Source organism: Mobula birostris, chromosome 15 (assembly GCF_030028105.1).
Source record: "Mobula birostris isolate sMobBir1 chromosome 15, sMobBir1.hap1, whole genome shotgun sequence".
Lineage (NCBI taxonomy): Eukaryota > Metazoa > Chordata > Chondrichthyes > Myliobatiformes > Myliobatidae > Mobula > Mobula birostris.
The window spans coordinates 29,225,341-29,297,429 of record NC_092384.1 but is presented as its reverse complement, the minus strand read 5'-3'; the positions used below and the strand labels follow the sequence as shown (position 1 = coordinate 29,297,429).

Genomic DNA, 72,089 nt, shown 5'->3' with positions numbered 1-72,089 from the left:
GTACAACAAGGGGCAGACTTTTGTGTAAGTTGGAATCTTCTCTTAGGCTGACTGGTGACTAACTAACTCGAAGAACTGGAGATAGAGGTAGGGGCATCAAGAGGGAGAGAGAGAGACTGGAAAAGCTGTTGGATGTTTGCAATTCCCTCCAGCAGTACATTGGGTGGTATGGCTTAGTGATTGTCTGATACGCATTATTTTGTCTCTTTTACTACTTTATTAACCATTTTTCTTTCTTTCTGTATTTTATTCTTTATATAACTCTAATAAAGTTATTTCTTATAGCCTTTAACACATGCACAGGGCCTTTGTTTGTGGTTAGCTCTTGCTGCTGAATCAGAATAGAACAAGGAATGAATTTTGAAATATTTTGGTTACAACTGCTTAGACTGTCTCCTCCTTTCCTGTACAATCATTGGAAACTAGTCTGGTTGGGTGATCATGGGCACCATGGTTCCAACATTCTGATAACTATTTCTATTTATGAAACTTCAAAGGTATGATATAAAATGAAGATTTCAACAATAAAAATGACCCAGAGATCAATATCAGACTGTAACAATGGTTTAGTAAGAGAGATGGGCCAACTTAAATAAAAATGGCAATAAAACAAATTTGTGAGTTGCCTTTGTAATCTTTGGTAATCAGATTCACCAGCAGAGGTAATGGTTTGATAATACTTCATCTTATTTAGACAAAGTCAGTAATAGATAAACTAGGTTATAAGGCATTAATGGGAATAGAGTATCTCAGGGAAAACGGAGGGATCAAGCAGGGCAGTAGTGGCAGGAAAGTCACAGTGACAGACTAGAACATTCGGAATATGAAACCATGGTGACAAGGGATCTGAGGGCCTAGTTTTTTCCTCCCAAGGCAGATATTGAAGGGAGTGGAGTTTGCAGAGAGTAGAGAAATATGGGTGTAAAGTTAAACAGGTAAGCAATCAGAGATGACCTTCTCGTCGACATCTGCAATCAGAGTACCAAGACCATGTGAAACAACAAAATTGCCAAGACTACTATAAATATGGGTTGGAGAGTTGATATGATGAAAAAAAGTTTACAGGAAGGGAGAGCAATGGCAGCAAAGAGGAGGTACAGGAGCCTGAACAGACACACTCAACATTTTTGGAATAGCTTCTTCACCTCTGGCATCAGATTTCTGAATGCATAATGAACCATCCTATGAGCATGAATAATCAGGAACTCTGCTCATTTGAGACAACTCTTAAAGTACAAAACCTAATCGAGAAAACAGACAGGATGCCCTTCATTTATTTGGGACACGATGCTACTCATTTGGGAGAAGAGACTGTTGCCGAACACTTTTTAATTAGCGTCAGTCACACGCACTTGTGTGGCCATTAAGACACTAGACCATGCTTAGAGTGAACAGTTTTTAAATAGCATCAGTTGTGTGCATTTGCATTATAGAAACATAGAAAACAGGTGCAGGAGTAGGCCATTCGGCCCTTCGAGCCTGCATCGCCATTCAGTATGATCGTAGCTGATCATCCAACTCAGAACCCTGCACCAGCCTTCCCTCCATACCCCCTCTTCCCTTTAGCCACAAGGGCCATATCTAACTCCCTCTTAAATATAGCCAATGAACTGGCCTCAACTGTTTCCTGTGGTAGAGAATTCCACAGATTCACCACTCTCTGTGTGAAGAAGTTTTTCCTAATCTCGGTCCTAAAAGGCTTCTCCTTTATCCTCAAACTGTGACCCCTCGTTCTGGACTTCCCCAACATCGGGAACAATCTTCCCGCATCTAGCCTGTCCAATCCCTTTAGGATTTTATACATTTCAATCAGATCCCCCCTCAATCTTCTAAATTCCAACAAGTATAAGCCTAGTTCATCCAGTCTTTCATCATATGAAAGTCCTGCCATACCAAGAATCAATCTGGTGAACCTTCTTTGTACTCCCTCTATGGCAAGGATGTCCTTCCTCAGATTAGGGGACCAAAACTGCACACAATACTCCAGGTGTGGTCTCACCAAGGCCTTGTACAACTGCAGTAGTACCTCCCTGCTCCTGTACTCGAATCCTCTTGTTATAAATGCCAGCAAACCATTCGCCTTTTTCACCGCCTGCTGTACCTGCATGCCCACTTTCAATGACTGGTGTATAATGACACCCAGGTCTCGTTGCACCTCCCCTTTTCCTAATCGGCCACTATTTAGATAATAATCTGTTTTCCTGTTCTTGCCACGAAAGTGGATAACCTCACATTTATCCACATTAAATTGCATCTGCCATGAATTTGCCCACTCACTTAACCTATCCAAGTCACCCTGCATCCTCTCAGCATCCTCCTCACAGCTAACACTGCTGCCCAGCTTCGTGTCATCCACAAACTTGGAGATGCTGCATTTAATTCCCTCATCCAAGTCATTAATATATATTGTAAACAGCTGGGGTCCCAGCACTGAGCCTTGCGGTACCCCACTAGTCACTGCCTGCCATTCTGAAAAGGTCTCGTTTATTCCCACTTTTTGCTTCCTATCTGCCAACCAGTTCTCTATCCACATCAATACCTTACCCCCAATACCGTGTGCTTTAAGTTTGCACACTAATCTCCTGTGTGGGACCTTGTCAAAAGCCTTTTGAAAATCCAAATATACCACATCCACTGGTCTCCCCTATCCACTCTACTAGTTACATCCTCAAAAAATTCTATGAGATTCGTCAGACATGATTTTCCTTTCACAAATCCATGCTGACTTTGTCCGATGATTTCACTGCTTTCCAAATGTGCTGTTATCACATCTTTGATAACTGACTCTAGCAGTTTCCCCACCACCGATGTTAGGCTAACCGGTCTATAATTCCCTGGTTTCTCTCTCCCTCCTTTTTTAAAAAGTGGGGTTACATTAGCCACCCTCCAATCCTCAGGAACTAGTCCAGAATCTAAAGAGTTTTGAAAAATTATCACTAATGCATCCACTATTTCTTGGGCTACTTCCTTAAGCACTCTGGGATGCAGACCATCTGGCCCTGGGGACTTATCTGCCTTTAATCCCTTCAATTTACCTAACACCACTTCCCTACCAACATGTCTTTCCCTCAGTTCCTCCATCTCACTGGACCCTCTGTCCCCTACTATTTCCTGAAGATTATTTATGTCCTCCTTAGTGAAGACAGAACCAAAGTAATTATTCAATTGGTCTGCCATGTCCTTGCTCCCCATAATCAATTCACCTGTTTCTGTCTGTAGGGGACCTACATTTGTCTTAACCAATCTTTTTCTTTTCACATATCTATAAAAGCTTTTACAGTCAGTTTTTATGTTCCCTGCCAGTTTTCTCTCATAATCTTTTTCCCCTTCCTAATTAAGCCCTTTGTCCTCCTCTGCTGAACTCTGAATTTCTCCCAGTCCTCAGCTGAGCCACTTTTTCTGGCTAATTTGTATGCTTCTTCTTCGGAATTGATACTATCCCTAACTTCCCTTGTCAGCCACGGGTACACTACCTTCCTTGATTTATTCTTTTGCCAAACTGGGATGAACAATTGTTGTAGTTCATCCATGCAACCTTTAAATGCTTGCCATTGCATATCCACCGTCAATCCTTTAAGTGTCATTTGCCAGTCTATCTTAGCTAATTCACGTCTCATACCTTCAAAGTTACCCTTCTTTAAGTTCAGAACCTTTGTTTCTGAATTAACTATGTCACTCTCCATCTTAATGAAGAATTCCACCATAGTATGGTCACCCTTACCCAAGGGGCCTCTCACGACAAAATGTTATCCATTTGACCAACAGATGGCGATTGAAAAAGCAGTGATTTTTGAAGAGCCAGGGTTAACCTTCTACAGGCATTACAGTTTTTCTCTGATAGGTGGTAAGAAATATGCAGCAAGACAACCCAGAACTGTTTTGCTCACTGCAGTTTCAAGCATTCAGGCTTGAAGTTGCCACTACTTCAACAAGTTAGAAACTACAACGAATTTGAAGATACTGACAGCCATCTTGAATGTTACAATGAAAATGAAGATTTGGAGGATGCAATTGTCAACAGCATTGTATCAAAACACCAAGGCAGGAAATACAAAGACAACGAGACTGATGAAGGTGGCATATCTGAACTTGAGCTAGTGACTGTAAAGGGTGCCAGGGAATTTATTGATGGATATGACATTACTTCATGCAGAAAGGCAATGAAGACAGCCCATTAGCTGCACTAGGTGTCTCCACTGATTTTGTTTATTTACAGTCAATCAAAAGTACACAGCGTACACTGGATGAATTCCTCAGTCAATAATTTTTAGGTACTAATACAGTTTTATAGAACTGTATTCATAGTGGCAGTGTTCTAATTGTTCTGTATTTAATTTAAATATATAATTTGTTACTTAGTTAAATGGTAGTTTGCATTTTTAAAATATCTTTTTAACTATTTCCATGAAACAACAGTTAGTTGTGGCAGCCGCTTTATTGGGCCAAAATGTACTTGTCCCGATGTGTCTCAATTAATTGGAATCTACTGTATATATATTTCCAATTGTAATTAATAGTTTTTTTTATGTTTTACACTGGACTGCTGCCACGAAATAACGGCATTCATGACACATCAGTGATTTAAAACCTGATTCTCAACTTAATCATTATCAATAGCAACAAGTGTATATGATCATCTTTAACTAAAGACCATCACTGGAGATATGGAATTGTACAGCACAGAAACCAGCTCTTCAGTCCACCTATCCATGGTAAATATTTTGTCCATCTATAGTAATCCCAATCCTGCATGAGGACCATATCCCTCTGTGCCTTGCTTAAGGATCTGTCTAAATGCCTCTTAACTGTAATAATTGCATTTGATCTGCAACCTCTTCTGGGGGCATGTTCCAAATACCAACCAGAATGGGTTGAAAAAAATACCCATAGATCACCTTCAATTCTCCTACCTCGCACCTTAAAACCGTGTCCTCTTGTTTTTGATATCTCAACCGTGGGAAGTTTTTTGATTATCTATTCCTCAAATCATGTCATATCCTTTGTAAAGTCACCTCACAGCGCACCAAGGAAAACACACCCACCTATCCAATCTCTCCCCAGGAATAAAGACCTTCAATCCTGACACAACCTGGTGAATCTCCTCTGCACTCTTTCCATTGCAACTGCATCCTGCCTATAGTATCGCAACCAGAAGAGTACCCAATACTCCAAATTTGGCCAGTGTTTCCATACTTTGATTTTTGTTCTAGAGGCAAAGATCAATATGCTGGAAGAACTTTGCAGTATTACTGGAGGCAGGGGGATGGTTAACATTGAGATAAAACACAGTATAAGACTGGATCTTTAGTAAGAGTACTTCATGATCATGCATAATGTATCTTGGGGGTTATGCTAACTAGTATATTATGAATGCCATGGAATATATTTATACTTCTGTCTTGGCTCAAAACTATGCAGTGACAGAATTCTTCCGAGGAGAACCTAGGGCTTATGACTCATGGGTTCGTAAACGGACAGGACACACTAATCCTGTGATGTGATATTCTATGGCACATTACAAAATGTGTTATTTTTGAGAGAGAATTCTCACTTATCTAATCAATAACTATCCATATGGCTGCATTTTGGATTATTGATTGTGTTTGAACATGTTAAACGTTTGGTTATATTCAGTTAGAGATAATTCAATACTCAAAATTACAAGCCATTTGTGATATTATAAATGACATCACCACATCATCTGTACTGACGTAATAATAGCATGAATGTTATTTTAAATATAAAAATTTTTATTCACATATGGTTGCCACAATGGGTAGATTAAATCATTAATTTTGTCAATTGCTCACAGTCTAAAGAAACCTACTCAGAACTGATCTGTATATTGTGACAAAATGCAAGGAGTTCAGCAATCACCCCATCTCCAGAATTATGGACCACTACAAGGCTTTCATTGTAGTTTAGAGCAGACTTTGAACCTAGTATAGAATCTTCACCTCATTCACTCATTAACTAACGACCCAACAGATCTTATTAATTCAGATATAGTCTCTTCATTTAGCCAGCTAAATATTGGCAATGAATCCATGTAAAAATTGAGAAAATGTTTATTTGCTTGGGTTGTGAAAAGCAGAGGAAACAAAAGTATGGATCACTTCAAGTGTATTAAGATAGATATTTCTTTGTCCAGAGATCAACTTCCTTTGATTGATTAAGTTGTTTTACCAAATGAGTAAGGCACATATTCCAACAGTAAATATGTGCTACCTTGCTCTGGTTACAATGAAATATTGACATTCTTAGTTTTGGTCAGACTGAGGTCTAAGTCCTGAATAGTGTAAGAACAACAAGAATCTTTTCTTAATGTCACAAATATGTTATTTTTGTGTTTTGGTTTTCAATTTCCTAAAACAGAAGTCAGAGGAATAATATCAGGATGTTACTAAAACACCAACAAGGATGGTTTGAAAACAACACAACTCATTACAGGTGACATTACCCACTTCTACTTGTTTCAGTTGGTTAACATACAGATGTCGTTGATCTTCAAATATATGTCGAAAATAGTCAAGGGAACAGATGCATAAACTTTCAAATTAAAAACAGCACTTCATATTAACCACCTGATTTTAACCTTAAATTATAAAAAAAGTTAATCATAAATCATATTTCATTCAAAATAAAACTACATATTCTTTAGACTTCACTTTTTTGTAGAAAGTAGAAAAACTAAAGCATTGCAGATTCTGGAATTCTTGAGACACTGCCTTTTAAAGAAGTCCTTGTAAATGGGAGAGCTGTGGACATGATGGAACTGTTTGAGTCTATAACTGCCTGCAGCCTCTTATAATCCTATGCATTGGAGCCTCTATACAAGGTGGTGATGCAGGCAGTCAGAATGCTCTCCACAACTAGAGTCTTTGGTGACAAACCAGATCTCCTCAGACTCCTCAAGAGTTACAAAATACACGTGGACTAAGATGTTAACTGTCCTGTGCTATCACCAGTGGGATCATCAGTTGATCTGCCACCTGTCTTCAGGAGTTTTGGCCCGCTTATGATCAAGACTCCCTCGAGGTGGTGGATCAGCAGTGCTAAAGTACCACCTCCCACTGGTGAGCTTAAAAACTTGGCATCTGCCTCTATCAATCACTTCCATCCAACAGATAGTCTGCTCTTCAGGTGTCTATGCAACTACTGAAGGGTTTGCAAGATATGTATACACTGTCTGACTATCTGCCCCTCTGGACATACTTGGTCCACATCCATGCTGATCCTGTCTCTGCTGCCTCAGCTACAGCCCTGCTGGTTGACTTGATCTCGCTTCTAGTGAAGCCAAGGTCACGCAGCCACTTCTAGAGAGTGAACGCAATAAAGCCATGGCAGCCTACTTCGAACGGATAGCATGAGACCTTCCACCCTCTGTCTCTGCACTCTGATCTCAAGTATAACTGTTGGTGTGATTTCTTCATGATTTAATCAATATATTGAGCCCAAGATATATCCTCAGAGATATTGACACCCAGGAACTTGAAGCTGCTCCCTCTTTCCATTGTTAACTCCTCAATGGGGACTGATATCAATTCTCTCAACTTCCCCTTCCTGAAGTCCACAATCAATTCCTTGCTCTTGATGACGGTAAGTGCAAGGTTATTGTTGCAACATGACTCATCCAGCCGATCTCACTCCTGTAACACCTCCTTGTCACCATCTGAGATTTTGCCAACAGCTGCGTCATTGGCAAAATTATAGAAGAGGTTTGAGCTCTGCCTAGCCACACAGTCAGGAGTGTGGAGAGAGTGAAGCAGTGGGCTAAGCACACATCCTTGAGGTGTGGCTGTGTTGACTGTCATCAAGGAGGAAATGTCAGTATCAATCCTCACCGAATGTGCTCCTGAAGAGGGAGTCAAAGATCCATTGGCAGAGGGAGATACAGAGGCCCGGGTTTTGAAGGCTGTTGATTAACAATAAGGAGATGATGCTGTTGAATGCTGAGCTGTAATCGATAAACAGCAGCCGGGCGTAAGTACTGCTGTTGTCCAGGTGGTCTAAGGCCAACTGGAGAGCCATTGAGACCTGTTGTGGCAGTAGTCCAAGTCCCTGGTTAGTCAGGAGTTAATTCTAGCCATGATCAACCTCTGAAGGCATTTCAACACTGTAGACTTTATGACAGGCGATAGTCATTGAGGCCGCTCTCCCTACTCTTGGACACCAGTGTGACTGATGTCCTTTGAAAGCAGTAGGGAATCTCCAACTGCAGCTGTGAGACATTGACGGTGTCCTTGAATGCTCGAGCCAGCTGGCAGGCACAGATTTTCAGTACCTTGCCAGGTACGCCATCAGGTCCTAAAGCCTTGTGAAGGGTTCAACCCCCTTCAAGGCAAAGCTTTCTGCTGCAGTACTTCTGGAACGTGCTCCAGCAGGAAATGTAGCTTACTGTCTGTCGTGGCGGGAGATCTCATTCACATTTACAGCTTTCCCCATGCACCTGCTCTCAACCCTCCACTCCTCCGGCCAGAACATTTCACCTTTGTCCTCACATTTCACCCCGGCCCCTGCCACTTTCCCCTGCAGATGCAGGAGGTGCAACACCTGAAACATTGAGTGTGTGCCCTCCCTGAAGGTATTAATGAGAAGACGCAATGTCCTGGGTGGTGAGGGTCCTTAATGATGGATATCACCTTCTTAGGTCAACACACTTCGAAGATGTCCCTGATGGTGGAGAGGCTAGTGCTGGCTGAGCCGTGCAGCTTTTCCCAATCCTGAACAACGGCAGTTCTACAGTGGGCGGTGATGCAATCAGTCTAGGAAGCAGAGGGTGAGGGTTGAAGGTTGCTCCTTGGAATGGAGGCCAGAGATTAGTGGTGTGCACAGAGATTGAGGCTAACACACTTGTGTGTTTTTTATATCAGTGATTTGGATGAAAATGCACAAGGCTCAATCAGTAGGTATGCAGATGACACAAAATTAGAAACCATAGAAACTACAGCACAGAAACAGGCCTTTTGGCCCTTCTTGGCTGTGCTGAACCATTTTCTGCCTAGTCCCACTGACCTGCACACGGACCATATCCCTCCATACACCTCCCATCCATGTATCTGTCCAATTTATTCTTAAATGTTAAAAAAAGAACCGCATTTACCACCTCGTCTGGCAGCTCATTCCATACTCCCACCACTCTCTGTGTGAAGAAGCCCCCCCTAATGTTCCCTTTAAACTTTTCTCCTCTCACTCTTAACCCATGTCCTCTGTTTTTTTTCTCCCCTTGCCTCAGTGGAAAAAGCCTGCTTGCATTCACTTTATCTATACCCATCATAATTTTATATACCTCTATCAAATCTCCCCTCATTCTTCTACACTCCAGGGAATAAAATCCTAACCTATTCAACCTTTCTCTGTAACTGAGTTTTTCAAGTCCCGGCAGCATCTTTGTAAACCTTCTCTGCACTCTTTCAACCTTATTTATATCCTTCCTGTAATTTGGTGACCAAAACTGAACACAATACTCCAGATTCGGCCTCACCAATGCCTTATACAACCTCACCATAACATTCCAGCTCTTATACTCAAATACTTGGATTAATAAAGGCCAATGTACCAAAAGCTCTCTTTTCGACCCTGTCTACCTGTGACGCCACTTTTAGGGAATTTTGTATCTGTGTTCCCAGACCCCTCTGTTCCACTGCACTCCTCAGTGCCTTACCATTAACCCTGTATGTTCTACCTTGGTTTGTCCTTCCAACGTGCAATACCTCACACTTGTCTGTATTAAACTCCATCTGCCATTTTTCAGCCCATTTTTCCAGCTGGTCCAAGTCCCTCTGCAGGCTCTGAAAACCTTCCTCACTGTCTACTACACCTCCAATCTTTGTATCATCAGCAAATTTGCTGATCCAATTTACCACATTATCATCCAGATCATTGATATAGATGACAAATAACAATGGACCCAGCACTGATCCCTGTGGCACACCACTAGTCACAGGCCTCCACTCGGAGACGCAATTCTCTACTACCACTCTTTGGCTTCTTCCATTGAGCCAATGTCTAATCCAATTTACCACCTCTCCATGTATACCTAGCGACTGAATTTTCCTAACTAACCTCTCATGCGGAACCTTGTCAAAGGCCTTACTGAAGTCCATGTAGACAATATCCACTGCCTTCCCTTCATCCACTTTCCTGGTAACCTCCTCGAAAAACTCCAATACATTGGTCAAACATGACCTACCACGCACAAAGCCATGTTGACTCTCCCTAATAAGTCCCTGTCTATCCAAATGCTTGTAGATTCTATCTCTTAGTACTCCCTCCAATAACTTACCCACTACCGATGTTAAACTTACTGGCCTATAATTTTCCGGATTACTTTTCGATTCTTTTTTAAACAACGGAACAACATGAGCCACTCTCCAATCCTCCGGCACCTCACCTGTAGACAGCGACATTTTAAATATTTCTGCCAGGGCCCCTGCGATTTCAACACTAGTCTCCTTCATGGTCCAAAGGAACACCCTGTCAGGTCCTGGGGATTTATCCACTTTAATTTTCCTCAAGACAGCAAGGACCTCCTCCTTTTCGATCTGTACAGTTTCCATGATCTCACTACTTGTTTCCCTTAATTCCATAGACTTCATGCCAGTTTCCTTAGTAAATACAGACACAATAAACCTATTTAAGATCTCTCCCATTTCCTTTGGTTCCACACATAGCCGACCACTCTGATCTTCAAGAGGACCAATTTTATCCCCTACAATCCTTTTGCTCTTAATATACCTGTAAAAGCTCTTTGGATTATCCTTCACTTTGACTGCCAAGGCAACCTCATGTCTTCTTTTAGCACTCCTGATTTCTTTCTTAAGTATCTTCTTGCACTTCTTATACTCCTCAAGCACCTTATTTACTCCCTGCTTCCTATACATGTCATACAACTCCCTCTTCTTTATCAGAGTTGCAATATCCCTTGAGAACCAAGGTTCCTTATTCCTATTCACTTTTCCTTTAATCCTGACAGGAACATACAAATTCTGCACTCTCAAAATTTCTCCTTTGAAGGCTTCCCACCTACCGATCACATCCCTGCCAGAGAACAACCTGTCCCAATCCACGCTTTTTAGATCCTTTCTCATTTCTTCAAATTTGGCCTTCTTCCAGTTAAGAACCTCAACCCTAGGACCAGATCTATCCTTGTCCATGATCAAGTTGAAACTAATGGTGTTATGATCACTGGAACCAAAGTGCTCCCCTACACAGACTTCCGTCACTTGTCCTAACTCGTTTCCTAACAGGAGATCCAATATTGCATCCCCTCTAGTTGGTCCCTCTATATAATTGATTTAGAAAATTTCCTGAACACATTTTACAAACTCTAAACCATCTAGACCCCTAACAGTATGGGAGTCCCAATCAATATATGGAAAATTAAAATCCCCTACCACCACAACTTTACGTTTCCTGCAGTTGCCTGCTATCTCTCTGCAGATTTGCTCTTCCAATTCTCGTTGACTATTGGGTGGTCTGTAATACAATCCCATTAATGTGGCCATACCTTTCCTGTTTCTCAGCTCCACCCACAGGGACTCAGCAGACAAGCCCTCTAATCTGTTCTGCCTGAGCACTGCTGTAATATTTTCCCTAACAAGCAATGCTACTCCCCCACCTTTCATTCCTCTGCCTCGATCACATCTGAAACATCGGAACCCTGGAATATTAAGCTGCCAGTCCTGCCCCTCCTGTAGCCAAGTTTCACTAATTGCTATAACGTCATAATTCCATGAGTCAATCCACGCCCTCAACTCATCCGCCTTCCCCGCAATACTCCTAGCATTGAAATATATACACCTCAGAAGATTTTTACCACCACTCACAACCTTTCTATTAGCAGATTTGCTTGAACTTTTAACATCATTTATTTTCACCCCAGCCACACTGTCAGCTCTGGCACTCTGGTTCCCATCCCCCTGCAAATCTAGTTTAAAACCTCCCCAGTAGCACTAACAAACCTTCCTGAAAGGATATTGGTCCCCCTGTAGTTCAAGTGTAACTCGTCTCTCTTGTACAGGTCCCACCTGCCCCAGAAGAGGTCCCAATTATCCTGAAATCTGAAACCTTGTCCCCTACACCAGTTCCTCAGCCACTTGTTCATCCTCCAGAGCATCCTATTCCTACCCTCACTGGCATGTAGCACAGGTAGCAATCCTGAGATTACCACCCTCGAGGTCCTGCTTTTCAACTTCCTACCAAGCTCTCTATACTCACTCTCCAGGACCTCCTCACTCTTCCTTGCTATGTCATTGGTACCGAAGTGCACCACGACATCTGGCTGATCACCCTCCCACTTCAGAATGTCATGCAAGCGATCAGAGACATCCTTGACCCTGGCACCTGGGAGGCAACAAACCATTAGCAGCTCTTCTGGATAGTGAAGAAGGTTATCATAGGTTACAAGGGAATTCAGTTAGGGAATGGGCTGAGGAGTGGCAAATGGAACTCAATACAGATAAGTGTGAGGTGATGCACTTTGGAAGGTCAAACCAACGTAAGTCCTATGTAGCACACAGCATAAGTCTTACGTAGCCCTACACTATGAGTAGTAGGGCATTAAACAATGTAATAGAACAGAGGGGCCTAGGGCTAGGGCTATAAATGCAGAGTTTGTTGAAAGCACAGGTAGATGAAGAGGTACTTGGCACACAGGCACTGAGTACAAGAGTTGGGACATTACGTTGCAGTTGTACGAGTCAATGGCAAAGTAGTACTTGGAGAATCACGTGGAGTTTTGGTCACCCTATTATAAGAAATAAGTGGTTAAACTGGAAGAGCACAGACAAGATTTAAGAGGATGTTACCAGAACCAGAGGGCCTGAGTTGCAGGAAAACATTGGGCAGGCTGGGCTTTATTCTTGGAAAGTAGGAGGATGAAGGGGGTGATCTTATAGGAATATTTAAGATTTTGAGGGGCAAGGATAAGGTGGGTGGTAATAGTCTTTTCCCAGTGTAGGGGTGACCAAAACGAGGGGGCATAGGTTTACAGCAAGAGGTGAAGCGTACCTGAGAGGCAACATTTTCCATACAGAAGGGGTTGAATATATGGAACAAGCTGTCAGAAGAAACAGTTCAGGCAAATAAAACAGTATCATTTAAGATGCACTTTAATAAATACATAGAAGGACAGGGCTTAGAGAGATATGTGCCAAGCGGAGGAAATTGGGACTGTCTGGGTGGGCATGTAGTTGGCAATTGACTAGTTGTGCTGAAGGTCCTATACCTGTACTGGATAGCCCCATGACTCTATTCAATTCATAATGCAGCTTTAAGCATTAGCTAATGCTTACTGAGGTGATGGGTAGCTGGAACCATTTGTGGGAGGAGATGGAAAATGTGACCCAAGAGAGAAAACATTTGGGGAGATAGATGTACGAGTGATGGGTGAATGGATCCAGATTAGGGGTGGGGGGTGGGAAACAATAAGACAACGATGAGTAAAGTTGGGGGAGGTGGTTAGGGGGCAAGAGTACTGGAAAAATAAAAAAGAGAAAGAACTTGGATGAACAAGTCAGAATGGGTAAAGAAAAGGGGGGAAAGGAGAGTAGATTACCTGAAATTTTTACCCTTGACTCTGGCTGCATTCAACTATAACTGCTCACTTCAGTTCACTGACCTTTAGTAGTTTCTCCCCGTAATTTCCCAGTTCTTCTGACCACAGTAAACCACCTCACTTTCTATGTTATATCCTATTTGCCATATTGCCCAACTAAAATTAACTTCAGAAGGCTTGGGGGCAGTTTATTTCTGTCTTGCAGCCCACCTTTGTAGCAAGAGGAAACTTGGAATTGTTACACTCTCTCCAAGTTCATTCTGGCATGGTTATGCCAAACCCACCAGGTACCTGCTAATTTCAGAGGCAGAGTACGGAGTAGACTGGAACATCTACTCAAGGCAGAGTCAACAACCATTGCTAGAGACAACTTTCAGGGAAACTTATTTCAACCAATTGTTAAATTGAAGGCTTTCAGCACAAAACCATGATTCCAAGAAGAAAAAAAAGTTTGAGAACTTTCCTGCTAAGTCAAAAATTTTTTAAAGCTCACAAGTGTATGGCTATAGCACTGGCGATGACAGCCAAAGAATTATTCCTGCGTAAGTGAAAGGCAGGTTGTTACTTGAATATGAAAGAAGCACTATCCAAGCTCTTGAATCATACATCATAATAAGAACATTTCCAAAGCAACACCTTGATTAATGGAGGAACTCCCATAATAAAGACACTTTGAAAGGCGGTTAGTCACAAAAATCAGAATTCTAAAGAGGGTCTAAAAAGGAAGCACGCAAAGGAGAGAAAAATAGCAAAGTGGAACAATTTAGAAAGGAAGCTTGAGAGGATTAGAGTCTGAAACTATTACATTCGAATCTTTTGCCTTCTTACTCAGACTCCCGTTCATTCCCAATATCTTCTACTAGTCTACCTAGCATTATCTTCACTTAACTACAGGGCACCATATATAAATACAACAAAGAGAAAATCTGCAGATGCTCGAAATCCAAGCATCACACACAAAATGCTGGAGGAACTCAGCAGGCCAGGCAGTATCTATTGAAAAGAGTACAGTCGACGTTTTCAGCCGAGACCCTCCATTGGGACTGGAAAAATAAAGATGAGGAGTCAGAATAATGGGGGGGCGGGGGAATGAAGGAAGAAACACAAGGTGATAGGTGAAACCGGGGACGAGGGGTGTGGGTGGGGATGAAAGAAAGAGCTGGAAAGTTGATAGGTGAAAGAGATACAGGGCAGGAGACAGGGGAATCTGATAGGAGAGGGCAGAAGACCACAAAAGAAGAAAAGGGGAAGGAGTGCCAGAAGGAGGTGATGGCCAGGACCTGTGATTCTGTTGGGTTCTGGTGCAGCCTCCTGTATATCAGTGAGATCTCCCAGTGACCATCCATTTTAATTCCACTTCCCATTCCGGCATGTCAGTCCATGGCCTCCTCTACTACCGTGATGAGGCCACACTCAGGTTGGAGGAACAACATCTTATATTCCGTCTGGGTAACCTCCAACCTCATGGCATGACATCAATTTCTCAAACTTCCAGTTATATGCCAACCCCCTTCACCATTCCCATTTCCCTCTCTCACCTTCTCTCTTTACCTACCCATCAGCTCCTTCTAGCACTTCTCCCCCTTTTCTTTCTTCTGTGGCCTTCTGTCCTCTCCTATCAGATTCCCCTTCTCCAGCCCTGTATCTCTTTCACCTATCATTTCCCAGCTCTTTACTTAACACCTGCTCCCCACCCCAGTTTCACTTATCACTTTGTGTTTCTTCCTCCCCTTCCTCCCTCCCCCCCCCCCCACCTTCTTACTCTGACCTCTCTTCTTTCTTTCTCCAATCCTGATGAAGTGTCTCGGCCCAAAACATCGATTGTACTCTTTTCCTTAGATGCTGCCCGGTCTGCTGAATTCTTCCAGCATTTTGTGTATGTTGCTCATATAATTGCAATATTTACTTCATTTCTTCATTTACTGATAACCCTCCTACAACGGGAAGATTAGATAAATAGAGCAAAAACTTCACTGTGGTAATTGTTCTACAATGTTTGATAAACAATGAAACAGAACTTACTTCAACTTAAATAATAAACCAAAATGCATTGGCTTTAGCTCCTGAAATTTAATCAGTTGTTCCGATCTTAACACAATTTCTCTCCTCAGGAGAGCTGATGAAAAAGATGGATTTATTGGTTGAATGAGCTTCAATCTCGATATCGTCCCACTAAGAAACACACCCTCCCTTTCAAAACATCACCAATTTTTTTCCCTTACCGCATTCATTCTACTGCAAAGACCTTGTTTCCTGTCATTTAAAGATAAAAATGTTTCAGTTTATTCAGTTTCAGTCCACATTAATTCCAATATGAACAAAATTCATCTCTTCTCTATTATGCTCCACTCCACATCTAATTCATGTCCCAGCTGCTTGGCTCTCCTGACTGTCTCTACCTTATTGTAACTTCATTGGCTGCAGAGCCATCAGTCATCTCATTTGGGCACAATGGAAAAGGAGCCTCCATCCTAGTTGGCCCTTGCTTCACACAGCTGACGAAGAATTGGTGAGAGACAAAATGATTGAACATGATATTGATTCCAAATTAGGTCTTCAATTCCAAATTGTATCTATTGCACAAATTTTTTCACTCTGTTGATTAAAAACTCAGAGCCACAAGAAAGTGTATAATAGACGATGATAAAAGTGATTATTTTCAAGATCATTACTCTTGCTCGTTATTAAAGATAGACTTTTACTTTCTATTCCCCACCTCATTTCTAAATTTTGTCATACCTATTAGATGTATTTAAGAAGTCAGACTCCCTTTAATCTATTTCTTGTGCACATAGCTTTCTAATAATGATTTAATAAGTCTTCTACACAGTAATTAATGCTTTCTATAAAATTAATGAGCTTTAAACTAAAGCTGTTAGGGAATATAACGATAAAACCATAGAAACTACAGCACAGAAACAGGCCTTTTGGCCCTTCTTGGCTGTGCTGAACCATTTTCTGCCTAGTCCCACTGACCTGCACATGGACCATATCCCTCCATACACCTCCCATCCATGTATCTGTCCAATTTATTCTTAAATGTTAAAAAAGAACCCGCATTTACCACCTCGTCTGGCAGCTCATTCCATACTCCCACCACTCTCTGTGTGAAGAAGCCCCCCCTAATGTTCCCTTTAAATTTTTCCCCCCTCACCCTTAACCCATGTCCTCTGGTTTTTTTCTCCCCTTGCCTCAGTGGAAAAAGCCTGCTTGCATTCACTCTATCTTTACCCATCATAATTTTATATACCTCTATCAAATCTCCCCTCATTCTTCTATGCTCCAGGAAATAAAGTCCTAACCTATTCAACCTTTCTCTGTAACTGAGTTTCTCAAGTCCCGGCAACATCCTTGTAAACCGTCTCTGCACTCTTTCAACCTTATTTATGTCCTTCCTGTAATTTGGTGACCAAAACTGAACACAATACTCCAGATTCGGCCTCACCAATGCCTTATACAACCTCATCATAACATTCCAGCTCTTGTACTCAATACTTAGATTAATAAAGGCCAATGTACCAAAAGCTCTCTTTACGACCCTATCTACCTGTGACGACACTTTTAGGGAATTTTGTATCTGTATTCCCAGATCCCTCTGTTCCACTGCACTCCTCAGTGCCTTACCATTAACCTTGGTTTACCTATGTTCTACCTTGGTTTGTCCTTCCAACGTGCAATACCTCACACTTGTCAGTATTAAACTCCATCTGCCATTTTTCAGCCCATCTTTCCAGATGGTCTAAGTCCCTCTGCAGGCTCTGAAAACCTTCCTCACTGTCTACTACACCTCCAATCTTTGTATCATCAGCAAATTTGCTGATCCAATTTACCACATTATCATCCAGATCATTGATATAGATGACAAATAACAATGGACCCAGCACTGATCCCTGTGGGACACCACTAGTCACAGGCCTCCACTCAGAGAAGCAATTCTCTACCACCACTCTCTGGCTTCTTCCATCGAACCAATGTCTAATCCAATTTACCACCTCTCCATGTATACCTAGCGACTGAATTTTCCTAACTAACCTCTCATGCGGGACCTTGTCAAAGGCCTTACTGAAGTCCATGTAGACAATATCCACTGCCTTCCCTTCATCCACTTTCCTGGTAACCTCCTCGAAAAACTCCAATAGATTGGTCAAACATGACCTACCACGCACAAAGCCATGTTGACTCTCTCTAATAAGCCCCCGTCTATCCAAATGCTTGTAGATTCTGTCTCTTAGTACTCCCTCCAATAACTTACCTACTACTGACGTTAAACTCACCGGCCTATAATTTCCCGGATTACTTTTCGATTCTTTTTTAAACAACGGAACAACATGAGCCACTCTCCAATCCTCCGGCACTTCACCCGTAGACAGTGACATTTTAAATATTTCTGCCAGGGCCCCCGCAATTTCAACACTAGTCTCCTTCAAGGTCCGAGGGAACACCCTGTCAGGTCCCGGGGATTTATCCACTTTAATTTTCTTCAAGACAGCAAGCACCTCCTCCTTTTCAATCTGTACAGTTTCCATGGTCTCACTACTTGTTTCCCTTAATTCCATAGATTTCATGCCAGTTTCCTTAGTAAATACAGACGCAAAAAACCTATTTAAGATCTCCCCCATTTCCTTTGGTTCCGCACAAAGCCGACCACTCTGATCTTCAAGAGGACCAATTTTATCCCTTACAATCCTTTTGCTCTTAATATACTTGTAAAAGCTCTTTGGATTATCCTTCACTTTGACTGCCAAGGCAACCTCATGTCTTCTTTTAGCCCTCCTGATTTCTTTCTTAAGTATTTTCTTGCACTTCTTATACTCCTCAAGCACCTGATTTATCCCCTGTTTCCTATACATTTCATACAACTCCCTCTTCTTCTTTATCAGAGTTGCAATATCCCTTGAGAACCAATGTTACTTATTCCTATTCAATTTGCCTTTAATCCTGACAGGAACATACGAACTCTGCACTCTCAAAATTTCCCCTTTGAAGGCTTCCTTCAATAATGTTCTTATTGATTTGGATTAATGAGATTCAAATGCCCTCATCGTTCAAAAGCAGAATTTGGGGCAAGATTCAGTTCTTATCTGTTTATGTCATTTCAGATAATCAAGCGACTGATCAAATATGCTGCTTTGTGATATTGAGAACATTCAGTCCATTGAGTGACTGCTATCTCAGAGACTGAGAACTTCACCATCCCAATCCCAAATACCACCCGCTGTCCACCTAACCCCTCCACCCCATGCTACACCATATTAATGCATATGATGATATACATTAATGGTTTGAGACATAAACCCATTCTCTCTTCCCATTTCTTCAGTGGCCCAGATGCTAAAAGGCGAAAACAATCTATTTTCATACGAGTGAAAAGAACATGCTTGGGAGTTTGGTCCAGGTCACACTGTTGCAGGTCAATTTAGACAAATTAGGCAAATCAATCCATGGTTGGCAAATTTAGTCCCTGATTAGATATAAAAAATATGCATATGAAGTTAGGAAACTCCAGACATCTGTAAAGACCTCCAGATATTCAAGCCCCTCAGCTTGGGCAATAAGGACAATCTAAATCTTGGAGTTTATGTCATTTGTAAAACAAGATGGAAACTGAGAGGGCGGTCATTAAAATTGTTAAAACTAGATGCTGAACACAATCCACTTTAAGAGAGGTTTACATACCAAGTTATAAAGTTAACATTGTAGAAACAAACCCTTCAGCCTACCATGAATATGCCCTATTGAAGTTCGTATCAATACTAAGCTCATTTAACCGCATTTGGTCTATAGCCTCCTGTGCATTAGCAATTGAAGGGTTCATGTACAAGCTTCTCAAGATGTTGTGAGCACTTGCCTCCTCCACCTTCTCAGTCAGCGCTTTACAAATTGCAACTAGCCCCTGTTGAAATAAAGTCTTCCTTTCATTCTAAACTTCATATTTCTCAACTTAAACCCATACCTTCTGGTTTTAACCAACTTTGCCGTGAGGACCTGATTTCATGAACATCGATTTCTTCTGATAATGCCCCCCTTCTTCACCATTTTCTATCCCCTTTTCCCTCTCTCATCTTATCTCCTTACCCACCCATCACCTCCCTCTGGTGCTCCTTCCCCCCCTTTTTCTTTCTTCCATGGCCTTGTCTCTTTCACCAATCACCTTCCCAGCTCTTTACTTCATCCCTCCCCCTCCAGGGTTCGCCTATCACCCGCTGTTTCTCTCTCCCCTTCCCCCACCCCACCTTTTAAATCTACTCTTCAGCTTTTTTTCCTCCAGTCCTGCTGAAGGGGTTTGGCCCGAAATGTCGACTGTACTTCTTTTGCCCATAGATGCTGCCTGGCCCTGCAGGGTTCCTCCAGCATTTTGTGCGTGTTATATTAAGAGTGATTGCCAGCTACACCTCCCACTTCTGTATACCTCTCACAGCTGAACTCTCATTCTCTTCTGCTCTAAAGCAAACAAACCCCACCTTCCAGTCTCTGTTAACTGAAGCTTTCCATCTCGGGCAACACCCAGGTAAATCTCCTTTGCACCCTCTCTGAAACAATTACATCCTTCTCATTAGTAGGCAACCAGAACTTCACTATATTCCACACTAAATGCTGGAGGTGATAGGCGAGACCAGTCGAGGGGGACGGTGGATGGGATGGAGCAAGCAGCTGGGAGTTGATAGGTGGAAGAGGTAAAGGGCTGAAAGATAAGTAATTTAATAGGTCTGTGGCCAATGGAAGAAGGGGGAATTGAAATGCATAACCACCAGAGATCCTGCCTTTTGCAGCGGAGCGAAGGTGCTTAATGAAGAGGTCCCCCCATCTGCACTGGGTCTCACCGATGTAGAGGAGTCCACACTGGAACACCAAATGCAATAGATGACCACAGTAGGTAAAGTGTTACCCCATTTGCAAGGACTGTTTGGGCCCCTGAACAATAGTGAGGGAGGAAGTGCAGGGGCAGGTACATCGCTTAACCCACTCGCAGGGACAAGTGCCAAGAGAGGGAGATCAGTGGAGAAGGGATGAGTGGACAAAAGAGTTGTGTTCTTTCTGATCCCTACCCAAAGTGGAGGGGGAGGGGTCAGGGAAGGGAAAGAAAAGATATGCTTAACAGGAGGATACCTTTGGAGATGGTAGAAATTAGAGAATGCTGATCTGGAAGCACAGGCTTTAAGGTGATAAGGACAAGTGGAACTCTATTCCTGTTATGGTGGCAGGAAGATGGAGTGAGGGGAGATGTGCAATAAATGGAAGAGGTAGAGCAAGAAGTTGCTTAATTTATTTGTTCAGTCATCCTATCTTACCTTCTTCACCACCATCACTTGAGGAATCTTTAGACCTGTACACCAGACCAATTTCCTCAATACTCCCTGGCCCCAGACGTTCTCTTTTTAAGAGACCCTCCCCTACAAAAATGCTTCATCTCAATTATTAGAATGAAATTCTGTCTGCCATTGCTCTTCACAGCTTGCCTTTTGATCGCTGGATCGCTGCCTTTTGATTGGTCGATTTGTATGACCAATGTGCCCAAGTCTTGAGTTGTGCAATTTTTTGCCCAGTGACAACAACGTGTGCACTGAACAATTTCTTCAATAAAACGGTATAAATAAGCCAGTTCTAAAATCTGTAAACAAATCATCGCAAACTCCATGTTGTCAACACCATCCACGTCAGAAACCAGAAACCGAAACGTGATTGTGTACGATTGTGAGATATACTTAACATGCCAACAAGGTAGAAGGCGACAACCTTTTGTGTGCAGTTTGAATTCCTTTGTGTGCTATTAGCAAAAGATGCATGCACGTGCACGGCTTAGAGGGAATATTGCTTCTGAGCAGTATCATTCTATAGCCCAAGACCCCCTGCCTTACACAGGAGCAAGTACTTTTCCAGAATCATTGCCAACATTGTGACATAATTAAAAATGAGTAAAATGACAAATCCTAATGTATACAAAATAACAGATTCAATTATGCATATTTAAACTTTATTGGCTATACAAAGCATACAATTTATACTTTCCAAGTTTCAAACTTGCTCTATTAACTAAAGTACATACAACTCAATCAGCCTCACATGAGACCTTTTCAAAATCTTGTTCTGCTGATATTGCACTTTGCATTAAGGCACATAGGGAAGAAAATCATGGATAACAAGGTATTAGTGCTCCAACAGCAGGTAATTTGTCACTTAGTCATCATAGTGTAAAAAAATTCATCCTTATTGCTTACAGGCATATACAAAAAATTTCTATTGCATGCATTAGAGGCAATACCTATAAGCAGCATCTTTGTGTCATAATATACAAATGGTTTAACATAAACACTGCATGCACATTAAGAACAGCAAGTCTACATGTGGCTCTGAAGCTACTAGGTTTAAATAAAATATATAACTTAACTAGTTAGCATTCTCAAGTTTTGCAAGTCACTTCCATGTCAGTATGAAGTCAAAATCATAAATGCAAGTTGGTAGTTTAAAAAGGTAGAATATTGCAGTTTATTATGGCTTTTGCATTAGTGCATGACCCTTTGGCAGAAAGGGGGTGTCCCACACTTTGTAAGTTTCCTTTTTTGCCACATTCTGTACAAGGCCACTTTCCTTTAAGGACTTGTCATGCATTTCCCATGGGTACGAAGACTGGCAAATCGATGATGGGCCTTACACCAATCGGAGGCTTATGCACTGATGACCGATAAGTTGTCCATTCTTTTCCGATATAGCTCGTGTAGCCATCTCAAGGGTTGGAAAAGTCACCAAAGCTTCTCCACTGGGCTGGCCATTGAAGTTATACAGAATTAAGATGGTATCTGCTTGAAGCTGAGGGGGAGAAAAAGGGAAAAAATTGAAGTGGAAATTCTTGATACAAGTTGGAGGTTCTTCAATTGATAAATGAGCAAGTCAATCTAATGACTTAGACCATCCAGTTGGTAAATGTGTATCTAAACAAAAATTTAAATTGACAAAATTTAAAGAGCAAATTGGATCACATTAGTTTAAAGAAGTTAGTGGGCAGACTATGATCAAGCTTCCACATAAATAACATTGTAGCATTTTAAGCATTGCTAATATTCTAACAAACCAAAAAGTCAGAAAAACACAGGAAAGCAGATTCAGGACAGTAACCAACAGCCAAAAAGGGGAAAACAAAAGATAATCCTTTCAATGTACAAAGGGAGAGGGGGCAACAAAATGGTGTGCAATGTGTAAGTACGAGCACTAGACTTGCACTTAAAGAGCAGTGCTGCGTTTCAGAAAATGAAAGTTTATGTCATAACAATTGTAACTGATTTCACCAGATCTACCCTAGATGTGGGTGGAAGGAGCCGGTGAGTGCAAATGAAAATAGTGCTGCAATTAGTCAGCAAGTCAAGCAGCATTCTTGGAGAGTGGAACCATTAGAATTTCAGGTTTCTCCTTGACCTGCAGAATGTTCCCAGCACTCAGTTTTACCTTTGTACAAAGTAATTTAGTCCTGGTCATTCTGAAAATAAAATTTTAAAGTGCACACCAGTTTGTCTGAAAAAAAACATAATATCCTTTGATATTAGGAAAGGTCCATATTTCATCGATTCTCCAGGCTATAATCTACCAGAGAAGGAAATTTCATGTAAATACATCTCACACTCACATAGGAAACACTATTTTCCATGTGTAACTTCCTTCTCCTTCATGTCCACACCTTTCCATCTTTTCAAAGCAATAAAGGAACCATGGGTATTAGCATCAATCAGTGTTAGCTTCCTATCCTGTACCCATATTTCTCCAGTTCATTCTTGAGGGATGGAAAACAGGGTGGGATAAAAGTACCTGCACTGAACTGACTCTGGTCACTATGGTTACATGTCACCTGACTCGGAGTTTTCTCACCAGCACCCCCAACCCCCCCAACATTGGTATTATCAAAGCCAAGCAAGTTCCTTTAACCAGCACCACTCCCACCAATTTCATTCCTAGCTGTTGAGAAAACACAGCTAGAGCCACTGCACAAAAGCTAGCTGCAAATACCTCGTTGTGGGTTTGCAGCTCCACCCTTGCAAGATGCCGGAAAAGCTGAGAGTCTCAGAGATGAGGCCGAGAGAGAGAAATGGAAATCCCAGTTAGGAAACATCAGCGGTATCACTCGAGAGCGAAGCCTGGCCAGACAGGCAGCTGGGAAGTTGCTCCCTTACCTTATTGACATTTGTAAAGTTGGTCATCTACAAACAGACCCACTCTTTGGGTGCCTGATACATACTCCTTGCTTGTTCGTTCATCTGAATAAGGCCGCTGTAGTCATCAGGTGCATACTACAGTACAAGTTTGAATATACACATCAGTCAATAGGAACATTGCTTGGTGAGTGCATGCTTCACCACAAATTGCAAACCTAGAAAGTTTTTACCCTGGGCTTTAACTTGGCAAGAGAGAATTTTAGATATTTTTTTAAAAAATGATTAAATTAAAATCCTTCTAACTTGATGACGAAAGGGACCAATGTTAACAATTTCTCTGGAGAAGTAACTTCTGTCTAACTTTGCTATACCTCTTCCTCAACCACATCATGTTGACTGTGGTCAAAGGTCATGAATAGAAGCATCAGCAGCCATTCACTCAGGACAAAGAGGGCATATGCCTTGGATAAATTTAATGAGAATGGGTCTAACTGACAGATTTAGGGAGCTCAAGGGTGACAGCTTGCTTCACACATGTACTCTACACAAGCTCAGCAGAACCAGCTGATCTTCCTGCAGCAGCACAGCAGACATTTTAATGATGTGTGGGGCACAGGTGGCAAGAGGGAGCCATCTTTCACTTCAACAAAAAAAAAATTAAAAACACTGTACAGCTACTTTAGTTCAGAGCTAACTATTGAAGTGATTTTACTTCCAGCCAGCAAGGAGTGTTAGGGACTTCCACGCTGTCACCAGGTCTATGGTGCTGGTCGAGGGGAAAACTGCGAGAGTCTTCCTCGCCATTTGATTGATGCAAATTCTGGCATCGAGACTGGGACAGCACAATCTGGCCCAAAGTGATCGAGCCTTGTTGCTCATGGTAGTACCGGAAAGCCACACACTCGTCTCCAGAAGGCTGGGCAATAATCATCATTCAGTTCACAGTGAGCCCTGGTGAATCATATTACAACACTGCCTTTGATTAAAGGTATGAGAATAATGTCACGCATATTCCCCCTTCAAAGTCAAAATTGATTTAAAGAATCCACGCGGTAGGCTTATTCAGGAAGTCAGAAGGCATGGGATCCAGGGAAGTTTGGCCAGGTGGATTCAGAATTGGCTTGCCTGCAGAAAGCAGAGGGTCGTGGTGGAGGGAGTACATTCAGATTGGAGGGTTGTGACTAGTGGTTTCCACAAGGATTGGTTCTGGGACCTCTACTTTTCACGACCTGGATGTGGGGGTAGAAGGGTGGGTTGGCAAGTTTGCAGACAGCACAAAGGTTGGTGGTGTTGTGGATAGTGTAGAGGATTGTCGAAGATTGCAGAGACACATTGATAGGATGCAGAAGTGGGCTGAAAAGTGGCAGATGGAGTTCAACCCGGAGAAGTGCGAGGTGGTACACTTTGGAAGGACAAACTCCAAGGCAGAGTACAAAGTAAATGGCAGGATACTTGATAGTGTGGAGGAGCAGAGGATCTGGGGGTACACGTCCACAGATCCCTGAAAGCTGCCTCACAGGTAGATAGGGTAGTTAAGAAAGCTTATGGGGTGTTAGCTTTCATAAGTCGAGGGATAGAGTTTAAGAGTTGCGGGGTAATGATGCAGCTCTATAAAACTCTGGTTAGGCCCCAATTGGAGTACTGTCTCCAGTTCTGGTTGCCTCACTATAGGAAGGATGTGGAAGCATTGGAAAGGGTACAGAGGGGAGTTACCAGGATGCTGCCTAGTTTAGAAAGTATGTAATATGATCAGAGATTAAGGAAGCTAGGGCTTTACTCTTTGGAGAAAAGGAGGATGAGAGGAGATATGATAGAGGTATACAAGATATTAAGAGGAATAGATAGGAGTGGACATCCAGCGCCTCTTCCCCAGGGCACCACTGCTCAATACAAGAGGACATGGCTTTAAGGTAAGGGGTGGGAAGTTTAAGGGGGATATTAGAGGAAGGTTTTTTTTACTCAGAGAGTGGTTGGTGCGTGGAATGCACTGCCTGAGTCAGTGGTGGAGGCAGATATACTAGTGAATTTTAAGAGACTACTAGACAGGTATACGGAGGAATTTAAGGTGTGGGGTTATATGGGAGGCAGGGTTTAAAGGTCAGCACAACATTGTGGGCCAAAGGGCCTGTACTGTGCTGTACTATTATAAATATTACAGGTCACACAATAAAGACAATGCAGTTCACCCTGGTGTCCATTAATAAGATCAAAAGCAGAAGTCTACCACCCAGCAAAAATTTAGAAGCGGATAGTTAAACCTTGATCAAGCACCACTCAGGTTTCTAAATTAGCTGAAAAATAACTTCAGGGAAAAGATTAGACCAGTTAAATAACACATCTCAAGAAAGGGGAATGTTAGTTATGTGGTTCTGGGAGAACTGTGAAAACAAATGGGGTTGGGAAGTGCCAGTTAGTTTTTTACGGTTTCTAACATGTGCTTGAAGTCTACTTTCATTACAACTGTAAAATTCTCTCTTGCCAATTTCAAAATAAAAAGAGATGGGGTGGAGAACATTATTACTTCAGGCATCTGAAGTGAAAAGGATCAGAATTACATTAAAGCAAACATGTACATTCCAAACTCACACATTGCAGTCAATCTGTCATTGATTCTTTAATCCTGATAAAGGCCCATCCACCATTTTCTAAAAACCATTACCTTGTAACTAACATGCCCAGCAAAATAGAAGAGGTTGGGCCGGATAGTTTGTTCAATTATTAGCATATTACCAGACCTGCTCTCACACAAAGCAATTTTTAAGTGATTCCCCCATTATGGAATGAGATGGCAGGAGGAGCAGCAAAGAGACAGACAAATCCAGAAAAATTATTGAAAACATAAACATTAGCTCAAACCTCCTAAACTACATATCCAATCATAAACATATGGAATCAGGGCAGTTGAAAATTTGGCAGTCTTAATTTTCCTTGCTGAAAATTTAATCCAATACAATCTCAGTAGTTCGGGAGAGAGCGGGGAACAAACATTTTAAAGTCCCCATGCAGATTTTTTGTATGAAGCACAGACCAGAAACTATAAGTTAGGTTAAATTTCCTTCCTTACAAGCAATACATCAGGTCTGGTTCTGTTAAATTCTCTGAAATATCATGTGTTCTGAGGGTCTGATATCTGGTGGAACGAGAAAATAACATTTGATTATACTGTCCATCTTATTCAAAGAGAAAGAGACAACAATTAACACACTTCACTGGGTTGGGGGAAGGAAATAAAATAATTTTAGGATATCAGCTATTAGGGACCTTTTTATATTTAACTCCTAACATAGTGGGAATTCAGAATGGACTCAAATCTAAAATAGATTCTATATTCTCCAGAATCAGCTTGGGGTTTAGTGGAAACAAAATAATTTACACATTCAAATGGAATGAGAACAAGGCTTTTTAAGAATTAAGATTTTTCATCACAAGCTGATTAGTTGGTGACAATCCCATGGGTAAGGAATGGGACTAAAGTTAAAATCAGTGCTAGTGTCCACTGAAAATGGAAGGAACATCTTGCTCCTCAGAATTTAGTTTCACCAATTTTATTGAGATGGTGCAACAACTAGTAGCACCTACCAACACCAGTGACCTGGGTACAATCCCAATCTCCAGTGTTATACACAAGGTGTTTGCACGTCCTCCTAGTGGGTTTCTGCTGACTGCTCCAGTGTCCTCCCACATCCCAAAAGATGCAGGCCAATAGGTTAATTATCCCTTGTCTGTAGATGAGTGTTAACCTCTGGGGAAGCAGATGGAAAGGTGGGGAGAATGGTACAGCATTATTATGTGAGGAGGGGTTTAACTCACCTGATGACTTCCATGCTGTTTGACTCTATAGCTACAAGTGTGAACAGTGGAAAAGCACCCATAATTTTTAAAATACACATTTAAACTACAATTGAATGCGTTTAATTAGTGTGCAAATAAAATTTTCCACTGAATGAAAGATAGCAACTTTAGATTTGCACACCATATACTCTAGCACAACAACACTCCATTTGACAACTTTACTGAAAGGATTTAAATTAATTTCAATTACTAAGGACAGGTATAAGTTGATACAAGATCTTGAACTTAAAAAGTAGTTAGTAAGATAACTGAAGCAAAACAGCAGATTACAAGAAAGGCCATGATGCAAAGCTTGGTGCTAAGACATTAAATTTTTGAGTATTGCAAAGAGACTTGCTAGTATTGAGACAGAGCATTTTAATGGCTCAGAAAGGTGACTTGTACTACAGCAGGTCTGGTATTACTGCAACTGCTTATTAGACTGTTCAAGACATGCAGTACAAAACCTCCAAAACCAAAAGGGATTCCATGTAAGGGAAGGGAACCCAAAACCAACCATCTGATTTCTCCCAAAACTGGAATGAAGACTAAATTAGATCACCATTAACAGCTGACAGATCAATACCCACGTGAAGTGCAATTTTTCCACAGTATTCCCATTTTCACAGGGCCATACCAAGCTAGAGGCGGTTCCAAAATGCATTCACCTTAAGATCAGCACGCCATTCAACACATCCAGGAGAGCGAGAGAAACAGAATGCACGAGAAAAAAATTCTTAGTTAGACATCCTTAGGCCTTGGCCAACAGGTGAACCGCAACACCAACACACTAAGGCTTCATAGCTGCACTGCAATCTTAAAAATGACACTCAGGTAAAAATATCCTCAAATCAAAAGGAGCGATGCAGCTCGGGAGAAGGTCCTCAAAAGGAGAGCAGATTAATGGTGCTTACCTGATATCCTTGGAAGAAGCTAAGGATGTCTTTCGTTGCAATGTTATAAGGCAGGCCCTGCATGCGGACAAGTGCACCTGGCTGTGGTAACATGGCGTGGGTTGCCGATGACGCCGCAGCAGCTATGGCTGCCTGCGGGGCTGCGAAGTATCCAACCGTCGTCGGGGATACCGGAGGGCTGAAAGTTAACACCAGATATTCTTAGAGAAAGGCGACGCACACAAGAATCAGCACCCTCCTGCGTGCCTACGCACAAGCTGATCTAAATTTTAAATGAGGGCGCTGAGCGCCATGATATCAGCAACAATATGAGCAAAAAGGAGTCCACTGAGAAAGTTACCTTGGATAGTAGGTCGTGTAATTCATATAAAGCTGAGTGGCCGTTGCCTGAGCAGGGTAATAGGCAACTGCGGGTGGCGCCGGCTGAGCCGACCGTGCTGGAGCCAACAGGGCCTGCGGTTGATAGAGGGCCGCCTCAGCTGGTATCACAGCAGGCCCGGGCGAGAATGTCGGGTATGTTGGCGGCGAGAGACCTGAAATACAAACAGCAAAGTGTGCAACTGAGAACAGAACGGAGGCTTATGATCAATGTGTTTAAATGTCCCAAATAGGTATGCGTGTAATTAGTATTCAAAGGGGTCTGCACTCTGCAGGCAGCCGCTGCGCACTCTATGTCAAATGTATCGAATTTTGCATTCATGCATCTTCTTGGGTAATTTGATTTATCCCTGCATTTTGACTCGGAAAAAAAACTGGCCACTTTAGTGAAAGGCAAAGGTTAATCCAAACATTTTATGGCATCGTGTTAAAGCGTTTCCGAGACTGCACCCCATCCTCAACCCATGAGCATCATCTCCAAAAATTTTCAAAATCCTACAAACCGGCAGACCTACTGCAGAGCTCCAGAAAATACCAAAAAGCAAAAGTCGCCCAGTACAAAACCCAATTTTGCCATTTGGTGAAGTGGGGAAGGGAGGGCAAGGCGTGGGGAGACAACGGAAAAAAAAAAAAATCAAAACCTCCATTCATTCTCAAGCCTCGATTGATGACATAGTGATCACGGCAAACCAGATAAAGATGAAAAGGTAAACGAAGCTACAGCCTCCACCTACCACAATTTCAGCCTTTAGCAGCAAGAGAGCGTCAGAATTCAAAACTTACATGGTAACTTACATGGCGGCGGAGACAAGCCACTACGATTTAAAGTGCCACCCATTAGAACATAGCTCATTTCATCTCCGGAACACTGAAACACTTCCACATATCTGTCCTTCATTGTCTTCTTGTGACATTTCTGTGCAACCAAGAAGGCACGGTCTGGGGACTTCATCTGAATGAAAGCGTCACCTGACGGTCGGCCCTAGGATAAGTGTTGGGAGGAGAGAGCGGATAAGGAGAAACAGCAATTCAACATTGAGACTGTTGCAAATTATAGTCAAAAGAATCAACATTTTACATAGATACAGTAGTGAATCTACTAAAGTCACACCTGCAGCTGGCTCATCCTAAAGCCACATTTACAGATTCTGGCTTACAAGGACTTCCAATAACTCTGCTATCAGGATAAAACATGACCCGCCTGGATGTCGCCTACTTCCAATAATGAATGTTTAGGAGTGGTTGCAGTGCTTTTTTTTTTAAAAAAAAACTACGCACAGTTGTGAAAATACTCCATGCTTGGGCAGTTTCATGAATTATCATTGAAACAAATCTGCACACTAATTAGGCAATTCAACAATGCTATTTCTGCTTAACGAATGAACCTCAGTGTTGCTCAGGACTTGTTAGTACTAACACGTCTGCGTTACTCAAAATGAAACACGTGACATTTTGATTTTAGGAAATAGAAGATATGAATTGAACTGAGTTAAGTGCATTAGTCCCAAGTATAAATTTAAAGTAATAAACTCAGAATATGTTCAAAAATATTTAAAACAATATGGTCAAATTAATCTTGGTAGAGTTAGTGAATTAAAAATATTCTTCCAATACTTACTGAGGAATAAAAGCATAGAGTATAACACATTGAGCTTTCCTTTAAAAATGCACAGAAAATTGCTTTATCTACTCAAAAATTTATAGATAAGAGTCCAAAGTACTTAGACATTAATATATGTCAATGCAGGATATACAGGGCCTCCACAGCTTACAAACACCCAAGTAATGTACATATGAACATTACGTACATGTGGACACAACCTGTACACGAGAACGGGAGACTGATGGGATGGAATTGCTTGCTACTGCAGAACCACAGGCTGGCAGCTGTTTGCAGCCAGATTTGCACTTACGAACAGCTCACAGGAATGGAACCTTGCTATAAACTGCGGACAACCTGCATGAGCTCTTAAAACATCACTAGTTGGAGGATATAGTAGAATGAATGTAAACAGCTGAGAGATGGAGTTAGACAAGAGATTATAAAATGACTGTACAAGAAACTTCAAAACTACTGCCAGCCAGAAGAAAGATAGTTAAATATAGAAAGAGCTTCCTTGCAACTATTGTTTAATTATTAATCAATGATCAAGATAGCCATCAGATACCTTCTAAATGTACACTGCAAAGCTGAATCATAGTATTATTCTCTTCACGGAGTGGCACTATGCAAGAGGACTTCAATCCCAAACAAGTTTTAACTCTAGACCAAACCTCCACAGCCATCACTCCTTACTAATCGCTGGAGAAAAGGCATTGAAAGTGAGAATCCTAGCAAAACATTATGTAAGAAATACTTCTGAACAATACAAAATCTAACTTGCTGATACAAGTTCCAAGTTTTATGAAATTATAATTCAAAGCCCGATTAATATAACCAAAGTACTTTTACGACAAACGTAGATTTTTCAGAAATGTTGAAACTTAGTATACACTGTAGCTTTGGTTGGACTGTGGTGAGGAGAATATAACAGAGCCAGCAGGTATCTAGGGTGAATTCTTATCAGAAGGCACACCTATAAGAATGCCCATTGCAAATGTATCCATGAATTAGAAATGCTAACGTACACCTAGTCATTGTACAAATTAGAACCAAATTAAAAACTCAACCGAATAAACTGCAACAAATGCCACTCAAGTCTACACAAGCTATTGGATCTGAGTCACGGTAACTTTTAATCTCCAATGCCTTAAAATGCATCAAACATGCAATTTTATTTGAAGTTTACTTGTCCATGACCAACATATCTAGCAGCCATAGCCCAAACACCAAATTCAAAGCACTCCAACATGGGCAACTTCCAAAGCTTTGATGGAGATCTATACCAGGGCAACTTTCTGGGAGACAAAAAGGCAGTTGTTAAACCTTAATAGGAATTAATCTGCAGAGTTGTCCACAAACCCAAGTAAATAATCTATAGCCTACAGAATGTTGGTGAACCCATTTATCAAGAAAATATATTTAAATAGATTTATATACAGATAATTGGATTTACATGTTAGAAGAGACCTGATTGAAGGGGCTGTTTAAATAGATGACAAATAATGTCAAACTCCAGAGATATTAAAGTGAATCACCACATCAAAATTCTCCTTCAGCAAGTCAAGTCTTAACTAGAAGTATGCATTCTCAAAGAGTAATGATAAAAATGAGAAGATTTTGAATTACCTGTTGATTCAGCACCATGTGAACACCGTGTGGTTTTATGTCAATTGTAAATTCTCCCATGAAGTCCAGAATATCCTCGATGCTTGCTGTGTAGGGGAGGCCACGTAGACGAATACAATCTCTAGTACTTCCAGTGGCAATGAACGGCTGAGGTATCACAGGGATTATTGGAGCAGGGAGTGTTGAAATTAATGGCGTAGACATATATCGATTTAACACCTGGGATGTTGGAGGTGGGAAAAAACACTTCTAATTATTTAATATTTCTACAGTTTTACAACATTACACCAACACAAGCATGCACATGATGCATTTATGTTTCAGCAAGAATCTCTGCTAGTTTAGTACAGGGCTAGTGTCAGAACCTGACTCAATGTCAATAACAGGAAGTGAGATCCTCTCTCAAAAAGGAATCAATTTGCCAGGAGTCTCACTGAGACCCGGCTGAAGACCAACCCTGTTGCGTCTTAGTGCCTTGTACTAATGAAGCATCATAAAATATACAGCAGGGCACACAAAACGCTAGAGGAAGTCAGCAGGTCAGGGAGCATCTATGGGAAGGGAATGAACAGTAGATGTTTTGGGCTGAGACCCTTCATCAGGACTGGAAGGGGAGGAGAAGGAGTACAAGCCAAAATGCGATAGGTGAAGCCAAGTGGATGGGGAGGGGGGAATGAAGTGAGAAGCTGGGTGGTAAAAGTAAAGGGCTGAAGGAGTCATTTAAGAAAATATGTGACTGGTGAATAGTTACAAGATAATTACCATTACTTTCACTGGAATAATAATTTCAAAATCTATTGGAAGTTAATACATTATAACCAGACATCACTTTGAGGCATCCACTTCCAAAAAAGTGAACATTGTTAGAAAGAGATGCAACTCCAGATATCTTTGCTAAGAACTACAGGTTGTCCCCAGGACACAGAGGCGATCGTAACCCGGACAGCTCACAAGTCAGAAATGCACCTGTGAACCAAGTCCCCAGGAGGCAGAAGAGGCCTGCAGCAACTGACCAATCCATCACACCAATCCCATGGCGTAGAACGTTCAGTCAGCACTTAAAGACAAATATGACTTATGAGCAGCTGCTTAATGTAAAGGTCAGACAGGACACTCCACCTTAAACTACAATTCACAGAAGTTGCTGCACTAGTCTTGATTGTGATCAGTACTCATCGCTTGCTGCAAGCAAAAGGTATGCAAAAAGACGTTGTGCAAAACAACAGTTGCTCCACATCTTCCCTCAAGACCTTGCTTATGCAAATACTTCGTTGGAACCAAGAAAAAAAAAGCACCAACCAGAGGGAAACCTGCTACTAACTGGAACGATTCCTTCTTCTACAAAGCAGGTGCAGTAAGTGGTGGAAGCAGATTCTAAAACAGCTTTCCAAAGTGAATTTAATGGACATCGTTCGTTTGAACGTTTGCAGTGTTAGGGGACGACTGCTCCCACTGAAATGACACAGGTTTTTCAGGAAAACTGCCTGCCCTGTGCCATTTTATGAGTTGAAATTACAGTGGAACGGGAAGGGTAGTGAATGGACAGAGGGAGACAGACCCATAAAGGGAGGACAAATACTTATATCCATTCTAATTTAGTTAGAACAATAGTCCTGTGCAAACATCACATGCAGGAAGGGATACATACCTGTTGAACTTCTGCTGCAGTGCTTCTGAACAGCTCTATATAACGTTTCCCCAGTATTTCCTTGTGTTTCTTAAGTGCATTCTGAGCAAATTCTTCACATGCGAACAGTACAAATGCATCCCCAGTTGGTCTCCCATCAGGGTATTTCACAAAGAGGAGCCCCTCCTTTTCACCTGTAACAGGACACTCCTTTCCAAAAAAGCCAAGGACATCCTCTGTTGTGGCTGTGAAAGGTAAGCCGCGCATTCGTATTATAACTTGGTTTTCCTTCGACAAAAATTGTGCCACTTCATTTGAGGTACCTGTAATTTAAAATAAAATTCATAATGCAAGATACCAGTGTAGCATTTACACAACTGGCCCCCTTTTACTTTTTACTGAATCAAAAATAGTAACTGCAGAAAAAAAACTACACAAATAAATCTCCAAACAAATCTTGAGCTGATCACAATGGAATTGCAAAATTTGATTACTAATACTTACTTATTCAACAGTAATATGTTATATAGCAATATGCCATACAATGACAGGAATGTTGTGTAATAACAGAATTTAAATCCAAATTCGACAGGAAGATGTTTAATGATACCCACGATCATTAGGAAATAAGACGTGCTGCCAATGGAATCCTTGAAGGACTTTCCTCTCGAATATTCTCCTCCTCATGAAGAGTTATGACAAAACACAAGGTGGAGGAAATCTCAACTAGGTAAGACCACATACAGCTGAATATTAAAAATGCCAGAGTTTTCGTGCTAAACTAACCCAGGATGCCTGGTGAACAATAAATACTGGTCAGAGCTCCTCAACAGCTTCCTTTCACCTTATGGCCCATCTACAGCTGGAAAGCCTCATTCAGGATTTATCTTTAGATATTGTTACATTTGACCATTGCCTTACTGATCCATTCCTCCCAACCCACCTCCTGAGCCTGCCGATCCCAGACTGCCATCCAAAAAAGCAAAATGATTTTAAAAGTGTTTCCTAGCCACTTCCATATTTCCACATTTCCAGCCGCAGTCACGGATGTTGAAGGACAATCTCCCTCACAGACAGGGACTTCTATCTCCTACAGGCCAACTCCACAGAAGCTTTCCTCACTTGTTCTTCCTTTCTTTCCCACCCACTGGGTGTAATCACTGCCACGCAGACTTAATCAAATGAAAATATAATGTTCTTCTCAGCAGCGATTATGGTGTTGCAGTAGGACTGTTTGTGGTAGATAGATACTTTACTGATCCCAAAAAAGTTAGTGTCACAGTAGCATTACAAGTGCACAGATATACAAATATTAGAAGTAAGAAAGAATAAAAAATAAGTTACCTTAAAGATAAGATGTGCTACACTTCCAAGACAAAGATTACAAGATTTCCAAGTTCACATTGATAAGGTGGTAGTGCAAGAACTATCATAATATTATACAGTAATGAGTGCACACTCACACCATCCAGATCAGTGATGGTAGTATGGCACAGGGTATCTGCGACAGCAGGGTGCAGAGCTTAAAACAGAGGTTAACAACAGTCTAACAGGAGGGGGTGATCACTTCCCCAGGTATAGCTGACTCATTATGAAGCCTAATGGCAGAGGGCAAGAATGACCTCGTATAGCGCTCTTTGGAGCAACGCAGTTGTCTTTGTCTATCGCTGAAAGTGGTCCTCTTTCAACACTAGATACACGATAGTGATCACTAGATAGGAAAAGCAGTGAGAAACCACATATCGCGTGAGAAGTGGCAAACCAAGTGTCAACCCAATGAGCCAAAGCCTCAGATCTGTAACTTACTATGATTTTTTTTTTCCCCAGCCAAGTCCCAGGCGTAATGCATTAGAAGATATTTAAAACTCACAGCCAAATTAAAAATGTTTTTTTTTTGACCAGGAGTCTTTTTGTTTTACATCTCTCCTTTTTTTAAGGCCATGAATTTTCGCAAACCTTACCTCCAGCTATTTTTAGGAATTCTTCTCCAGTGGCCTTGTACACCTGGAAAGTAAGTTTGATATAAATCAAACATTGATTTTAAAGGAGAAAACAAAGCTTAAAATGAGAAATTAAATAATAAGCATGAAAGTCTGAAGATGCTGGAAATTCAAAAGCAACACACACAAAATCTGTGGAAATGAATAAACAGTCGACATTTCGGGCCTAGACCCTTCATCAGGACTGGAAAGGAAGGGAGAAGAAGCCAAAATAAAAAGATGGGGAGGGAGGGGAAGGTTTGCTAGAAGGTGATAGGTGAAGCCAGGTGGGTGGGAAAAGTGAAGGGCTGGAGAGGAAGGAATTTGATAGGACAGGAGAGTGGGCCTTGTGAGAAAGGGAAGAAGGAAGAGAATCAGAGGTGATAGGCAGATGAGAAGAAGAGACAAAAGTCCAGAGCGGGGAATAGAAGGTGGGGGAAGTGGGGAAGGGATTTTTTTTTTTTTTTTTTTTTAAAACCAAAAGGGCGATCAACATTCATGCCATCAATCTAAGGGTTACCCAAACAGAATGAAGTGTTGCTCCTCCACCTCAAGAGTCACCTCATTGTGGCGGAAGAGGCGGCCATGGACTAACATGTCAGAATGGGAATAGGAATAAGAATTAAAACGGTCGACCACTGGGAAGTTCCGCAGTTGGCGCATGGAGTGGAGGTGCTCCACAAAGCCGTCCCCCAATTTACGATGGGTCTCATGAGTGTAAGGGGCGGGGGGGGGGGGGCCACAACGGGAGCACTGGATACAACAGATTGGCAGGCAAAGTGTTGGCTCAACTGTAAGGTCTGTTTGCGGCCCTGAATAGAGGCGAGAGAGGAGGTGAACGGGCAGGGTGCAGCACTTTGGCTGCTTCCAAGGATAAGTGGGGAGGGGTGAACGGACAAGGGAATCTCAGAGGGAGCGACCCCTATGGAAAGCGGAGAATGGGGGGGGGGGGGGTTCAGATTGTAAGTACGGGGCTGGTGGTACAATCCTTTTGGAGATGGCGGAAAATGACGTTGGGTGTGGAGGCTCATGGGGTGGTAGTTTAGGAAAACAAGAACTCTATTCCCATTCAGGTGGTGGGAAGACGGGGTGAGCGCAGATATCCAGGGAATGGAGGAGATGCAGGTGAGGGCAGCATCGATGGTGAAGGAAGGGAAACCCTGTTGTTTTGAAGGAGGACATCTCTAATGTCTTGGAATAGAAAGCCTTATCCTAGGAACATGTGCAACTGAGATGAAGGACCCGAGTAAAGGGAACAGCATTTTCACAGGAGACAGGGTGGGAAGAGGTATAGTCAAGATAGCCGTGGGAGTCAGTAGGATTGATCCCACCTCAATGTATCGGCTCCCCATATGATGTTTGTGTCTCTCCAGTGCAAGATCCCTCTGTTCGCGATTGATGAATCTGACAAGAGCTTCTCCATTTCTTCTTCCTTGAGAATTCAGGCACAGTGCAACACCACCCCTTCAATAAATCCAGAGAGATTCCATTAACAAAATATCCTCATTTCATTCCAGTACCACCACTGACCAATCCAACAGTAACAAACCCATTTAAAACTTGCTTTCAACAACTTAAGTATCATATCAATAATTGATTACCTAGATGCTACTCAACCATTCTCTGTACAATGCTGTCATGTAATGCTGAGACTTAATAAGGCATTGGTCAGACCACATTGGGAGCAGTTTTGGCCCCATATCTAAAAAAGTGCCTCTCAAAGTCCAACCCTATGTTCCCATTGTGAGAGGTGGAAAAGAGTAAGGCTGGCCAAGGAGGCTCTGGTGAAGCTGTATAGGCCAATCCCCTGTACAGTGGATGCAATGGATCGCAGAAGCATTGATAAACTCCAACCATACCAACGATTTCAGAGGACAATGGAGACGGGAGGTCATCAATGGCCTGTGTGCCATTGGGAGCTAAAGGCCCAAGTAACTGATAGCTCTGGGTCTGTACTTGCTGAAATTTTGGAGACTGTTGGGGGTGGGGGGGGGGAAATCTCATTGAAGCATTTTGAACATTGAAAGGCCTAGATGGAATGGCCGTGGAGAAGATGTTTCCTATAGTGAGGGAGTCTAGGGCCAGAGAACACAGCCTAAGAATAGAGGGACATTTTTTAGAACTGAGGAACTTCTTCAGGCAAAGGGTGCTGAAACTGTGTGATTCATTGCCACAGACAGCTGTGGAGGCTAAGTCATTGGGTATATTTAAAGTGAAGGACGATAGGTTCATAATTAGCAAGGGTGTCCAAGGTTATAGGGAAAAATCAGGAGAACTGGGTTAAAAGGGATAATAAATCAGCCATGGAATGGCGGAACAGATTAAATGGGAATTATACTCTTATATCTTATGATAGAAGGATGAACACTTGCAGTTTCCCTTTGACAACTCATTTACCCATTGACCAGGAAGACCACAAGAATAATCCTCAATCTGTGTGGCTCCTCCCATGCTTTGGAATGGGTATTACAAACAGTCTCAGCACACTGATGTATTGCAAAATAAAAGTAAAGACTTCAGAGCAAGATTGCTACACAAGGACATCAGGGATTTCTGTCTACTTTGTTTCATGTGAACATGGCCATCTCCCACCATTTTGGATTCAACGCTGCGGAAGGATGGCTTTATCATTCTCCGCAGAGAGAAGACAGCTCACTATTTTAAAAGGTAGAGGAGGTACAGAATGCTTTATGATTAACTCATCGTGGTGTTAGACATGGTGGTCCTTTCTCTGTCCAGCATCAATGACACCTTCAAAAGGTGATGTTTCAAAAAGGCAGCACCCATCTATCACCCAACATGCCTTCTTCTCATTACTGCCATTAAGGTGGTGGTACAGGTGTGCCTGAAGACATACGCTCAGCAATTCATGAACAGCTTCTTCCCCTCTGCCATCAGATTTCTGAATGGACAATGAGTGCATGAACATTGCATATTTTTCCCTCTTTTTGGACTATTTTTATACTTACTGTAATTTATAGATTTTTAAATTATGTATTGCAATGCTGCAAACCAAAACTTCACAACATAAGCCAGTGATATTAAAATTGATTCTGATTAAATCACAGAAATAAAGAATCTCTATCCAGCAACGCTAACAGTAGTGGGTGGAGATCCTATCAATTCAATTGCAGTTTCAACCTGGTTAAGAATTGGTTGATAATAAGGTGATGCATGAACAATTACTTGCCCAAGAAGTGAATAATGGTTTTTGGAGGAGGGGAAGGAGAAGAGAACAATCCTTCAGATAAATCTCAGGCCTTTAAAAGAGGAAATTGAGAAAGCAAGTATCTTTCAATTTTTGTTTTATGCAGTCAATCACCAAAGACCAATAAAAGTCATCCATAATGTCCAATCCTCTTACACTTATCACAGAGTATCAATTGTGGAAATTTACACCTTCAGATTATTAATTCATACTTTTTTGTGGATCAGGTCATCAATGCCAGCATTTATTGGAGGTGGTGGTGAGCCATCCTTTGAACCTCCGTATTGGGCAGGGACTTCCAGGAGCAATGATGCGGAGAGAGCAACGATAGACTGGCAACACACTTCAACATTGGGACGGTGTGCAACTTGGGCAACACGCAAAGGTTGGCATTTCCATACAACAGAAGCCCCAATCCTTTTTGGAGTTTGTGAGTTTGGGATCTGGGTGATGGGGTGGAGATACGTCTCTACCAAAGGAAGTGTAAGGTGCTCCTTCCCTCAGCTAGCCTGCAGGTCTCCCTTGGGCAAGGTGTAGCACCTGCTTTGTGCCCCCCTCCCCCCCCACCTCCAATTAGTTTCATGTGAAGACATGGGAGCAGCTGGTGGACAGCTGTGTGTCCTGGAACTAGACTATTAACTACTGTACCTTCCTTTGTACAAAGTAAAATTCCAACTCCTTGATTTCATTCTACTTCCATCTCAAGCCAACCTTTTTAGACATTCAATACATTGCTCTTTGTTGCAGACTGCTTTTTCTACAAAGATGGTCATTCGTTCTCACTACCCTCCACTGATTCCCAGAAACAGCTCTATTGTTTGTCCCAGTTCCCACTCTCCTGTTTACATCTCCCAATATCCTAATCACACTTCCACGTCAATTCTCCCCTATTTTTCATTCCTCCTCTTTACCAGAAGCCACATGCCATTAGTTGCCTGTGCATTCTTCATGGGAAAATTCAAGACAATCATCCTATGATAATGTCCAGGAAGGCTGTGAAAAGATGCAGCTAAGGGAATGAACAACCAAGAGTAAAGTCAAATGATGTAGAATTACACCAGGTCAATCAGGGATTAAAGAACATTGAGAGATTCAACTAACCACCAATTTGGTGAGCCAGAGCTTCACAAAGCTTTAAATGTGGAAGCATGGAAAAAGCATCAAATACAAATGTTACAATTTTTTTTTTAGGAAAATAAAATTTAAAGTGGTAAAAGTGGATTGTTATGAATTACTGATTAATGGCAAAAGAAATTTATGATTAGTGCTCAAAGCATAAATAGATAATGTTATTTGATATATGCACAAGACCCTGTTATCAATTCCATCAAAGCTACTTGGAACATTTAAGGAATATTCAAGCACAAGATTTACAGAACTATGTCCTGATGAATGGTATTGGCCCAAAATGCTGGCTCTTTACTCCTCTCCCTGGATGCTGCTTGACCTGCTTTGTGTGTTATAAAGTTCATAAAATCCTGATGGAGAGGCCATAGAATTAGTCCCTAACCCCTTTTCTTTTCACTTTTATCCTTTTTGGCATTTATCCTTGATGTGCTCCCACTGCTTTTTTTTTGTTAGTATTTTGCAAATCTCAACAGTTCACTATATTTTGCTTCCTTGATGGCTCAGGCCATTAAACAGATTATGTATATCTGTCGACTGACCATTTCCTCTTTATCAATTATTGTTGCAAACTTCCTCCTGTTAAGCTTTGCTCCAAAGGCAAACAACTCATCTCAGAATGCTCAAGCAAGTGGTACCAAGTGAAATAAGTTTATTCTACACCCTAAAGGTTTGGATGTCCTTCATACGTGTGGTGAAATAGATACTATTTGAAGCTTGAGAAGTTCCAAATCAAATGCTTTATGCTTCCTCCTTGCTATTGTACAGTGAAATTAAGATGTCTATGTGCACCCACATTAATTTGTTCTAACATCCCTTCTAGTTTGTTAATATTGCCTGTCCTCATTCTTCCCAACTGTAGCATTTTACACAGAACACTGCTCTGCCCTGTATTGCTTCATAGTTCTCTACATGCACACCAACGCCTGAATGCTATGTATTTCCACGTCCTCTCCACAGCAGATTTTGAGATTATGCCTAATACTCCAGTTCAGATCTTTAGCATCAAAAACTATCAAAGTCATTTGCTCTGGGGACCACCACAGCCTGCAACCATTCACATCATCTGATCAGTTTTGTATCCCCTATCCTTTTAAATTCTGCTTCTAGGAATCTCTGACAGGCTGAGAAAGGATCATTATTTCCAAACACAGTTGAGAATGAAATTATCCCGGACAGGCCCAGCCCATAATCTGAGCTGATTTTGACTTCTGATGACCCACTAAAATATCCCTAACATGACCAACTGCAACCAACTGAGATATCAGCATGTTCAAGCAGTAGACTAAAAAGTCCTGACCATTACCTGTTCTTCATAAAATGGAACATAACATTGGATGACAAAGATTTTGCTTCCTGAATACTTCTGGGTGTATTTCATGGATTTTGGATGACTGATCATGAAAATCACCATGAAATTTCCCCATCACACACCATTAAAAAACTGCCTAAATTTGTTATTTCAATTCATATTTCAAGTCAGAATAACTTATGCAAAGATTAAGGAAGGTGTTTTTGTTGGTCCACCAATCAAAGAAGTCAATGACAGGCAATTCAAAGAACTTCTAATGCGACAGGAGAAATTCGCAAGGAAGACAAAGGTATTGTTGAAATTATTTTTGGCAACTACAGGGCACCAAACTATGTGCAGCTGGTTGACAACATGCTTCAAGCATACAAAACCATGAAGTACAACCTGTCACTAAAAATTAATTTTCTGCATACCCATTTAGACTTCTTCCCTACAGATCTTGGCACTGTCAGTGACGAGCCAGTGAAAGGTTTCATCAGAACTTTGCAGTCATAGAGAAACGGCATCAGGGCAACTGGAATCCATCAATGTTGATTATTGTTGGATGTGATTAAACACATCGATGAAGGTAGAGCAGTAGATGTAGTGTATATGGATTTCAGCAAGGCATTTGATAAGGTACCCCATGCAAGGTTTATTGAGAAAGTAAACAGGCATGGGATCCAAGGGGACATTGCTTTGTGGATCCAGAACTGGCTTGCCCACAGAAAGCAAAGAGCAGTTATAGATGGGTCATATTCTGCACGGAGGTTGGTGACCAGTGGTGTGCCTCAGGGATCTGTTCTGGGGCCCCTACTCTTCATGATTTTTATAAATGACCTGAATGAGGAAGTGGAGGAATGGGTTAGTAAATTTGCTGATGAGACAAAGGTTGGGGGTGTTGTGGATAGTGTGGAGGGTTGTCAGAAGTTACAGTGGGACATTGACAGGATGCAAAACTGGGCTGAGAAGCGGCAGATAGAATTCAACCCAGATAAGTGTGAGGTGGTTCATTTTGGTAGGTCAAATATGATGGCAGAATATAGCATTAATGGTTAGACTTTTGGCAGTGTGGAGGATCAGGGGATCTTGGGGTCCGAGTCCATGGAACACTCAAAGCTGCTACGCAGGCTCTGTGGTTAAGAAGGGATACAGTGCATTGGCCTTCATCAACCGTGGGATTGAGTTTAAGAGCAGAGAGGTAATGTTGCAGCCGTATAGGACCCTGGTCAGACCCCACTTGGAGTACTGTGCTCAATTTTGGTCGCCTCATTACAGGAAGAATGTGGAAACCATACAAAGGGTGCAGAGGAGATTTACAATAGACAATAGGTGCAGGAGTAGGCCATTCAGCACTTCGAGCCAGGACAGACATTCACTGTGATCATGGCTGATCATCCACAATCAGTATCCAGTTCCTGCCTTATCCCCATAACCTTTGATTCCGCTATCTTTAAGAGCTCTATCCATCTCTTTCTTGAAACTTGGCCTCCACTGCCTTCTGGGACAGAGCATTCCACATATCCACCACTCTCTGGGTGAAAAAGTTTTTCCTCAACTCCGTTCTAAATGGCCTACCCCGTATTCTTAAACTGTGGCCTCTGGTTCTGGACTCACCCATCAGTGGGAACAAGCTTCCTGCCTCCAGCATGTCCAATCCCTTAATAATCTTATATGTTTCAATCAGATCCCTCTCATCCTTCTAAATTCCAGTGTATACAACCCAAGTCGCTCCAATCTTTCAACATATGACAGTCCCGCCATCCCGGGAATTAACCTTGCGAACCTACGCTGCACTCCCTCAATATCAAGAATGTCCTTCCTCAAATTTGGAGACCAGAACTGCACACAATATTCTAGGTGTGGTCTCACCAGGGCCCTGCTGCAGAAGGACTTCTTTGCTCCTATACTCAATTCCCCTTGTTATGAAGGCCAAAATGCCGTTAGCTTTCTTCACTGCCTGCTGTACTTGCATGCTTGCTTTCAGTGACTGATGTACAAGAACACCTAGATCCCGTTGTGCTTCCCCTTTTCCTAACTTGACTCCATTTAGATAATATTCTGCCTTCCTGTTCTTACCACCAAAGTGGATAACCTCACATTTATCCACATTAAACTGCATCTGCCCACTCACCCAGCCTGTCCAAGTCACCCTGCATTCTCATAACATCCTCCTCACATTTCACACTGCCACCCAGCTTTGTGTCATTGGGAAATTTGCTAATGTTACTTTTAATCCCCTCATCTAAATCATTAATATATATTGTAAACAGCTGCGGTCCCAACACTGAACCCTGCCGTACCCCACTGGTCACCGCCTGCCATTCTGAAAGGGACCCGTTAATCACTACTCTTTGTTTCCTGTCAGCCAGCCAATTTTCAATCCATGTCAGTACTCTGCCCCCAATACCACGTGTCCTAATTTTGCCCACTAATCTCCTATGTGGGACTTTATCAAAGGCTTTCTGAAAGTCCAGGTACATTACATCCACTGGCTCTCCCTTGTCCATTTTCATACAAACGTTTGTAATTACATCCTCAAATAATTCCAGAAGATTAGTCAAGCACGATTTCCCCTTCGTAAATCCATGCTGACTCGGACCTATCCTGTTACTCCTATCCAGATGTGCCATTATTTCATCTTTTATAATTGACTCCAGCATCTTTCCCACCACCGACATCAGGCTAACGGGTCTATAATTCCCTGTTTTCTCTCTCCCTCCTTTCTTGAAAAGTGGGACATCAGCCACCCTCCAATCCACAGGAACTGATCCTGAATCTATAGAACATTGGAAAATGATTACCAATGCGTCCACGATTTCTAAAGCCACCTCCTTAAGTAACCTGGGATGCAGACCATCAGGTCCCGGGGACTTATCAGTTTTCAGACCCAACAGTCTATCCAACACCATTTCCTGCCTAATATAAATTTCCTTCAATTCATCCATTACCCTAGGCCTTTTGGCCACTATTATATCTGGGAGATTGTTTGCGTCTTCCCCAGTGAAGACAGATCCAAGGTACCTGTTCAACTCCTCTGCCATTTCCTTGTTCCCCATAATAAATTCATCCGTTTCTGTCTTCAAGGGCCCAATTGTGGTCTTAACTATTTTTTCCTTTTCACATACCTAAAGAAGCTTTTACTATTCTCCTTTATATTCTTGGCTAGTTTACCTTCGTATCTCATTTTTTTCTCCGCGTATTGCCTTTTTAGTTACCTTCTGTTGCTCTTTAAAGGTTTCCCAATCCTCCAGCTTCCCACTCGTCTTTGCTATGTTATACTTCTTCTCTTTTATTTTTATACTGTCCATTACTTCCCTTGTCAGCCACCGCCTCCCCTTACTACAAGGATGTTGCCTGGACTTGGGAGCATTCCTTATGAGAATAGGTTGAGTGAACTCGGCCTTTTTTCCTTGGAGCAACAAAGGATGAGAGATGACCTGATAGAGGTGTACAAGATAATGAGAGGCACTGATCGTGTGGATAGTCAGAGGCTTTTTCCCAGGGCTGGAAAGGCTAGCACAAGAGGGCACAGTTTTACAGTGCTTGGAAGTAGGAACAGAGGAGATGTCAGGGGTAAGTTTGTTTGTGTTTTTTTTAAATACGCAGAGAGTAGTGAGTGCGTGGAATGGGCTGCCGGCAGCATTGGTGGAGACGGAAACAATAGGGTCTTTTAAGAGACTCCTGGATAGGTATAGCTTAGAAAAAGAGGGCTATGGGTAAGCCTAGGCATTTTTCTAAGGTACGGACATGATCAGCACAGCTTTGTGGGCCGAAGGGCCTGTATTGTGCTGTAGCTTTTCCAGGTTTCTGTATCTACTTAAGCGAGAAGCCTCAGACACTGAGTACAAACGAAAATCAACAGAATGTCTTGAATGTCTTCCATGCAAATTTCTCCAGTCCCACTAGAAGTTCTTTGAATTGCCTGTCATTGATGACCTCTTTGATTGGTGGACCAACAACAATGCCTTCCTAAATGTTGGCATAAATTAATCTGACTTGAATTATGAATTGAAATAACAAAATTGCAAAGCATCAGCACCGTTAAGCAATTCAATACATTATATTCAATAAAAGTTGATTTCTTGTTTCTCCAAATTCCTATGTGATACAAGTAGTCTGAAATATAATTTCAAATATAGCGCTCAGCTTCAAGTGGTCTATCATAAACAAAAAAATTCTGAGGAAGCAACAATTTTGAAAAAAATTTGTTGTCCACTGTAATTTATTGCAACAGCACCAGACATCTGTTGGAGTATCTTCACTGTGAACAGTGCCCAGAGTTGCTTCATAGGATTAAGGAAAACAAGATGCCACAGTAGCAAGGGAAATAGTAAGGATTACCAAACACTTGATGAAGGTCATGATATGGATAGTCTTTACAAAATAGGAATGTAGAGGGAACTCCAGTGAGCACATTGAGGAAAGCCTTCTGATCTTGGACAGAATCAATATTTTCAATACAGCCTTTACCTACATCTTACCTATCCAGGTAGTTAATTAAATTAGACAAATGGAGGAAAGCCTTGTTAACTGTTTTTGACAAGTCAAATCACATACGGCTGTAAATTAAAGTGAATGCAACAGTCTGAGGTTTGGGCCCTTTTCCCAAAGCACACTTACTTTGCTATGTTTAGTCCTTTGAAAAATCGTGCTATGTCTTGGTCGGACGACTGCCATGGCAAACCTCTGGCTCGAATTACTGTTTCACCATCTACTCCTTCAGCTTTGCTGCTGCAAGAGAGCATTTTCCAGCATCAGTGTTACCTCAGAAATGGCAGTTATACAATTCAAAACAATCCTTGATAATTACTGCCTCCACTAAAACCAATAACTGGGATCTTTCCCCACCCCCTCCAACTTCCATCCCTCAGGATTGTCAAAGATTCCATTCAGTTGTCCTTCAGAACTGCACAGCTCAAAATTCAGAATTGAACGGCCCATTTATGGTGAGACACTGAACCAATGGTTCCCTGAATTAGATTTTTGTTTCCAGATCTGGATTTTTAGCCTCACTGCACCTTTCTAACTTTGTCACACTTGAGCACAAATATCAAGTGTCAGTTTTTGTTTCTTCACTACAGTTTCCCCTAGAGGTATAACACCACAAGTCAGCAAGTGCACTATTACTTACCAGGGACCAGTTTCAAACTTGTAGTTGACTGATTCAAAGTTTTTGAACTGATAATCTGCAAAAGAAAGCAAATCTATCACGTCATCCAGTCTCTGTCAGAGATTAAGAATGCTGAATTGGGAGTGTTATAACACTTACTGTAAGGCTCACTAATTAACTGCAAAATAATTGAACCCATGGTGGTCACGTCAAATACACCAAACTCACTGACTGCATTGTCTGTGCTTAACTCCAAGTCTGCGCATTTCATTAAGGAAGACAGATTGACAAACATCAAGAACTGCATCCTTAAATGCAATCATTTATTACTTGCAACTCAGGGACAGTATGGGCAATAAAAACAGAAGTTACAAGACAAAAGAACAGAAGAGGGAGATATAGGCAAATAAAGTGGATTTCAAAACCCTCTGCCCTCTAATATCTTTCACAATTTATTCCCCTCCAAATATGCTGCCTGACCTGCTGGGTTCTTCCAGCATTTTGGGTGTATTACTCAAGATTTCTTGCATCTGTAGAATTTCATGTCTACCAAATATTCATGCTCCATTTATGTCCCTTGCACAATCAGAGATTGTAACACTGATGTCATTTTCATTGATCTAGTCTTCAATGAGTCAAAAAGTTTCACTATATATGGAAGGAGCAAAAAAAAAATGTAATATCTTTAAATTAACTGTACAGGGGAAAAAGAAATGGTAAATGGTGGAGATCCTGCTCCAATTTTGATCACAAACTAATCAATGTATCACTTTGTATTATTTTCTATTTGGATTGCACAAAGATGAAATCTTCCACTTTATTTGTATCAGTGTGGTATTCATAAGTGGTTAATGATCAAATAAAGAACCCCATCTCAAACTTGCATCTGTTTCCAATTCTGGGATCACCATATAGAATCTACTGAAAAATCACAGCTTGCAAAAGTCTAGACACAAGACCAATGTTTAACCAAAGGGAAGGATACATTCTGCCATGGAACTGATGGATGTTTCTTTTGTAGAGGTTGCATCTGGGCAGCACTTCTCAAACTCCTTCTGCAGGTCATAAAACGAATAGAAACATTCCGGCAGCACCAAGTTCTGTAAATAAGAAATCAAAATCAAATTAACTTCAGCTGTCTTCCTCCATACCACATAACAAAATTCTTCCCCATAACACAAAACAAAATTTTTTTAAAATCATTTTACTGGGTGTGTTAGATTTCTAGCAAAGAAACAATTTCTTGAACCAGATCCACAGATTTATTACCAGATCAATACTTCACATCACATAATAGTGATGATAAGCCAGATTCTGATAATAATTAGCCTAGAATAACAAGCACACCAGGAACAAGATGGAGCAGGTCATAGCAGAAACACCAGTGGGATTATCTGGAAATCTTTAATTATTGCCTCAATTGACAGTTTGCCTAGCTGCAAAGATAATCCAGACTTCCAGAGAACTTTCCCATTCAACAGCAAATTACTCTGAAATGACTGCAAGCAATAACCAATAAACACAGGACAGCACAAGCACTTCAGCTCACGTTATGCCAAGCTTTTAACCTACTCCATGATCAATGCAACCCTTCCCACCCATATAGCCCCTCCACTTTCCATTCATCTAAAAGTATCTGAAATATCCTTAACATATCTGTCTCTACCACTACCCCAGCAATGTATTCCACAAATCCACCATGTTGTTAAAAAAACCTACAAGCACCATTCTCCCTTATACTTTCCACCAAAGGCATCGGCTGTCCACCCTATCTATGTCCCTTATCACCTTATACACATCTATAAAGCCTCTTTTCATCCTCCTTCAGTCCAAGGAGAAAAGCCCTAACTCGCCCAACCCATCTCCATAAGAAATGTCCTTTAATTCAGATGGCATCTTGATAAATCTTGTCTGCCCTCCAAAGCTTTCATGTCCTTCCTGTAATAAGGTGACCAGAGCTGATCACAGTAGTCCAAGTCTGGTCTAACCAGAGTTTTACAGAGCTGTAACATTAATCACTGTTCATGAACATAATCCCTTATCAAACACAGGCCAACATGTCATATCCTTTTTAACAACCATTATCAACTTACCTGGCAGCTTTGAGGGATCTATGGACACGATTCCCAAGATCCCTCTGTTTCTCCACCTGCTAAGAATCCTGCCAGTAAGCTTGTACCCTGCCTTCAACCGACCTTCAAAAGTGTACCACTTCTCATTTTTCCATATTGAACTCCATCTACCACTTTTCGGCCCAGCCCTGCATCCTATCCATGTCCCATTGTAATCTATGACAACCCATCTAAACTACCCACAACACCCCCAATCTTTGTGACATCTGCAAACCCACTAACTCACCCTTCCACTTTCTCATCCAAGTTACTTACAAAGGTGAAGGGTTGAGTTAACCAACAGCAATGCTCTCATTTTAAAACGAAAAGTGGGGAAATAAACAAATTTTCAAAGGATTGTTAGAGTAAAAAGTGCCAGTTGGGTAAGCTAGTTAGAATGGATGGATTTGGCAACTTAGGAGATAACACTGTGCAGTCACACTCTTACTGTAACGTTTAAACTTTTAATGAAACATGCACAAGTGAGGCAACACTTCACGTGCGATTCACCAGGGGTAATCTACTGCACCTGGTGCTCCCGGTACTGCCTTCTCTACATTGACTGGAGGACCACTTTGTCGAGCACGTCAGCTCCATCCACAAAAGGTGGAATTTCCCAGCGTCCAACCATTTCAATTTCTATCCCCATTTCTGTTCTGACATGTCAGTCAACGGACTCCTCTGCTGCCACAATGAGGCCAGTCTCAGGCTGAAGGAGTGACACGTCATATTCCATCTAGTTAGCCTCCAACCTGATGGCATGAACATCAATTTCCCCAGCTTCTGCTGTTTCCCCCCTCCCCCCTTCTTCATTGCCCCTTTCTGGCCTCTTACTTCTTCTCCTTACCTGCCTATCACCATCTCCTGGTGCCTGTTCTCCCACAATCCACTTTTCTCTCCTTTCAGGTTCCTTCTTCTCCAGTCCTTTGGCTTTTCCCCTTATCACCTCCCAATTTCTTACTTCATCACCCCCCCCCCCACCGCCTGTCACCTTCCAAATTGTCCTCCTCCCCCTTCCCCCACTTTCTTATATTCTAGCTTCTTCCCCTTCTTTTACCAGTCCTGATAAAGAGTCTCACTGAAAGGGATATTCCGTTGAATATTTTACAATAATTTAGCCCAATATTTATTAACAAACAATTCTAGAAAAGGCCCTGAAATGAAAGTGCAATCAGATTATGAAACTGAACTGAAAATACAACACTTAGGAGCACCACACCAGCACAGGAAGAACACAGAACACAACAGCAGACTACAGACCCATCAACCCATGGTGTTGTACCAACCTTTTAACCCACTCTTAGGTCAATATAAACCTTCCCTCCTACATAGCCCACCATTTTTCTATCATTGTGTGGCTGCTACCTTAAATGCATCTGCCTCCACCAACACCCCTGACAGATCACTCCACACACCCATCACTCTGTTTAAAAAAAAACCTTAAATCTGTGACATCCTCCCCATACTTTCCTCGGATCACCACAAAATTATGCCCCCTGGTATTAGCTATTTCTGCCCCCTCAATCTATGCCTCTTATCATCTTGTACACCTCAAAAGATTTAATTAAATAGGAATAGTGACTGGAGTCTACATGCCCACCAAAGTCACATTCATAAATTTGGTATGAATGCTCATAAATTGGGGAACCATTAATTCGTCCAATCAGAAGAAAATTTGATCCAATACATAATTCAACCGAAAAAAGAAGTGGAGCAATATTGAGCAAAGGTACTGGGGAGAAAAGGTACAATAGACCTAATTTCTTTTGAGCCCAGATGAATCCTTGACTACAGAGGACTGTGGAGGCTGATCTGCTAAGTACAGAGGTCAACAAGTTTTTTTTTAATATTAAGGGAAAATCAAGAGATAAAAGCTTTGTGTAGAAAAATATAGATGTAAAATATCAAATACAATTTTATTGAATAGCAGAGCAGACAAGAAGAGTTGAATGGCCTTCTCCCACTACTGTTACACTCTTTTGATGAAGCTAAAAGCAAAATTACAACTTTGGACGAGGTGGGAAGCAGACCACGAAGTTACAATGGTGGTGTGCTAAGTTGCTCGTTGATCAGACTGCACTGTGGAATAACATTTGGGAGGGAATGCAGGGCACTAGAACCCTGAACTGGGAAACCAAAAAGCAGCTAAGGTGTGAGCTCTGCAGAAATAAAAGGTTTGGAAGGTGGGGTGACAACGGTTAGGAAACCTGGGCAGGTATGTAAATAGTCTACACAGGAGAAAATTAAGTTGACAGGCATATGCAGAATGGTTACCCAATTAGAAATACGCGCTATAAATAATTATCTAAAGATCAAAGACATGGAGACCTTGAAGCATACTTAGTTGCCAAACTGGTTCCAGGGACCCAAAGGAAGGACTGTTAATGCCATCCACTACTTCAATCACAAAAAGATGTACAGAACATTTTTTATTGTGTGGGGAAGCTGATTTAGGAAGTCATTCACCATACAAGCCCAAGAAAAAGAGTCACTAAATTTAATCAGATTTCAACTGCTGGAGGAATGCTGCATAACTACCAAATGATTAATCTCATTAGCTACAGGGAAAGTTAGGTACACCAGTAAACTATACTCAATTTTAACAAAGGTGATGCAGTTTGCAAAAGTTTAAATCCAAGATATGATGCTAAATAGAGAGTGGATCATAAAAGATGTTTAAGCAGCAGAGTTTGGGTTTAGGCCAGAATAACCAAAGTGTTTTGTTTTCCCTCATTGATCACGTATAACCTGAGAGCCGCCAAAATGCTTCACCTTCTTGGAGGCTTCTGGGTGCAGGACCTGTCGAACAAGTAACTGGCCATCCGTACAAAGGCAGTAGGAACTTCTCCCAAGCGCTTTCAACTCGTTTGACACCAACTGGTTGAACTGAAGAGAAATGATTCATGTATTTATTCAGATCATTTACAATTATTGGTTCACACCTCTCCAAGGAATGTGGGAGGAATCACAATGCATAAAACATCAAAACCACAAAAAGGTTCTATTGGCTAACATTCATAAAGTACAGTGCCTGCATCCTAAATGTTGATCATTCCCAATTACAGTACGTATATTCAGCTTTTTCAAACCATGGATGGGTGGGGAAGGAGATCAAGAGAACTTTCCTACTCCCATATCTGTTGGCATGTTCGTTTCACTGCTAATAAATTTACTTGTTCATCTTCAACAGCTATATATCCAAGGCCACTGCACAAGTGGAAACAAGTAATGCTTTTATATGTTACATAACCGTCAAGCTGTTTTGCAAGAGGACATTATGATTCTGTACAGAAAAAAACATCTACAGAAATAGGTTTAAGGTTTGTGCGAGTGACAACTCTTTATATTACGTGAAACAAATGGGGTGGAGTTAAAATTTAACAGCATTGGTGCAATAAATAGAACTCTAGGGAATCTTAGCAGGTCAGGCAGCATCTATGGAGGGAAAAGAACAGTTCACTTTTTGCATTCAGATCCTTCACATGGACTGGATTAGTGGGTCAGGAAGCCTTTCCAAAGAAGTAGGCTCCAGAACGACAAAAGAAGATCTCGGTGTCATGGCAGGCATGACACTGACTGAGGTAGGGGTGCAGGAGTACAAATCAGGGTCTCTGCTGAGGATAGACCATTTTGGCTCACAGAGGTGAAAGTCGGAGGGGATGGAGAAGACATAGTAGGGGTCAGAGCTGGGGTCAAGTGTGAGATCAGAGGAGGTCAGTGGGGTGGGGGCCTCAGGGGAGTGAGGAAAGGACCAGGGTTTGGTGTGGAGTAATGGGCAGTCATCACACATCATGGTATGGGCATGCCTGATGTCAGCATAGACTCAGTAGAGCATACGTCTATTTGCACCCTCTATAAATATTGAGCATGAACTGTTTATATTACTGAATAAAATGTCTGATGGTGGACTCATTTACTTTCAATCTACCCATATGTAAAAATAAGTTACATCAGCATCCATGGAGATGACGCGGCCTAGGCTGTGAGAACACATTCATTTGATAAATCTACAGAAGTACACATTAAGAATCAGGGATTTCTTTAGGCAAATAAACACCAAAGTTTTTGCAGTAATGCACATCTAACTGTAATGCTGACTGAATCAAGAATAATTTTATCAAAACATAAATGCCAGGTATAAAGAGGATCAAGTCATTTAAAATCTACAAACAAGACTTACCAATTTAAAAACAGTTTTAGGATTTGCCAAAACATGTAGTCCCTTTCTTTACACGAAGAGTGTCCTCCGCTACCAATTACAGATGGCTCCACAGAGTCTGCACACACCAATATATTTTGCACTGATGGCAACACCATAATGACAGTCCTCCACCGCCGCCCCCCCATCACAAACACTCACTGAGACACTAGACTGGACATTTCCAAACATTTTAAATTCAGATTTTTAAAAAACATGTCCACCTCCACTCCACAGGCTACTCACTTCAACTTTCAAACACAAAAAAAATGCAGAAGACCAGGTTAGGAAAGGGTTAAAAGGAAGCACTAGCTGGATGTAAATTTTTTTAAAGTGGAAATACAAGTTTAGCAGCTTGGTGTCAATGCCTGGACAAGGCAGTGTAACACACCTGACCACTTTAAAGACAGGCAACTAATCTCCTAGAAACTAAAAGCACCACAGCCCAAACACCCCAAATTTTCAGGTTAATTTTAATTGAAAACTTGTCTGTACAAACATTTGTAACAAAAAGACATCAAATTTGGAAAAATAAATAAGCAATACTAAATCAAAGGACCTAGAGACTTGGTATCTCAAGTAACGCCATCATCAATAAACAAATTAATGACTCTGTCTAGTTTGGATTCACACTCTACTACTCATTTGATAACATGACAATACTTTTCAACATGTCTTCAATATGTCTTGAATTCAGTTTCCATGGCATCAGCAGTTTAGTTTTGTTCAGTTTTAATCAGTTTCTCTGTAAAGCCAAGATCCCATGGACTAACAGATGCCCCATCAAGTAGTAATGAAAGTTCTCTAGTGCTTTACAACAAAGTTGTGACCATTAGCTATGTTAAGCAATTGTTAGGGCTCATCACCAAATTGTTTTATCAAAATAATATGTTTAAGGAGAATCTCAAAAGGAGGGAAAGGGGGTCATGGCAAAGCACTCTGTGCCTTAAGCACATGAGGCTAAGAATCATATTTAATATCACTAACATATGACATGAAATTTATTTTGCTTTGTATATTATTTTTAAATTAGTGCAAATAGAGCTTACTGAAGTACAACGGATGTGACTGAATTTCAGGTGCAGTCGTCCTAAAAGGGAATACTTGATGATCCCCTTTGGAGCTGCATTCAAAAAGTGGCTACTTTGCCACGCCATCTTGGATAAGTTCACTTATTGTGCCATGATCATATCTGGGAATAACTTGGGACAGTGCATGATTAAGAATGGAGGTTGGTCAATGATCAGAAGGAAAATGAGCAGACGAAGTTTTCAGGTTAGGTAAAGGTAACAGAATTTTAAAGGAGCTTAAACTTGGCAGGAGAAATACAGGTCAAAAAAGTACATTCCAATCGATGAATTTATGAGTAACAAAAGCATGGTTATGGTTTTCTGTTTAAATTTACTAACTTGAAATATAATATTCAAGTTGAAAATAAATGTCTAATTGTAATTCGCTACAAGTAGGTGATGGCAGGTTGAGAAGGAAGAAAATCTCCACCTTCAACTATGTAAAAATTGCTGGTTTAAGCTGTGGATGCTACACAAGTTAAAAACAAGACAGGAAGCAAAAATAAGGAAAATTGAAGCAACATTTTCACAATAAAGTGATTTATAAACAGAAACTGGCACTATCTTGAAGATGACAAAAATGAGAAAAAAAATCAGTTTATTATTAATTCAAGATTACAATATCTGAAATTTCCAGCTACAAGTCAGAAGCGCAACATTCATTAAGGACTTAAAATACGTAAACAAAAGACATTCGACATAGGAGCTAGAACTTATTGGGGGGGAGAAAGAACTTTAAATGAAAACAATTACTAACCAGCTATATGCTGTCAGACAAGAACTGTACTAAAAAGTGTTGTAATTTGTGTTCCTCTTTCCCCACCGCCTGACAACAATTCTTCCTTGGCCTTCTCTCATTTCCCACCTACATGAAGCCTATTGTAACATCACTTTGATATGTTTACTTACAGCTGCTGGTTATATTAACCTGCCATTGCTTTTAAATTGTCAAAATGGTTTCACAACAAATACTGGAAAAGCAGAAAATTCCTGCAAGTGTTCATGAAATCTAAGCCAAAGACTTTGAAACCACTACAAATTCAATACCTTACCTATTGATAACATTACTCTCCTTGGTACAGTCTTGAGGCACAACCAATCAGTCAATGGCACATGGGACCTGCCATATATCCATATATCCCTGTGTAAGACCACAGACTCAGCTTCAGTTTAAGCTGCTGCCAAAATGCTTATCCATGTTCCTCCCAGACTCTCATTATCCATAAACACAAGAGATTCTGCAGACGCTGGAAATAACACATGCAAGATGCTGAATGAACTCAGCAAATCAGTCAGCATCTATGGAGGGGGAATAAACAGTCAAGGTTTTGAGCCAGAACCGTTCAACAGTGCTGATAAAAGGTCTCAGCCTGAAACAGCAACTGTTTATTCTCCTCCGTTGATGCTACCTGACTTGCTGAGTTTCTCTAGCAATTTCTGTGTAATATCAATGCCTATCACACCCTATCCAGAACTTTTCTATTCCTAATTTAAATAACAACAAAGTTTTGATACCAAGTTAACTGTGATCATTAACCTACTCCAGATCAAGTCTGAGCATCATCTTAAAAATATTAGGCGTTTTGTTCAAAAATCTCCATCCCCATGCCCTCATTCTCTCCAATTCCAACACTAACATTTCCTAAGATATTTGCTAATTCTAGCATTCCCACTTTAAATTGCTCCAGCAAAGATGCATTCAGCTGTCATGGCCCCAGGTTCAGCTCCTGCTCTCTCATCCAAGGCAAGTTCTACAACCTAACTATTACAACACTGTCACAGGAGTTATCCGATGGTAAGTATTTTTTTTAATTCCACTGAACTCCCATTAAGCACTGAAATGATTTACAAAAAGGTTGTTATACAAATAGAAAATCCAAGTCTTCCATGCATATGAAAGATTTTTACTGTTGTACCATTCCAACAGCACAAGCTGCAGATCACTCAGGCCAGATTTTGGGTCCAGCATAGCATTCACCTGCCTGTTACAAGCAGTCTTAATCTGACCTTGAAATATTATGCAGTACGAAGCAGTAACTGACCACTTAAACCTATTCAAAGCAGAAGCCCAATGGAGATTCCACAAGACATAGGAGCAGAATTAAGGCTATTCAGCCCATCGAGTCTGCTCTGCCACTTCACCATGGGTCCAGATGCATTCAAGGTGAAAGGTAACCTTCTGGAGCCAGGGTACTGCATGACTAAGGCACCTAGATTACATGGGCTAAAATCTGTTACTTGTTGGTCCAAAAGACAATGGAATGACAGTACTTTTTCTTCGAGTGCCAACACTTGGATAATGAACAGCTTTGGGGCACATCCTTTATTTGCAAGATGTTCTGTTCCTCAGACTTTAAATCTCAGGAATAAGAGATTCACACAAGGACTAACACTGCAGTAGTTAGATTGGTATGGAGAGATTAGATTTCTGCTCACTTGATTGACTTGAGCCTCTTCCTTTCATTTCATCACACTTTGGGTAGTTAAACTTCGATCAATGTAGCAATAAAACAAATAGGTGGGGAGGGGAAAGCCAACATCAATTAAATCAACAGGGATTTAACAGGATCCTTCAACTGCTAGCAGCATGCCCTGTCACCTTTAAACAGGCAGATTGGTCTCCATGTGCCGACAGTTTGTACAAGAAAGAAAACTCATCCCTCAGAAGCAGAATTTTGTCGAAATCATCTATTAATTACTCTATTGTATCATTGATAGCCAACCTTGAGCCTTTTGGGCTCCACGGGTGTTATTTTTTAAAATTTCTAAAATTCATACTTTTATTACTCAGCCAGGTATGGGACTTTCCATTAGTGGCCATTTTTGTCAGAAATGTCTGAGGTGGATGGGATACACTGATTAAATGAGGGGCAAACCATCTGCTCTCCCATCATGAGCAACCCCCCCTCCCCCACCCACCCCAACTCCAAAGATGTTGATTATTAAAAACAACTCAGTTTACCCAGGTCACCAAACACAATGGAGCTTGAATTTTGTTTCATGTAAATAAACTCCCAAAAGGTGGCCAAGGTTTAATTGGTCTTGTTTGGATCTGGTATTGAAAAATAACAGTGTTTATTAACGCACGGCTCTTCCCTTCCACAAACAGCTGTGGGGGATACCAAACAAGCACAGGTGGACAGAACCGCATCGGCCTAGTCGGTTTAACACACTGTCAGACTGTTTCTGAAGGTCAGTAAATACTCTGAAGACACGGTAACGTCACTGGCTGCCGCCACCCCTCCAAACAGTTCCGGCTCCTGAAGTCTTAAGCTCTGATATTACACACTGAAACGTTCCAAGTTACTCAATTTGTTTCACATTTCTGCGCCAACCCACGCAAATGTGATTAGAATCTGGGTACGCGAAGGCCGCCTCCTGAGTTCGGCTGAAGGCGATTGAGTGCGAGTTTCCTTCAGGATTCAGGTGGGTCACTCCCAGGAACCGAGCCGCTTCCTGGATTTGCAACAGGATTCCATGTTGCTTGTCAACATTTTATCCAGCCGCGTTGCAAACTTCATACCCCGTACACGTCTTCGCTGGAAACTCGTTTTTGAAAAAAAAAATCCGCTTTATTAAAATTTAAAAATAAACTATTTTTTTCGGGCCAGAACGCCGGAGACTCACCTGTACAATAACTCGATCGAGTGGCTCCGCCTTGACGATTTCCTCCGCGCAGGAACCCAACTCCTCTTTACACTGTTCGCTTAACTCGGGATTGTCGGCTTTAACCGGGATTTTGTGTACTTCTCCCACCTGTTAACCGTGGGGGTTTGGGGTGGGGGGTGGGGAGGGAGGGAGGAAGGATTGTAACATTGCGTAAAACAAGTTGCTCACAAAGCAACACTACAAAAAGAAGTATTTATTCACCGGTGAAAATAGATTTGTGTACAAATCAAAAAAAAAAGACAGAAAGAGACACGCACAAAAAAAATCCAGATCGATTGCGTACCTTCTTGTTGTGTAGATCCACAACTTGCCACACCAAGAGAACTAGTTCCCTTTCATCCGAACCTAGTTTAGCCCCACTTGCACCAGCTGTTGCCCCATACAAAACCACCAGAGAGTCGTGCGAAGCCGTCATGACGGAGAACTACAAGCAAAGGATCAAACACACAAAAACAACAAAAAAAGTGTTCACCTTTCGAGTGATCACCTCTACCGAAAGAAAAGGGAAGGGAAGATAAGAAAGTCCTCTTTTCATTAAAAAAAAGAAAGTAGCTCCTCTAGTTCTACCTGATCCCAAGGTGTTTGAGGAGTTGATCGTTCTCGAGGCGAAACTGACAAAGCTTGTCTCTTTCACTCTGACATGAGAAAACGATGGCTGCTTTCTGTCCTCATTTACCTGCCTACAGATCAGACCATGTGACAAGCAAAGGAGCAATCGCCTGGGAGATTCCATTGGTTCTTTGCAAACAAGAAAACAGGGACGTGGCATTGTACAAAATGGAACAACCCAATCGGTGCTTCACCTATTGCTTGCTAAAGAATCATAAGAGACCCAAACGCGCCACCCTTGTCTTTTCTTTACCTTGGTCGTGTCCATGTAGGGTAACTATTGTTTTGGTTTGCAACAATGGGTCACATTCTGACACTTAATTGAAACAGCCCATTGAATGTTGTTATACGTGATAAATGGTTACTTAAATTATCAATTATTGCGAAGATGGAAATACTTTGATGTTAACAAAAGTCCCTTCAACCCCAGCTCGAGCGCTTATCCTCTTTCAAAATTACTTCGCTGTTGACAAACTGACGAAGCTTTATTGCAAATTTTCACCTTTATTATTTCAAATACTATGAATTACTGGTAAAGTTTAAGTTAGTTATATCGCTCTGGGTTAAGTTTGTGGCCTCTAAAGATAAAGGTGGGGGGGGGGGAGGAGAGGTACCATTCTCTCCTGCAGTTCCTTAAACCGGCGTTTTTACTTTCTCCAGGATGTGCGGTGTAGTCGGCTGGTAAGAAATATTGAAAAAAAGTATGGTGGAGGGGGTGTCTTCTCGTGTCCGCATTAACATTTCCTAACAACTAACACCATGGGAAACCCATTAACTGGCCATTCACTTCATTGGTTTTGGTGGGTCCAATGATCAGTGCAGTCCAATATTTGTTTAAGGCTGGGCTTTCTGCTGGTGTGGTCCACGCCTGCGCAACTGGAAATGTTTATTCACGATTGAAAAACAATGAAGTTTTGCAATTTACTTGTATACCATATCCTTAATTCTGGGAATGATTTATTACACTAATTCCAAAACATTTTTATAGAAAATTTAATTAATAAGTGTTTCATTTAATGGATATTTTAAGTAACTCTGTGCTGTTAAGATGAAAAGACTTCAACACCGTGCAGTATCCAAAGGAAGCAGCTTCCTTGGCATTAATCTGAGATGGTTTACCAATTGAGCCAATATTAAAGTGGATCACACTCCCATTAATAATTAATGTTGCTCTGTTGATACGGTTTTTAATTTTTTTTCCACGAGGCTCCAAAAGCAAAATAGCATTGCATTGTATCTATAAGTCCAACTTGAACTTTAATACATAAAAGCAGCCATTTGGAAGCTAGTCAAACTGGTTTTCGCTTATTTGTAGTTTAATTTTTGCTCCCGTATATCTATCAAAATTCATTTGTATGTATTTGTAAGCCAGAATTGTTGCAATATTATTTAGGTTAACTTGGAGTTTAGCACACAATTAGCAAACGTTATCATTGTTAACAAAGTCGTTTGGAAATTGTGGTCACTATAATCTTCCTAGATTCTTCAAAAGGGAAAATCTTACTAGAGTCTTCAAAATTATGGTCTTTGCTCTTTAGTAGTTACATTGCAAATTTGTCTTAACAATGAAATATAGTGACCAGTTTAAGATTTGCCAATCTCTACATTTTAGACCTGATTCAATATTTTTTTCATTTAAAAAAATATGACGATCTACTATGTAACTAGCTGTACGCGTCGGTTGTGAGAAGTCTCGGCGTACTTCTGTAGAATGGAATTACTGAAAAGTATTAACTTCCGCATAATGCGGCTTGGGCACGTGGTCCCTCCTCAACTGGACTCGGTTAAACAATAACCAGATGTATTTGCCGTTCACCGGGCAAATACCCAATGGACTTGTACTGTAAACACAAATAGAAGGTGGGAAGGCTGTTTCAGGGTCGCTTGAATTGCGTACTGGGAACTTGCTCAGAGACGGGCTGGGAAGTAACCAACACAAGAGCGGCCCCGTGATCATCCAGTCACAATAGATCCCGAGGAAGTTGACTTGAAGTTTTGATTACTTTGTATCTGTGGTTTTACAGCGTTCGTCAGAACTGTTTGTTTAAAGCGACTTGATTGCTACCGCCCAGATCACCATGACATTCCCATGGAAACGCTGCCACGCCTTCAGCGCAAACCTGTCTACTGTAGTAATCATTGCATCAGGCCATAATGTACAGTGTGAACTCGGGCAGTTCGTCTAGTTAAAACTCAGAAAATATCCACCACCGTGTCACCGTTTTATGCAATTTTACCTTTTACAACGCTTGGTAGTCACAGAGTAGTTTTGACAGGGATTTTTTACTCGACCAAACCTTTCTTTTGAGGAAAAAGGTGATTAATACAAAAGTTATTAACCTGATTGCGCACGCCGGCTCTTAAATAAAGCAAAACGAGACTGTCGGGAAAGGTAAAATATCCAGAGGTATCGAAGCTATTTGGAACAGGGTTGGGTGGGTGGGTGGGGGGGGGGGCGTTTCTTTAAATGCTGTTAAAGATTTTGTCTCTCTTCACGGATTCCTTCGGATGAGACCAACAAAGCCTGAGTGTGAAAGGCAACCATTCACAGTCCATAACTATAGAACGGTTCCAATGGTTTTCCTAGTAAACTCTTTCTAATGAAATATCTAACGTGACCAGCGAGGTCTCGGTGAATGCAAGGATCCCAATACACCTCCCGTGGTTTATTACACTGTCGAAATCAGTTACGAAAGATATAACTACACTTGACGAAAGTGAAAGTCTTAATAGTCCAAAAACCTTTTATAGAAGGTGAAGAAGATGCTTCTTAACATTTCCCATGTCCTTATTTAAGGCTTCCTGAAGCCAAAGGTTTCCGTTTTTAGCTGGTTAGTTCTTTACAATCCAAGCAGTCAGCAATGGTCACTTGTTCGCTGTCTTAATGTTTCACAATGACCTTTAGATGTCCGACATAGCTCGAGTTTATGTAGTCCACTGCAATCATGAGTTTCCTGAAATTGACAATGTGGCAATACGATCTCAGAAGGGCTTTTCGGATTTTCTTCATTCAGAGAAGTTAGAGAGAATTTTAGAAACACGGATTTTTTCGTGTGTATGATCTGGATTGGGAGATGCAATTTCTTGTTCTTGATATCTGAAAATGTGGAGACCTTACTAAATACAGACTAACAATACATAAAAATTTAAAACATTATAGAAAAACAAAATAATTCCACTGACTTTTGAATCCCTGACTTCTTGCAAAATATCTTTTTATGAATTTCGTTATCTGCCCTTAATGCGACTGAAACTTGAACATCATGGTCTGAAGTATCAAAAGAATATTTAAAAATTGGAAATAGTCATTCCATGTGTTTGTTTTCTCTGAGTAGGAGCCAGCGTCTCCACCGGAATTTTTCTGAAACAGCACTGTAGAGCAAAGCTGTGACCACTTTAATCACTTCGCATGACAATTGCTGCTTTTTTTGTTCTAATCGTCTGCTTTCTTGTAAAGAGGTAGACTTATTTATACAACCCCACATTAACTACAGTATAACACATTGTGTGTCAGCAGTGGTAGCTATTAAGCTGCACAGCCTCCAATTTGGAGTCAATAAATAAAAAAGCAAATTCAGTAAAGAGAGAATTGCATTTAACTAACATAGTTGTGTCACCATAATTTTGTCAGTTGCCATTTAAGGGGCAAGGTGGATTTCTTTTATCTGTTTCTAACAGAGTTCCCAAACACTGACAACAGGTCACAAATGGGATGCAAGTTCCTGATTTAAATTCAATATGCATGGAACTTTATTTTGTCCTACTTCAATATGTACTTCTCCACTTGCATGAGTATGGTCTTGTGTTTGGGATAAGAGCAGGGGTGATGCCTAATCCCTATCAAAGCAGGAAAGGCTATTATCCAGCTATCTTGAACTATTATCTTGCTACTTGACATTTATTTATCATTCTGATAAACTATATTCACAGCTGGTTTATCAATGAGGAGCCAACAAAAAAAAATTATAATCATCTGGAAAGAATTTTATTTTCATTCTTTGTAATTACAACTTTATGACTCTTGGGAAGATTGATGAAGTTTTCAACATTCAAGGTAAATTTATACCAAAATACCTATATGTCGCTATTTACTATGCTGAGATTCATTTTCTTGCGGGTACTGTATTCACAGTAGAATAAAGAAGTGCAATAAAATCAATGAAAAACTACACCTAAAAACTGACAACCAACGTGCAAAAGAAGGCAATCTGTGAGAAGACAAAAAATTTTATCAATAATAATTATTGTCAAAGTGTATCAATGTTAGCAAAAGTATTTCTCGTACTGTTACTTTACAGTCGTAATGTTTTACTGGCATAGTTGATTTCCCCAAAGTTAAGTTTACACTAAATCATATAGACAACAATTTTGAAATTATTCTGCATGAGCATTATGGCTGCAGTCCAGTTTTGGACTTTGCCAATTTTATGTTTTGGATCGGCGTAATGGAAAATGCAATCAACATGCTTTACTAACCAAATATCTCAATGCACAGCGGGAAATAAAGTATGTTTCTGGTTCTGTAATACACTGATAACCCCCATGCCTAACTTCAGTTTACAGCTCAGCAACTGGGTACTCAGTATAGTACAGAATTTTGAACAAAAAATGGCTGGCACATTTGGGAGAAGACTGAAGCTTGTATTCATTCAATATTACAGTGTAAGAAAAGCCTTTATGATCATGAAAAATATTTATAATCATCTGATCCTGAATTTGAGGAGCTGCATATTTTAGTGGGTTGGCGTCAGAGATGTTATGTTCATTCTGGTGGTTCCATTTTTGAATAGATTAGGATACCTGAACTCTTTCATTGGAAATTTGATCTGATTGATCCGAGAGTTGTGTGAGCAAGCTAGTTCAACTTAGCAGATTCAGTGCTCTCAGAAAAATATATTTATTGAATACAATATATATTCAGTATATGTTGCAGGATGACATAGTAGCATAGCAGTTGGTGTAATGCTTTACATGCTAGCTGTAAAATCAGGGTTCAATTCCCGCCCATCTGTAAGGAATTTGAATATTCTCCCTGTGACCATGTGGATTTAGAGTTAAGCTGGTAGTTTGAGTGCATGCTTTGTTGGCATCGGAAGCATGACAACGCTTACAGAGTGTCCAGCACGTCCTCGGTGCAAACAACGTATTTCATTAGATGTTTCGATGTACATGTGACAAATAAAGCTAATCTTTTTTTTAAAAAGAACTCTATTTTCTTTCATAAAAACAGAAAATGGTGCAGATACTCAATAGGTCAGGCCACACATATGGGAAAAGAAAAAGAGTTAACGTTTCAGGTCACAGTCACTTCATTGGAACTGGGAAGGAGACAAAAGAAACTCGTAAAGCTGCGGGCAGGATGGGGGAGGGGTGACTCTGATGGGATAAATTCACAGTTTTACATTTCTAGCATCTGCAGGTTTTTACTCAATTTTTAAATCAAGTACAGCTAGTTATTAATACTTTTTTCAGTGTAGAATTTGGGAAGGCAGCTGAAGCAAAATTACTTATTTTTATTTAGCAATACAGTGTGGAGTAGGACCTTCTGACCCTACTAGTCATGCTGTGGCAATGACACTGACTAATTGCTAAATAAACACACGTGGTTGAACTAATTATGCATTGTTTAATGTATTTGTAATTAATTTGGATCACTTTGTAGAGATCCGTTTTCACTTCGACATGGAAGAGTCTTTTTCTGTTGATCATCACCAAAAAAAGCCAAATTAAATCCACTGTGATTCAATGTTGTAAGACAATAAAACATGAAAACCTCCCGGGGTGGGGGGGCAGGTGGGGTTGAATTTTTTTTATAGTCACTATATGTATCATCAATCCCAAATTAAGTTTATCATTCATTCAATCTTCGGAAAGCTCTATTTTGTTTAAGCTTGTGTTCATATTCATTTCATTTTGAATTGTTTTACTTCACCACCTACGTTTGTATGATCTGATCACAATTAAATCAAATGACTGCTCCTTCACAGCTCCAGAGATCTTGGTTCAATCCTGGCCCTCGGTATCATCTGTTTCGAGCTTGATCATTCTGCAACAATGTGGATGTTCCTGGGGTGCTTCAGTTTTCTTCCGAAGACATAGATTTATGGGTACTGTAAATTACCCCCAGTGAACGTTATTGGCAAAAGAGAGTTGGCAGACGTGTCTAATAGAAAGTACGTTGCAGGGTACAAGGAAATAGGTGGAGCCAACCAACATGGACCAAATGGCAGAATGTCCTCCTGATCATTGAAGAAGAACGAATTACAGATCTGCAGCTTAATGATGTCAAAATTTCCAGACTCCAGAGGTGGTGTGCTAGTGGTGGGACTTCTAACGACCCATGGGTTGAAACACTGACTCATTCAACAACCCTAATGAGCAGGAGGTGGAATGAAGACGCCTCGCACTTCTAGGACAGTTAGACATGGGATGGCTCAGAAATGTTCACAAGAAGCAAAAAGAGCAGTGAATTTCTCAGTCTAACACTAGCGCACAGAATACATGAGATGGAAAGGCACAGCATTGAAGTGGACATACCACCACCCAGAAAGGAGCAGAGAAGAAGGACTCAGACCTTACAGAATACAGTGTCATTTGTGATATAAGGTAGAGAAGAGGTAGTGTTTAATTCAAGGTTCAAAGTAAGTTTATTATCAAAGGACATATATGTCACCTGAGATTCATTTTCTTGCAGGCAGACTCAATAAATCCATTCTAGAATAATAACCATAATAGAATCAATGAAAGACCACACCAACATGGGTATTCAACCAGTGTGCAAAAGACAACCAAACTGCAAATACAAAAAGAAAGAAGTAATATTAATAAATAAGTAAGCAGAAACATCTAGAACATGAGATGAAGAGTGCCTGAAAGCGAGACCAAAGGTTGTGGGAAAAATTCAGTGATGGGGAAAGAGAAGTTGAGCAAAATTATCCCCTTTGGTTCAGCAGTCTGAAGGTTTGAGGGTAGTAACTGTTGTTTAACCTGGTGGTGTGAGCCCTGAGTCTCCTATACCTTTTTCCTAATGGCAGCAGCGAGAAGAGAGCATGACCTGCGCCGTGAAGGTCCCTGATGATGGATTCTGCTTTCCTGCGACAACGCTTCACAGTCTTGTGGTGCACCTGTGCTGATGGAGATCGTACAGGAGCTGCTGTTGCCAATCCAAACTGAATGGGATCTGCAAGTAAGGAAATTGAGGATCCAATTGCATAAGGAGTGATTAAGGCCAAGGTTTTGAAGTTTATTGGTTAGTTTTGAGGGGATGATGGTATTGAATGCCAAGCTGCAGTCAATAAAGAACATCCTGATGTATGCATCTTGGCTGTCCAGAAGTTCCAGGATTGAGTGAAGAGCCAGTGAGCTGGCATCTGCTGTGGACCTGTTGCTCCGGTAGGCAAATTGGAGCAGATGCAAGTTGCTTCTCAGGCAGGAGCAGATATGTTTCATCACCAACCTTTCAAAGCACTTACTGTAAGTGCTACTGGACAATAATCATTGATGCAGTTTACCACCTTCTTCTTATGCACCAGTATAAGTAAATCCTGCTTGAAGGGTGAACTCTGCAATTAATACTCCAGTTACCCGGGTGATTGAGAAAGAAGTGACAGTTAACCCACGCCTACAGTTGATCACAAAACACAATGTTTTTAAGAGCTCACTGCATGGAAATTGCCTCCCCTTTACAGCTACTTTGAAAAAGATGTGAGTGTATAGAAATAAAATGTGTAGAACCACTTTACAATTGCATAACAGACAGGCAATGAGCAATGAGAACTTCTGATACCTGGCAGAGCACTGGAAACCTGTGACAACCATCGGTTGGGAGTGTTGGAGGTAACTTCAAACTCTCACTGCTGCAGTCAGAGGTTCTGACCTGCTGCAAAAGGGGCACCAATCATACTGGTGCCCAGGAAGAGCAGCTTGAGCTGCCTCAATGACTATCACTTAGCAGCACTCACATCCACTGTGTTGAGAGTTGGTCATGGCTGGAATTACTTCCTGCAAGGACCCTGCCTCTCTCTAATTTGCCTACTACTGCAACAGGTTTACAGTGGATGCAATCTTGCTGGCTCTCTGCTGGACCTTGGATCACCTAGACATCAGCAATACATACACCAAGCTGCTTCTTATTGATTACAGCTCAGTGTTCAACACCATCTCCCCACTGTGCTAATAAACAAGCTTCAAAACCTGGGCCTGTGTACACCCCTTTGCAGCTGGATCCATGACTTCCTCATCGGAAGGCCCACTGTCAGTGTGGGTCTGAAATAAGATCCACTCCTTACCGACAATCAGAACAGGTGCCCCTCAAGGATACATGCTTAGCCTACTGCTCTACTCTCTCTACCTTCATGTTTGCGTGGCTAGGCCCAGCTCAAATACCAAATATGCCAATGGCACAACGATGATTGGCAGAATCTCAGATGGTAACGAGGACACGTAACGGAGTAAGATAGAATGGTTTGCTGAGTGGTGTCCACAACAACAGCAGTGCGCTCAACATCAGTAAGACCAAGAAATTGATTGTGAACTTCAGGAAGTCAGGGGGACACTCAGCGGTCCTCAACAAGGGGTCAGCAGTGGAAAGGGTAAGCAGCTTCGGCTTCCTGGGCATCAACATATTGATGCAATGATGAAGAAGGCATGCCAATGGCTACACACATCAGAGTTGCTGGTGAACGCAGCAGGCCAGGCAGCATCTCTAGGAAGAGGTACAGTCAACGTTCCGGGCCGAGACCCTTCGTCATGGCTATACTACATTAGGTATTTGAGGAGCTTTGTTATGCCCCCAAAGACTCTAGCAAATTTCAACAGATGTACCATGGAGACTATTCTGACTGGCTGCATCACTGCCTGGTCTGGAGCTCAGGATCAAGAGGCTGCAGATGGTTATAGATCCAGCCACCTCCACCATGTACTATCGAAGATGGTCGAAGATATCTTCAAAAGCTGTCGCCTTCAGGATGATGACATCCATTATTAAGGCCCTCACCATCCAGGACATGCCCTCCTCCCATTACAGAGGAGCCCAAGGACACACATTCAGTGTTTTAGGAACATCTCCTTCACCTCTGCCATAAGATTTCTGAGCGACCCATAAACCCATGAACACTGCCTCGCTCTCTTAGTTCTATTTATTTATATTTTCTATATTGTTATTGTAACTAATTTTATGTATTGCACTGTACAGCTGTTATAAAACAACACATTTTATGACATATATCAGTGATAATAAACCTGATTCTGAATGGATTTTCTTTTTTTCACGATACACATTTTACACAGAGCAGTGCTGAGGGGCGGTTCATTTCAGTTTCCTCCTGATATTCCCACATCCCAATCCAGTCCCTGCACCTTGACTTACTGTACAGGTAACGGCTGACCGTGCAGCTTCCAGTGAGAGGTGTAGGACCAGAGAGCATACAACTGTAGTACACCTTTAGTCAAGCAATTCCAGTACAGTTACAGCACTGCGGCTGCCCAGACAGAGTGGAAAATGTCCTGATGTGCCCTCCTCATCAGGATACAAGAGTCAGGATTGCTTACCGTCATTCTTCAGTGCCAGTGTAAAAGAGAACAGATCAGACGTAGCATTAAAAAAAAAGCAGAATACGCATAAAGAGCACAATAAAAAAAACAAAAATATAACCACAATACATATAAATATAAAAACAATCCTATGAAGCACATTGTGCAAGTAATTGTTTGAATGTGGTTGTAAATACATAATGATATTCATGAAAATCAGGGCCAATCCATTCTGGCTAATCAATGCCAATCAGTTTACTATCAGTCTTCAACAAAGTAGTGAAAGTAACCTCGATAGTGCTATAGGGTAGCACTTTTTAATAATCTGCCCACTGGTGCCCAATTTGGGTTTTGCCAGGAACACTTGGCCCCACACGTCATCAGGGTCCTAACCCTAATGAGCTCTGGTGGTTTCAGGAGATAAAGACAGTGTTAAAGCTGATTTATACTTGTGCATCAAAGTGACGCCGTAGGTACGGTGTAGCTGTGAACCCTACGCAGTGCCAACGTGGATCCCTATGCTGTAGCCTGACCCGCACCTCTCCCAGAATGTAACTACGTGTCGCGGCACACAGACCACAACAACTGTGATTGGTCCGCTTGGTAGCATCGCATTTCCTCCTACGCTGCAGTAACTTCCCATTGTGCAACTGAAGGGCAGGGAAGGAACTCTGGCTGCAATGCTTTCCATAAAGCTGTACAGACCTCCGAAATTATGGAGGACACATTTCGCTCTTACGAAAAAAGATGTTGGCTTTAAACTTGTTTACCCAGAGAAAGACTACCATGACCGTGAAGCCTTGCATGGGCAGGTGTGTGCGCATGCGTGACGTGCACAAATTGCAGAGCGACACAGACAAACCAACGCACAAGTATAAATGCTCACAATGGCGTAGCCCGCTTGCGTAGGCTACGGCGTAAGCTGGTATGCACAAGTATAAATCAGCCTTTAGACGAATTGTAAGACTGACGTCATTGGGCATCACGAGAATAATGTTCCAGAGGCTGGGGTCATACTTTGGACAAAGGAATGTCGCTGTGGTTGTCAGAGGTCAACCATCTCAGTCTCAGGACCCCATTTCAGGAGCTCCTCAGGTCCATTCCTAAGCCTAAGATCCCCTTCCCTCTGTCAAAAGGTCAAACATTCACAAATGGAGCCTCAAAATGCTGCAGATGCTGCAATGTGGAGCAATAAACTAATCTGCTGGAAGAACACCAGTTGATTGCTTCTTGATTAGTAAGTCTTGACGAACGTTGAGCTCTATAACAACCTACCGATGCTCTCCACTAAAATCGAGGCGAGAAGATTGTAACTAGCGGGGCACTGTCTACGCCACCCTGAGCTACCTGCCAGCCTAGTCATCATATGGGAGCCCAAGCACAGGAGGATGAACCCTGGGCGCCCTCCCAAGATTATGGTCAACACACTCCTAGAAGACAGTGGCGCGGCTAATGTAGATGAACTGAACACACTGATGAGGGAGAGGGAGAAGTGGAGAGTCTGTCATTGTGCCCGATGCCAGTCCCCTAGGCCTGAGTCAACGTAGTAGTAGTAGTAGTGATTAGTAAGGGCATTAAATGTTATGGGAGGATTCAGGAGAACGGGGCTAAGAGGGAAAACAAATCATCCATGATTGATTGGCGGAGCAGATTCGATGGGCCAAATAGTGTAATTCTTTTCCTATATCTATGATTGTGGTCTAACTCAACCGTGATTCAGGGTTTTGACCTGGAACGGTCAACAGTTCCTTTCCTCCCACAAATGCCGATTGATCCACTGAGTTTCTTTAGCAGATTGTTTGTTGCTCCAGATTTCATTAATGATCTGATCAATGTTCACAATTCCTAGGCAAGTGAAGCAGTCCATGGCCAATTAGCAGGGTCTAAACAACATCCAGACATGAGTAGATGAGGCATATAACATTCAGACCACAAAGGTGCCAGCAACGACCAGACTGTAACCACATATCCTTTGATATTCAATGCCATCACAAACGTTGAATTGCTCACAGTCAATGTCCTGTGGGATCACCACTGACCAGAAGCTCAGCCCACTAAGCATGGCTACAAGAGCGGGTTTAGAGGTTTCATGCCCCAGAGCCTTTCTCCCACCTGCAAAGCACAAACCATGAGTGTGATGAAATACTCATGCCTGGGTGAGGGAAGTTCCAGCAGCATTCGTGATGCTTAGTGCCATTCAAGGTTCAAAGCAAATTCATGATCAAAGTACATGCATATATGTCACCACATACCACCTTGAGATTCATTTTCTTATAGGCGTCCACAATAAAACAGAGAAATATATTACAAGCAGTAGATTAGTGAAAACCTACACACAAAGATTGACAAACAACCAACGTGCAAAAGAAGACAAACTGTGAAAATAAAAAAAATTTTTTTAAAAATCAGTAAATAAATAATACAGAGAACATGACAAAGTAGTTGTCTTAGTTGACACCCAATCCACTATGCTAAACATACAGTACATTACTTCCACCAATGGTGCACGGGAGCTGCAATGTGTCTGATCTACAAAATGCATTGAAGTCAATCACCCACACCATTCCAAGAGTATTTCCCTGACACAAAACCTCCATCCACTAGAAAAATAAGGATGGCAGGTATTGGAGAACACCATCATGTGCTTGTCCCCTGCAGTTTCACACCACCCTGGCTGGGAATTTCACATTCCTCCATTGTCACTGACTCCAACTCTTGGAGTTGCCTGTGCAAGGTCACTGTGGGCGAGTCTCCAACAGAAGGAGAGCATCAGGTCCTCAAAAGCAACTGAGCTTGAGCAACAAATGCTGAATTGGATAGCAATATTCCAATCTCAAAAAAATGGTAAAATGAAAAAATAACCCATGAGGCGAAAGGAGAGAAGGGCTCCAAGCAAAGCCCATATTTCCACTCCTCCATCATCCCTAGATGTATTGGTTTATTTATCTACTGTGTAAAAAAAAAAATAATTTTAACAGGAGTAAATCATGTCAGCAACCATTTCTGGGGAAAAGTGCAACTATCACAAGCCTGTGCCAGGTACGTCCAACGAAGATGCATTTGGGCACCTGGCCTCTAAACGTCATTAGATGCACGTCCAATGATGTCGCAAGTTCAGAGCTGAACCTTTTATTCTCCTTAGACTAAAAGTGGACCTTCACCTCAAACTGTTATTTGACTCCCATCAGGACAGATGGTTGCATGAGGTGTGACCAAAAATACTGATCATCATGTCCCCCAGTCCCATGTTTTCCCTCATGTACCCTCCTCACACACTCCTTGGTCTTGCTGACATTGAGGGAGAGGTTGTTGTTGTGGCACCACTCAACCAGATTTTTAATCTACCTCCTCTATGCTGTTTTGTCACCAGCTTCGACTCAGTCTACGACAGTGAATTGAATATGTCATTGGAGCTGTGCTGAGCCTCGTGGTCGTAAGTGTAAAGCGACTAGAACAGGGGACTAAGCTCCCAGCCTTGTGGTGTACCTGTGCTAATGGAGGTCACTAAGGACATGTTGTTGCCAATCCAAACCGACTGGGGTCTGCAAAGTCATCAAAGGTACGGTGTGCTGAAGTCATTTGGCTGGAGCAAGCCTAGTCTCTGCCGAAGCGAGTGCCGGTAATTCGCCCTACCTCACCGGAGCAACCCTGTCCAGTTACCTCGCCGAAGCGAGCCTGCAAAGTTTCCTCATCAAGGTGGGTCCATCAACTAACCCGCCAGAGAGAATCAGGAGCCACTGTTTACTGTTCCTGGGCCGAGTCTAGATCTCGCCACTACCCGGAGCTTCCAAGTACCACGTCCTGGCTCTGGCGGCATCCAAGTACCACGTCCACGTCCTGGCTCCGGCGGCATCCAAGTACCACATCCAAGTCAAGTCCTGGTCCTGGCGGCATCCGAGTACTAAGTCAAGTCCTGGCCCTGGCGGCATCTGAGTACCAAGTCAAGTCCTGTCCCTGGCGGTCTGTGATTCCTGTCCTACCCCCCTGTCTGAATCCCTTCTCTGCCCCTCTCACCTCTAGCCCTCGTCTGTAGCCCTCGCCTGCACCTCAGTCTAGTTCTATTGCTGGAGCTAGATCGGAACTGTGTTGTTCTTTGGTGTTGGTCTTGTCTTGTCTTGTCTTGTCCTCGCCTCCGTGGGGTAAGTCTGGCTGTCTTGCCGTTGCCCCACGGAGGGTCATGTCTTGTCCTCGCCTCCATGGGGTAAGTCAGGCCGTCTTGCTGTTGCCCCGTGGGGAGTCATGTCTTGTCTTGTCTTGTCCGCGCCTCTGTGGGGTAAGTCTGGCCATTTTGCCATTACCCCGCAGGGGGTCATGTCTTGTCTTGTCTTGTCTTCGCCTCCGTGGGGTCAGTCAGGCCGTCTTGCCATTTCCCCGCAGGGGGTCATGAGTCCCAACCCTATGTCCTGTACCCAAGGAGGGGTCCCGGCTTTCTGTTCTGTGTGTGAGTCCCGGCCCTATGTCCTGTACCCAAGGAGGTGTCCCGACTCTGTGTTCTGTGTATGTGTCCAT

The 72,089-nt window shown here is 41.7% G+C and overlaps 1 protein-coding gene across 4 annotated transcripts; it reads right to left on the bottom strand.

Moving 5' to 3' along the window:
* Positions 1-21,513: 21,513 nt before the first annotated feature.
* esrp2 (epithelial splicing regulatory protein 2) lies at positions 21,514-58,136 on the bottom strand. 4 transcript variants are annotated; one of them, XM_072279151.1, is made up of 17 exons: positions 58,008-58,136; positions 57,724-57,864; positions 57,399-57,527; positions 51,276-51,389; positions 47,378-47,492; positions 46,552-46,650; positions 46,414-46,468; positions 45,903-46,013; positions 36,987-37,119; positions 35,638-35,680; positions 33,698-33,999; positions 32,050-32,268; positions 29,604-29,802; positions 28,783-28,975; positions 28,443-28,620; positions 23,716-23,832; positions 22,277-22,363 (listed from the first exon to the last, which is right to left on the bottom strand). In XM_072279151.1, exons 2-16 carry the CDS (start codon positions 57,853-57,855, stop codon positions 23,743-23,745), a joined length of 2,112 nt encoding a protein of 703 aa, XP_072135252.1. In that variant the 5' UTR covers positions 57,856-57,864; positions 58,008-58,136; the 3' UTR covers positions 22,277-22,363; positions 23,716-23,742. The 4 variants fall into 4 exon arrangements, with proteins under 4 accessions (XP_072135254.1, XP_072135252.1, XP_072135251.1 ...); XM_072279150.1 differs by having other exon boundaries at positions 57,724-58,136; XM_072279152.1 differs by having other exon boundaries at positions 29,616-29,802; positions 57,724-58,136.
* Positions 58,137-72,089: the final 13,953 nt, after the last annotated feature.

Coding starts and splice junctions, on each gene's coding strand:
- esrp2 (XM_072279153.1), bottom strand. CDS start 57,855: ATGACGGCTTCGCACGACTCTCTGGTGGTTTTGTATGGGGCAACAGCT. Junction 29,803..32,049: donor ACATGGTGCTGAATCAACAG/GTAATTCAAAAT, acceptor CACTTATCCTAG/GGCCGACCGTCAGGTGACGC. Junction 28,976..29,603: donor GCCGCCATGTAAGTTACCAT/GTAAGTTTTGAA, acceptor TTTGTATTTCAG/GTCTCTCGCCGCCAACATAC.